The 72089-nt window shown below is 42.8% G+C and overlaps 2 protein-coding genes and 1 pseudogene across 4 annotated transcripts; 2 read left to right on the top strand and 1 right to left on the bottom strand.

Annotated features, from left to right (window-relative positions):
* The first annotated feature begins 5145 nt into the window (after positions 1–5145).
* Positions 5146–10992, top strand: tent5c (terminal nucleotidyltransferase 5C). 2 transcript variants are annotated; one of them, XM_029639266.2, is made up of 2 exons: positions 5146–5201; positions 6469–10992. In XM_029639266.2, exon 2 carries the CDS (start codon positions 6491–6493, stop codon positions 7664–7666), a length of 1176 nt encoding a protein of 391 aa, XP_029495126.1. In that variant the 5' UTR covers positions 5146–5201; positions 6469–6490; the 3' UTR covers positions 7667–10992. The 2 variants fall into 2 exon arrangements, with proteins under 2 accessions (XP_029495126.1, XP_029495119.1); XM_029639259.2 differs by lacking the exon at positions 5146–5201 and adding an exon at positions 5244–5471.
* A 10488-nt stretch (positions 10993–21480) lies between these two features.
* Positions 21481–56517, bottom strand: LOC115112277 (ganglioside-induced differentiation-associated protein 2). Of its 2 annotated transcripts, none has more exons than XM_029639229.1 (14): positions 56285–56517; positions 53008–53226; positions 51289–51428; positions 50783–50936; positions 46272–46360; positions 44194–44270; positions 43610–43769; positions 37804–37954; positions 36990–37066; positions 35850–35926; positions 35584–35723; positions 31082–31136; positions 28498–28641; positions 21481–22597 (listed from the first exon to the last, which is right to left on the bottom strand). In XM_029639229.1, the coding sequence occupies exons 2-14, from the start codon at positions 53187–53189 to the stop codon at positions 22556–22558; spliced, it is 1488 nt and encodes a 495-aa protein (XP_029495089.1). In that variant the 5' UTR covers positions 53190–53226; positions 56285–56517; the 3' UTR covers positions 21481–22555. The 2 variants fall into 2 exon arrangements, with proteins under 2 accessions (XP_029495089.1, XP_029495096.1); XM_029639236.1 differs by having other exon boundaries at positions 21481–22284.
* On the top strand, positions 56515–64020 carry LOC115116548 (WD repeat-containing protein 3-like; annotated as a pseudogene).
* Positions 64021–72089: the final 8069 nt, after the last annotated feature.

Here is a 72089-nt window from a genome sequence, read left to right as displayed (position 1 = left end):
CGGGTAGATAACATCGGCAGTCCGGTTGTGAAGGCCCGGTGGGGCTCCGCGTAGGCAGTAAAACGGGTTCGGATAGGTGACTGCAGCCCAGGAGTGATTGATGGAACTCAGGAGTGATTGACGGAGCTGGCTAGCTCCGGAGTAATTGATGTTTGCTCCGGAATCGACAAAAGCAGATAGTCACACGGATAGCAGCTAGCTAGCTGTGAGATCCGGGTATGAATGTCCAGAGAGCAGTTGAAATCCAGGGACATGGAGAGAAAAATTGGTCCGGTATGTTCAGTTCCGAGCCGCGCTGCGCCGTACAAAACTGGCGATAGATTTTCGAGCTAAAGGATAGCTGATGACCACAAACCGTGGTTAGCTGAATACTAACGATTTGCCAGTAAAGAAGCTAACTAGCTTCTGAACTAGCTTCTGATTAGCTTCTGGATTAGCTTCTGGGCTAGCTTCTGGCTAGCTCCTGGCTAGCTTCTTGGAGTTTCTGGCTAGCTTCTTGGAGTTTCTGGCTAGCTTCTTGGAGGATTGCAGATTTGAGGTAAATAATACTTATTTATAAATATAAATTGGTGAGGAGGGTTGCAGGAGAGTGTTTTGAAGATGAGTTGATGGAAAATAAAAATAAAATGTATGTGAAAAAAAGTTGTAAATATATATATATACAGGACACGACAAGACGAGGACAAAAGACGTCTGAACTGCTATGCCATCTCGGTAATTTATACTGATAACAATTTCAAACAGGTGCCATTAATACAGGTAACGAGTGTAGGACAGAGAAGCCTCTTAAAGAAGAAGTTACATGTCTGTGAGAGCCAGAAATCTTGCTTGTTTGTAGGTGACCAAATACTTATTTTCCACCATAATTTGCAAATAAATTCATAAAAAATCCTACAATGTGATTTTCTGGATATTTTTTCTCATTTTGTCTGTCATAGTTGAAGTGTCCCTATGATGAAAATTACAGGCCTCTCTCATATTTTTAAGTGGGAGAACTTGCACAATTGGTGGCTGACTAAATACTTTTTTGCCCCACTGTATATTATTCATAGCCGTCTCTTTACCACCACAGACTGATGCTGGCACTAAGACCACACTCAGCCAACTCTATAAGGCCATAAGCAAACAAGAAAATGCTCACCCGGAAGAGGTGCTCCTAGAGGCCGGGGACTTTAATGCAGGCAAACTTAAATCAGTTTTATCACATTTTTTACCAGCATGTCACATGTGCAACCAGAGGGAAAACATCTCTAGACCACCTTTACTCCACACACAGAGACACATACAAAGCCCTCCCTCGCCCTCCAGTTGACAAATCTGACAATAATTATATCCTTCTGATTCTTGCTTTACAAGCAAAAACTAAAGCAGGAAGTACCAGTGATTCGCTCAATACGGAACTGGTCAGATGAATCAGATGCTACGCTACAGGACTGTTTTGCTAGCACAGACTGGAATATGTTCTGGGATTCATCCAATGGCATTGAGGAGTATATCACCTCAGTCATCGGCTTCATCAATCAGTGCATCATCAATAAGTGCATCGATGACGTCGTCCCCACAGTGACCGTACGTACATCTCCCAACCAGAAGCCATGGATTACAGGCAACATCCGCATTGAGTTACAGGCTAGAGCTCCCACTTTCAAGGAGCAGGACAATAATCCGGATGCCTATAACAAATCCCGCTATACCCTCAGACGAACCAACAAACAAGCAAAGCATCAATACAGGATTAAGATTGAATCCTACTACACCGGCTCTGACGCTCGTCGGATATGGCAGGGCTTGAAAACTATTACGGACTACAAAGGGAAACCCAGACGCGAGCTGCCTAATGACACAAGCCTACCAGACGAGCTAAATGCCTTTTATGCTCTCGTTGAGGCAAGCAACACTGAAGCATGCACGAGAGTACAAGCTGTTCTGGATGACTGTGTGATAACGCTCTCAGTAGCCGATGTGAGCAAGACCTTTAAACAGGTCAACATTCACAAAGCGGCAGGGCCAGATGGATTACCAGGACGTGTACTCAAAGCATGCGGGACCAACTGGCAAGTGTCTTCACCTCAGTGTCTTCAACCTCTCCCGGTCAGGGTCTGTAATACCTACATGTTTCAAGCAGACCACCATAGTCCCTGTGCCCAAGGAAGCGATGGTAACCAGCCTAAATTATTACCACGCTGATCCTCAACACTAGGGCCCATCAGGGGTGTGTACTTTGTCCCCTGCTGTACTCCCTGTTCACACACAACTGTGTGGCCAAACACAACTCCAACACCATCATTAAGTTTGCTGACGACACAACAGTGGTAGGCCTGATCACCGACAACGATGAGACAGCCTATAGGGAGGAGGTCAGAGAACTGGCAGTGTGGTGCCAGGACAATAACATTTCCCTCGACGTGAGCAAGACAGAGGATCTGATCGTGGACTACAGGAAAAGGCTGGCAGAACAGGCCCCCATTAACACCAATTGGGCGTTCCAAGTTCCTTGGTGTCCACATCATCAACGATCTTTCATGGTCCAAACACATCAAGGCAGTCGTGAAGAGGGCACGACAACACTTTTTCCCCCTCAGGATACTGAAAAGATTTGGCATGGGTCCCCAGATCCTCAAAATGTTCTGTAGCTGCACCATCGAGAGCATCCTGACCGGTTGCATCATCGCCTGTTATGGCAACTGCTCGGCATCTGACTGTATGATGCTACAGAGGGTAGTGCGTATGGCCCAGTACATCACTAGGGCCAAGCTTCCTGCCATCCAGGACCTATATAATAGGTGGTGTCAGAGGAAATCACATAAAATTGTCAGAGACTCCAGTCACCCAAGTCATAGACTGTTTTCTCTGCTACCGCACAGCAACCGGCACCAGAGTGCCAAATCTAGGACCAAAAGGCTCATTAACAGCTTCTACCACCAAGCCATAAGACTGCTGAACAATTAATCAGATTGCCACCGGACTATTACATTGACCCCCCATTTGTTTTGTACACTGCTGCTACTCGCTGTTTATTATCTATGCATAGTCACTTCACCTCTACCTACATGTACAAATGACCTCTAAACTGTACCCCCACACACTGACTCGGTACCGATACCCCCTGTAGCCTCATTATTGTTATGTTATTGTGTTACTTTTTATTATTTTTTACTTTAGTTAATTTGGTTAATATTGTCTTAACTCTTCTTGATCTGCACTGTTGGTTAAGGGCTTGTAAGTAAGCATTTGACAAATAAAGTTTGATTATATTTGAGTTAGCAAACCAGGCCAAAGACCCCTCAGAGACACCAATACTCCTTAACCGGCCCACAAGAAAGGAATGGTCTACCGTTTCAAAAGCTTGGCCAAGTCAATAAAAATTACAGCACAACATTGGTTAGAACCAAGTGTAACGGATGTGAAACGGCTAGCTTAGTTAGCGGTGCGCGCTAAATAGCGTTTCAATCGGTGACGTCACTTGCTCTGAGACCTTGAAGTAGTAGTTCCCCTTGCTCTGCAAGGGCCGCGGCTTTTGTGGAGCGATGGGTAACGATGCCTGTGCGGAAACTAGATTGCATCCCAGAGAGAATACTACAGACATCAAGAAAGCCAGTCAGTTGTTTTTTGACAAGTTTTTCCAATACTTTGATAAACAAAGCAAAATAGAAATAGGCCTATGACAGTTAGGATCAGCTTGATCTCCCCCATTAAATAAAGGACGAACTGTGGCTGCCTCCCAAAGAATGGGAACCTCCCCAGAGAGGAGAGACAGGTAAAAAAAAATCAGAGATAGGCTTGGCGATGATAGGGGCAGCAACCTTAAAGAAGAAAGGGTCTAAACCATCTGACCCAGATGGTTATTCGTGGTCAAGTTTATCTAGCTGCAGCTTGAGGTCACGTTACTGCAAAACACAACAGGCTATTCTTTGTGGCTTAAAGTTGAGTCTGCCCTTTATTCACAAATCTTCCATGAAAAACTCTTCCATGAAAAAAAATGATATATGCTGTGTTCAAAATACATATATTGTCCAGATTTTTGTAGTTTGTCTCAGTTATGAAATAGTCTGTTTGACAGTATCTGCATGTGTTTCAATGCTCCCGAAGTGTCGCAGCAGTCTAAGGCACTGCATCTCAGTGCTAGAGGCATCACTACAAACCCTGGTTTGATTCCAGGCTGTATTACAACCAGCTGTGATTGGGAGTCCTATCGGTCAGCGCACAATTGGCCCAGCGTCGTCCGGGTTAGGGTTTGGCCGGAGGAGGCCGTCATTGTAATAAGAATTTGTTCTTAACAGACTTGCCTAGTTAAATAAAAGTTAAATAAAGGTTAAATAAAAAAATAAAAAATAGGTGACCTATAGCATTCAGGGGTAGATTATACAGTAGGCTACAAGCAATCTTTGAAAGCCCATTAATGTCACACCTTTACCACTACGTTCTAATAGTCACTTAATAGTCATGGGACATGTCAATTTTGCAAAGGGCATTAATCTACAGAACTCATCATGTGTAACAAGAATCGAAATTAAGTAGCTGAAGACATAAAGTGTATACACATGCATAAAGCTAGGCTAAGTATACAGATGCCAGCACATCCATTGTTTTTTGTTGTTGTAGAAAATGTTCTTAAAATTACTCTAAATGAACTTGATGTTTCATGCACGACATGTATTGTAGCTGAATATCTAAAGTGCATTTGATCATCTATACATGGATAAAGGAAGTGTCTGCATGATATGAATGGCTGGATGCTTAATTCAATGCTAAATCAATGCTTAATTTATTTCCAGGGCTTTTTTCCTTTCCATGGAGATTTCCCACTTTAAAAAAAACAGACTACTTTTCAAATAGCTAGACTACCAAAGCAACCAGGTTTGATGGTTTTCAAAAATTGCAAATCAATGCCCTACTAACCATTTCCTTAAATAACATAACAGTTCAAAAAGGAAGAACTTAGTTTTGTTCAGGAGAGTGGAGTGCAGCAAATGTAGCTATAAAATGTATGTTAAATTTGGTAAATCAAAGTGTAAAGTTGTTCAACCAAGATATCGAATGAATGTAAAAGACGCTACTGGTAACCTGGCAACACAAAAACCTCCCTGACCAATCAAGGGCTTCGCTCAGCGTATTAATATCATCAAATAGGAAGCCTAGCTAGTTAGTTGTTTTAAAAATCCAAGGCTGCCAATGCTGTGGTATTTGAAGCACGATTATTTGTAAATATTTTGTATTCTAATTTGTATTGATTAATCTGAAGCTAGCTAGGTTTCTGTGACTAGATAAGGTACATTGTAGTACGACATTGTCGAGGGCTGTTCAGCCAATTGATCGTCCGTTTATAAGAAGGCGTTTCTTTAGTTAATGCGTAGCTACAAGAGCTGAAATGTTAGTTTGACACACGAGGCGATTAATTGAAGTGTCCGCACGAATGCTCAGTTAACATCTTATTCTTGTGCAATTTGAGTGCCTTGAAGATATTTATAACCGTATGTATATTTTTCATATTAGCTAATTCAGTGTTTGTGTGCTCCCTTTTGCTAGCTAAGTCCTTGGTCATCTAACGTTATCCTTGCAAACAACTGTTTGACGTGCCTGTTTGTGAGATATACATTTTAGGCTCGCGAGCAGTTAATTTATTAGATGTTTAGTTTATACATTTTACAGGCTGTAGCTGCCTATCTTGTGTATGTAACTCTTCTTTTTTAACAGTTTGCTGTTGCTTGAAGTGATTTTACTAGATACTTTTACTGTTAGTTACATGTCTGCCAGGTATAGTATCTGGCTGGCTCGTATGTAGCACGAGCCTGTTCTGTCGGTTTTCAGATTCAACTACACTGGCGCGTGTTGTAAAATTAACTAGGCAGTCAATGTGTAATGCACAATTGTTGCTGTTATTCATGGATTCATTCTTTCCCCAAATGTAAATACTTCGCATATGTATTAGAAATAATCCCACCACCCCCGAAATTAAATGTACATTGTTACGTTTAGTCTTAACATTTAACTAAGTTTTTCATTGTTTTATTATTGAGAATTTTAGCACGATGTTCGCGACATCCAAAATATTACTCTCAGGAGCAACTTTTTCATTTTCCTCTGCTACTTAGCAAGCTAGTTCTCGAATCAAAGCATGTTGTCTGACTGTTCTAGAAGTTCAGGGAGGTATTATTTTGTAGAATAACGTGAGTTGCCCAATTATTATTTAACATGTCTCGTGGTCATTATGCATTTCAATACTGCTATTTGTAATCAAGTGTGTCATGAATGGCTATCATGCTTTGACGTAACCGTAATTATGTCTATTATAGCTAGCCTACATCAGTGATATCATGCCCAAGTCATCTCACAAAGGCAGGAATTCCAGTGCATTCTGTTTTGGCATCGCATCCCAGACAAATGCATGTTCCGTGGGTTCAGACACTACTGCAATTTTTTTTTGTATTTCAAACTAATTGTGGCTTTTCTTCACCTTTTCTGTCCTAGTTAATTTAAATACACTTAGAAGATGGCTAACAAGGCAGAGTCTACTATGAGCGCTCGTGAGAGTGTGTCCCACAGGGTGCTGAGCTGGGACCAGGTGAGCCGTCTTAACGAGGTCCTGACAGAGGTGGTGCCTGTCCATGGCCGAGGGAACTTCCCCACTCTGGAGGTGCGGCTGAAGGACATTGTGCAGATGGTGCGCACCAGGCTGCAGCTAAGGGGGATTAAAGTGAAAGACATCCGTCTGAACGGCTCTACAGCCAGCCACGTGCTGGTGCAGGACATTGGCTGGAGCTACAAGGACCTGGATGTCATTTTCAGGGTGGACCTGCCCCAGGAGTCAGGGTTCCAGCTGGTCAAAGACGTGGTGCTAGGCACCCTGCTGGACTTCCTCCCTGAGGGGGTGAACAAGGAGAAGATCACCCCCATGACTCTGAAGGAGGCCTATGTTCAGAAGCTAGTCAAGGTGTATACTGAGCAGGACCGCTGGAGCCTCATCTCCCTCTCCAACAACAACGGACGCAATGTGGAGCTCAAATTTGTGGACTCTATCCGTCGGCAGTTTGAGTTCAGTGTGGACTCATTCCAGATCGTGCTGGACTCACTGCTCACCTACTATGACTTTTCGCCGGGGAACCCCATGTCTCGCCACTTCCACCCCACCGTGGTGGGCGAGAGCGTGTACGGAGACTTTGGCGCGTCTCTGGATCACCTCATGAACAAGCTGATTGCCACCAAGCGGCCAGAGGAGATCCGTGGTGGGGGCCTGCTCAAGTACTGCAACCTGCTGGTAAGGGACTTCCGGCCCACCTCGGAGGAGGAGTTCAAGGGCCTGGAGCGCTACATGTGCTCCCGCTTCTTCATCGACTTCCCCGACATTGGCGAGCAGCAGCGCAAGCTGGAGGCCTACCTGCAGAGTCACTTTGTGGGCGAGGAGAAGAGCAAGTATGACTACCTCATGATCCTGCGGCGTGTGGTCAACGAGAGCACGGTGTGTCTCATGGGCCACGAGAGGCGGCAGACCCTCAACCTCATCTCACTGACAGCCTTCAGGGTGCTGGCTGAGCAGAACGCCATTCCCGACTCCTCTAGCGTCACTTGCTACTACCAGCCGGCGCCCTATGTCCGAGACCACAACTTTAGCAACTACTACGTGGCCTCTTGTAACCAGAACATTCCAACATGGCTGCCATGTAACTGAAAGACACACTCACACAAGAGAAGACTGCTGCTTTGAGGGGGGAAAAAAAGGAAAAAAATAGATAAATGGGCTCCCCATAAACACAAATTGGGCCATAACTGGGATTTCTCTCTGGTCATAAAGGATCTATTTAAATGGACAAGTGGTTTTGTTTTTTTTGGACTCCCTTCTCCTTTCTCAATACTTATCTGCAGAGGTGTCAAGATAAATTGATCCAAAGTGATATTTAAGTGTTTGGATTCATGTTATTTAGCCTTTTTTTCATATTGCAATGTTTTTGTTCCCCCTTTTTTTTCTCCCTAATCTGAGTTTCGAATTAACGTCCTGATTCAATGAATTGTCCGTGGTGCCTTACTGTCTGTGTTCCCCTGATAAGTATATTTGGTCCATCTTAATAGAAAGGGGGGGGTATTGTGTGTTTGGGTTGTGTATTTAAGAATTGTGAAAAGACTGGGGGTGCAGAATGTTAATTGTGTAGTGACTAAACGAGCATAAAAAAAAGTGAGATGACTCCTGAGCTGACATGGATGTTTAGCATCCTGATGCGCAGTAGTGGTTTGCTCATCAGTGTTTGGGGATTTTCTATTAGTGAGATGACTTCATCTTCATTTCCTTTAGAAGGCATCCAAGGTAAAAGGGAGGCCAAGGAACTGCTCATTTAGTTTTAAATCAAAGGTGTAAATTGGGAAAGTCATATTACTAGCACAGCAGTGTTCTCTAGCGGCCAGAGTGCCTGTGCCGTGTAGACTTTCTAATTGTATTTTCCACTGTGAATGTTGGTGACAGCCTCCTAAATCTGTTCAGCCCTTTCTTTTTCTTTTCTTTTTTTAAGAACTTTATTCAGTCAAGACTGGATTTGAGTGTGTACTATGTAGGGTGTAAAGTGGCTTCCTCTCCTTGTGTCCTCTCCTCCATGCAACAGGTCAAATGGAACTGTAGAAAGCCTATCCAAACCTTTTGCCTGTTTGTGTTAATGCTTGAAAGGAGACTAGGGGAGGACGCCATGAATGAGTATTGACAAGCACCCCCATACAGTGACTGTTGGGCCTTTATTTGCCCACTGATCTGGGCTAATGTATGTTGTGTGGAGTTACTATTTCTTTTAAACTTCTTCCAAATTGTCAGTGTTCATGGTCCACCTGGTGGGTTCTATACTGTAGGCTCATTCAGAGGGCAGGACAGGGTTGCTCTCTTCCTGGAATCTAATCTGAGAGGCAGGGAACTACTGTCCCGTTCCTTAAAAGGAGCCCCACTTGGCAGGGTCTGGAGCCCCTTGCGGGCTTCGCAATGGCTGAAATGGGATCCCAGTCTGGTGCAGGCTACCCAATGGCTTTAACAGCAGTTCATCATTATTGTGGGAGGGTAAGGAAGAGGGTTGTGTGTGTCACTGCCCCTTTACATGTGTGAGGGCTTACTCACTTTCCACTCCACTCTCCACCACCCTTTAAAGGTTTGCTGGGGGCAGGTGTGAACCGTTTTCTGGTCATGGGAGGACAGGGGAACATGGCTGCTTGCCTAGCACATTCAACAAAATGTAAATGTCTGGAATTCCGTTCTCAATTTAGACCTCACGCTTTTTGATTTATATGGCAGAAGTTGTAGTCAGATCTATGACGGGCATCCCAGTCCCCCTTCAAACTTTAAACCCCATTTAGAAATTGCCCCCTACCATCTCCCTTTCGACTGACCTCTCCATTTTAATTTCCAGTCCAGTAAGCCAACTGTTCTCTTAAGTGTTTCTGTCCAACCTAACCCAGGGAATAACTTCTGCAAACCCTAATGTGTGCATCCAGAAAAGGGGTAGGATGTGGTTCTGCCCTGTTCACAGGCATGGGGGGGGGGGGGGATTTTTGGGGGGTGGTCAGCCAGCCAGCATGGTCTTCTCTAGAGCTGATCATACCCCTGGCTCAGGGCACGTTGAGCTGGCTCAGCAGCCCAAAACGTAGACACTGCTTTTAACCTGGGTTAGCCTTAGCTTACATTTAGCCACCATGTGGGCACATTCAGTGTGGGGGCACATTCAGTGTGGGCCAAAGTCTGAACCAGCAACTGAAGTGCCTTCAAATTTTGGCAGGATTTGTTTTTGGGAGGGTGGGAGAGGGAATTGGCTCAGTTTTATTTTGTGCTTTTTGGGGTGGGGGGGGGACAAAAAGGTTTGTCATTTGCATTGGGTATAAATGGTCATTTATGGGTTTAGACACTGGCATTGAATTACGGATATAGCCTTTTTATTTTTTATGTGAAGTTTATTTTTCTTCCTAAACCCAACCCCAAAACAGCTGTAACTTAGCTGTCTAGTCATTCCAGTATTTCTTTGTCATGCTGTATGCATTTTTTCCCCCTTCATTTATCCAAAGCAATACTGACAGGTAATGCATGATAACTGAGGTCAAATGACTTGCACACCCCACTCTATGGAAGCACTTTAGAGGCCTTGACTTACTCAACCCAGCTAGTGGAGCGTGTACCTGAACTTACGCTCTGAAGGAATCTGAATGTGGGAGGTGAGCTGGTTCTCAGGGAGGTAAAATGTGTTGAAGGGCTGTTTATATACTTTTTGGGGGGTGGGGGGTGAACTTTCTGAACCTGTTTTGTATTGTGCCCCCATCTTGGCCACCAGATTCCTATATTTGGTATGACTCCCTCTGGTGTATATTAGAGAAGATCTGTGTCTTTCTCTCTGTGCTGAGACCATTTTTAAAAGCTTGTGGCATTTGGAGCAGGTGGTCTTCAACCTTGGTTCTGTTTTTTTCACGGCATTGCTTAATTGATTAACTTCATCATTCAGGTGGAAAGTCCCCTTGTCTCGCTTTATTCAGGTGAGACGCCATCTCTAATGGAGAGACGCTCCGTCATTCCCAGATATGTTTACCGCCATGCAAAGTGATGAATCAATTAAGCTTTGAGCCAGAACTAGCAGCCCATTAGCGCTACACAACCAGGGCTGAAGACTTACTGATATTGACTGGGTGTAAAGCCTATCTTTCCCTACCTGTCCCTTACCCTGCCTGACTGTTGGTTTGTTTCCTTTTCCAAAGAGCAAGTCATAACTTTTTTGGAACATGACTGAGGCCTTTGACTCACTTTACTATTTTTGCATTGAGTTTTGGAATTTGCTGCAGGTGCGTTTATACGTGGATGTGGTTTAAGTGAAAGATGAAATTCTTGCTGTGTGTGAGGTCTTGCATTCTCTGTCGGCTTTGACTGACTGCAATGCTGAGGACGTTGATTATCATATTCATTTCTCAGCACTTTTACCTCACTAGTTTTCCTTTTTGGATCAAATGTTTGAAGAGGGGAAAAATAAAAATAAAGTTTGAACCCCACATCTGTTGTCCTAGTAATGGTCTTACTATTCTGTTCATTCTTACCATTTTTAAAAGCAGGTTTTAAAACATTTGCACTGAGTTAATATCAATGGGGACAGTGTGTGCCTTTGGCTTTGTGTGCACAAAGGCAATAGCCAAGATTAGTTGTTCTCAACATGTACTAAATCAATTTGAATGCATCCTTTATATTATCATTATAGGACTAAAGCTTGAGGTTGACCAAGTAGCTTAATTATTATTGCCTCCCACTACTTTCACTGACTGTCACCTTAGCTTTGTTTACACTTGCTGCACTACTCCTGCATGCTCCCTGCCATTATGAATAAAACAAATCTGTCTTGACCACAATAAGGAAATGGTTATGAACTACATACAGGCTTAGGCCTTATTCCCAACTTTGTTTAGAAAAGTTGATGGGATCAATATTTTCAAATGGGTGGAACATTTGTTTTCCCAACATGCTGTATTGGATTACTTCAAAGCATCTGGGCCGATTTAGGGGCTAACTAGACCTCAGTATTCACTCAACAGAGAGAGCAGGTCAGCAGAAAATCTCTTGGTATTCTAGTGCTTTCATACCCTGAAGTGTGAACCTTATCAATCACACTACCTTTTTGTGAGGTTGGAGTTGAACGGGCTAAAGTGTTTGTTCAAACTATCCATCTGTGTAATGCTGTTCACACAGACCACTCATTTTCCACTCTCGCTGGAAACTTCAAGCGTAGACACTGAATCACACTGCGCTGCCATTCAAAAAAAGATGATTTATCTGCTGGGAATTACTCATGGTGTAACCCAAGTGACGCAGCTGTGTGTCCCCTGCACAACATCTGAACCACTCTTTCCATCTCATTGCTGTAAACCGAGGCACTGTCATGCTGTATAAATCAAACTCTTCCTCTCTGACTAGTGAATTAATCAAATAACCATCTCCCATAAGTAGAGTCGTTCAAGTGTAAATCAGACTCCACTTGCATATGATGAATACCTATCAACATGCTGACGGCATTGTGACATCCCTGCTGTGCTATCTAAACATGAACAAATAGTCTTGAAAGCCCTGTGGTGGACTGGCTCAATCTGTAATATCTTTAAATAGCGTCTATATTATCTCTGAATTCTAAAGCACGCTTTACTCTGTGGCGGTGTCAGTATAAAAGCATGCCTGTCGTGCTCTAAAGGCTTCCTCGACTAGGTGTTAAATCTCTCGTTTCCTGTGTGCGTCAGTGGCCACGTAGAGGTGAGAGGTTGCCAGGGGATTGGAGGGGGAGGGTGGACATTCAGGCACACAATGCGTCCCTCCCAGGTCCCTGGGCAGCCCAATGGACAATCGCCATCAGAAACACACACAAAAATAAACAGGCCAGTGTATGGCCAGGCCAAACAATGCATGATTTCTGGAATACTGCAGATAGAAATATGCAGGGAGAGACAATGAAAAGGCAGCAGCAGCAGAATGCTTAGAGAGTGAGGAAGGGGGTGATAGAGATCCCATCGGGACAGGGCCACAATGAACCTGAGTGTCCTCTGCTATAGACATTCTCTCATACACACAAGCATGTACACACACAATGTAATTTATCCTAAAAGCTACAGTATCTCTCCCTTCTCTGCTTTACTTATCATCTTTGATCAAATTGTCTGAGTATTAATTGGGTGTATACAGTATGTGAGTAACATAAAGTTTAATCAGCCACAGAGCTAATTAGTTACCTATGGCCCAGAGACCTCAGATACAAATCCAGTTAGCACCGATCACATCTGTTTTATAGGGGGCGATGACATGACGGATTGTGTGTTTGTTGTGCTTGATGCAAACATCACTCCTGGCCTGTCTACGTAGTAGGCTCAAAGTCAGGACAAGTTCAGAAAAGGGGGAATAGATTCAGGTTAACACAGCCTCTGCTACAAAAGTAGTCCTTGGGGCAATGTAATTCTACTCTGCATGGAGCAGCGTAAAACACTGATCTAGTGTGTGAAAGGGGGAAGAATAAAAGTGTTACCCCTTTTGTTATCTTAATGAGTCCTGAGTCAGAGTGACTGTGCAACACCCTAAAGCATCCTCCTGACTCCGCAGGTCTGTCGTGTCCTGTGTCACTAACTTCTGAGAACTCTAGCAGCTTGAGCAAACTGTCCCTCCCGTTCAGGAAATGGACAAGCTGCACAAACATCACCCATTTCCCCACAGCAACAACAGCCCTGAAGCAAGGAGTGCCATTTATAAGAGGAGACCTACTCAAGGTCCTGAGAAACAGGTGATGGGTGGAGGGAGGTCACAGAAGACAGATGCCACTGTGGTCGAAACAGAGAGAGCAAGTGAGAAAGAGAGAGAAAAAAGAGCGGATTGCATGACCTCTGCATGTTTCCGGTGGAGTAATTTCTCAGAAGCACTCCTATTCTTATTTCACCATATGACCTCCTCACTTAGCCCCACCCACTCTTCCATATATACACAGAGTGTACAAAACATTAGTAACACCTTAATAGTGAGTTTTACCCCCTTTTGCACTCAGAACAGCCTCAATTCATTGGGGCATGGACTCCACAAGGTGTTGAAAGCATTCCACAGGGATGCTAGCCCATGTTGACTCCAATGATTCTCACAGTTGTGTCAAGTTGGCTGGATGTCCTTTGGGTGGTGGACCATTCTTGATACACACGGTAAACCCAGCAGAGTTGCAGTTCTTGACACACTCAAACAGGTGCGCCTGACACCTACTACAGTACCGTAAACTGTTCATAGGCACTTACATTTTGGCACACATGCATGTATCAAATGTCTTAAAAATCCTTCTTTAACCTGTCTCCTCCCTTTCATCTACACTGATTGAAGTGGATTTAACAAGTGACATCAATAAGGGATCAAATCAAATCAAATTTTATTTGTCACATACACATGGTTAGCAGATGTTAATGCAAGTGTAGCGAAATGCTTGTGCTTCTAGTTCCGACAATGCAGTAATAACCAACAAGTAATCTAACTAACAATTCCAAAACTACTGTCTTATACACAATGTAAGGGGATAAAGAATATGTACATAAGGATATATGAATGAGTGATGGTACAGAGCAGCATAGGCAAGATACAGTAGATGGTATCGAGTACAGTATATACATATGAGATGAGTATGTAAACAAAGTGGCATAGTTAAAGTGGCTAGTGATACATGTATTACATAAGGATGCAGTCGATGATATAGAGTACAGTATATACGTATGCATATGATATTAATAATGTAGGGTAAGTAACATTATATAAGGTAGCATTGTTTAAAGTGGCTAGTGATATATTTACATAATTTCCCATCAATTCCCATTATTAAAGTGGCTGGAGTTGTGTCAGTGTGTTGGCAGCAGCCACTCAATGTTAGTGGTGGCTGTTTAACAGTCTGATGGCCTTGAGATAGAAGCTGTTTTTCAGTCTCTCGGTCCCAGCTTTGATGCACCTGTACTGACCTCGCCTTCTGGATGATAGCGGGGTGAACAGGCAGTGGCTCGGGTGGTTGATGTCCTTGATGATCTTTATGGCCTTCCTGTAACATCGGGTGGTGTAGGTGTCCTGGAGGGCAGGTAGTTTGCCCCCGGTGATGCGTTGTGCAGACCTCACTACCCTCTGGAGAGCCTTACGGTTGAGGGCGGAGCAGTTGCCGTACCAGGCGGTGATACAGCCCGCCAGGATGCTCTCGATTGTGCATCTGTAGAAGTTTGTGAGTGCTTTTGGTGACAAGCCGAATTTCTTCAGCCTCCTGAGGTTGAAGAGGCGCTGCTGCGCCTTCTTCACGATGCCGTCTGTGTGAGTGGACCAATTCAGTTTGTCTGTGATGTGTATGCCGAGGAACTTAAAACTTGCTACCCTCTCCACTACTGTTCCATTGATGTGGATAGGGGGGTGTTCCCTCTGCTGTTTCCTGAAGTCCACAATCATCTCCTTAGTTTTGTTGACGTTGAGTGTGAGGTTATTTTCCTGACACCACACTCCGAGGGCCCTCACCTCCTCCCTGTAGGCCGTCTCGTGGTTGTTGGTAATCAAGCCTACCACTGTTGTGTCGTCCGCAAACTTGATGATTGAGTTGGAGGCGTGCGTGGCCACGCAGTCGTGGGTGAACAGGGAGTACAGGAGAGGGCTCAGAACGCACCCCCTTGTGGGGCCCCAGTGTTGAGGATCAGCGGGGAGGAGATGTTGTTGCCTACCCTCACCACCTGGGGCGGCCCGTCAGGAAGTCCAGTACCCAGTTGCACAGGCGGGGTCGAGACCCAGGGTCTCGAGCTTGATGACGAGCTTGGAGGGTACTATGGTGTTGAATGCCGAGCTGTAGTCGATGAACAGCATTCTCACATAGGTATTCCTCTTGTCCAGATGGGTTAGGGCAGTGTGCAGTGTGGTTGAGATTGCATCGTCTGTGGACCTATTTGGGCGGTAAGCAAATTGGAGTGGGTCTAGGGTGTCAGGTAGGGTGGAGGTGATATGGTCCTTGACTAGTCTCTCAAAGCACTTCATGATGACGGAAGTGAGTGCTACGGGGCGGTAGTCGTTTAGCTCAAGTTACCTTAGCATTCTTGGGAACAGGAACAATGGTGGCCCTCTTGAAGCATGTGGGAACAGCAGACTGGTATAGGGATTGATTGAATATGTCCGTAAACACACCGGCCAGCTGGTCTGCGCATGCTCTGAGGGCGCGGCTGGGGATGCCGTCTGGGCCTGCAGCCTTGCGAGAGTTAACACGTTTAAATGTCTTACTCACCTCGGCTGCAGTGAAGGAGAGACCGCATGTTAACATGCAGGCCGTGTCAGTGGCACTGTATTGTCCTCAAAGCGGGCAAAAAAGTTATTTAGTCTGCCTGGGAGCAAGACATCCTGGTCCGTGACTGGGCTGGATTTCTTCCTGTAGTCCGTGATTGACTGTAGACCCTGCCACATGCCTCTTGTGTCTGAGCCGTTGAATTGAGATTCTACTTTGTCTCTGTACTGAGGCTTAGCTTGTTTGATAGCCTTGCGGAGGGAGTAGCTGCACTGTTTGTATTCGGTCATGTTACCAGACACCTTGCCCTGATTAAAAGCAGTGGTTCGCGCTTTCAGTTTCACGCGAATGCTGCCATCAATCCACGGTTTCTGGTTAGGGAATGTTTTAATCGTTGCTATGGGAACAACATTCAACGCACGTTCTAATGAACTCGCACACCGAATCAGCCTATTCGTCAATATTGTTATCTGACGCAATACGAAACATATCCCAGTCCACGTGATGGAAGCAGTCTTGGAGTGTGGAGTCAGCTTGGTCGGACCAGCGTTGGACAGACCTCAGCGTGGGAGCCTGTTGTTTTAGTTTCTGTCTGTAGGCAGGGATCAACAAAATGGAGTCGTGGTCAGCTTTTCCGAAAGGGGGGCGGGGCAGGGCCTTATATGCGTCGCGGAAGTTAGAGTAACAATGATCCAAGGTTTTTCCACCCCTGGTTGCGCAATCGATATGCTGATAAAATTTAGGGAGTCTTGTTTTCAGATTAGCCTTGTTAAAATCCCCAGCTACAATGAATGCAGCCTCCGGATAAATAGTTTCCAGTTTGCAAAGAGTTAAATAAAGCTCGTTCAGAGCCATCGATGTGTCTGCTTGGGGGGATATATACGGCTGTGATTATAATCGAAGAGAATTCTCTTGGTAGATAATGCGGTCTACATTTGATTGTGAGGAATTCTAAATCAGGTGAACAGAAGGATTTGAGTTCCTGTATGTTTCTTTCATCACACCATGTCTCGTTAACCATAAGGCATACGCCCCCTCATAGCTTTCTCTTGGATTCAACTGGTAAGTCTATGTCATGGAAAGAGCAAGTGTTCCTATTAGTTTGTGTACTCAGTGTATGTGAGTATAGAAAATGCATATGATCTGTGTATTCCTAACAATTACTTTTACATACAGTACCAGTCAAAAGTTTGGACACACCTACTCACTCAAGGGTTTTTCTTTATTTTTCCTATTTCCTATATTGTAGAATAAATGATGAAATAACATATAGAATCATGTAGTAACCAAAAAAGTGTTAAACAAATCCAAATATATTTGAGATTCTTCAAAGTAGCCACACTTTGCCTCGATGACAGCTTTGCACACTCTTGGCATTCTCTCAACCAGCTTCATGACGTAGTCACCTAAAAGTTAATTTGTGGAATTTCTTTCCTTCTAAATGAGTTTGAGCCAATCAGTTGTGTTGTGACAAGGTAGGGGGGATATACAGAAGATGGTATTTTTCCAAAATACGGCTAAGTCCATATAATGGCAATAACAGCTCAAATAAGCAACGAGAAACATCAGTCCATCATTACGTTAAGACATGAAGGTCAGTCAATACGGAAAATGTCCATTTTCATCAAGTGCAGTCGCAAAAACCATGAAGCACTATGATGAAACTGGCTCTCATGAGGACCGCCACAGGAAAGGAAGACCCAGAGTTACCTCTGCTGCAGAGGATATGTTCATTAAAGTTACCAGCCTTACAAATTGGCAAATTAACTGCACCTCAGATTGCAGCCCAAATAAATGCTTCACAGAGTTCCAAGTAACAGAAACATCTCAACATCAACTGTTCAGAATCAGACCTTCATGGTCGAATTTCTGCAAATAACCCACTACTAAAAGGACACCAATAAGAAGACTGGCTTGTTCCAAGAAACACGAGCAATGGACATTAGACCGGTGGAAATCTGTTCTTTGGTCTGATGAGTCCAAATTTGAGATTTTTGGTTCCAACCGCCGCGTCTTTGTGGGACGCAGAGCAGGTGAGCGGATGATCTCCTCATGTGTGGTTCCCACCGTGAAGCCTGGAGGAGGTATGGGGGTGCTTTGCTGGTGATTTATTTAGAATTTAAGGCACGCTTAACCAGCATGGCAACCACAGAATTCTGCTCTCCCATCTGGTTTGCATGGGGCTATCGTTTGTTTTTCAACAGGACAATGACCCAAGAAGGAGAGTGATAGAGTGCTGCATCAGATGACCTGGCTTCCACAATCACCCGACCTCAACCCTATTGAGATGGTTTGGGATGAATTGGACAACAGAGTGAAGGAAAAGCAGCAGTAACAAGTGCTCAGCATATGTGGTTACTGTTGGAAAAGCATTTCAGGTGAAGCTGGTTGAGAGAATGCCAAGAGTGTGCAAAGCTGTCATCAAGGCAAAGAGTGGCTACTTCGATGAATCTAAAATATATTATTTATTTATTTGTATTTAACTCGGCAAGTCAGTTAAGAACAAATTCTTATTTACAATGACGGTCTACCAAAAGGCAAAAGACCTCCTGCGGGGACTGGGATTAAAACATTTTTTTTTTTTAAAGGACAAAACACACATAACGACAAGAGAGACAACACAACACTACATAAAGACAGAGCTAAGTCAACAACACATGACAACACAGCATGGTAGCAACACATGGTAGCAGCACAAAACATGGTACAAACATTATTGGGCACAGACAACAGCACAAAGGGCAAGGTAGAGACAACAATACATCAAGCAAAGCAGCCACAACTGTCAGTAAGAGTGTCCATGACTGAGTCTTTGAATGAAGAGATTGAGATAAAACTGTCAGGTTTGAGTGTTTGTTGTAGCTCGTTCCAGTTGCTAGCTGCAGCGAACTGAAAAGACGAGTTACCCAGTGATGTGTGCGCTTTGGGGACCTTTAACAGAATGTGACTGGCAGAACGGGTGTTGTAAGTGGAGGATGAGGGCTGCAGTAGATATCTCAGATAGGGGGGAATGAGGCCTAAGAGGGTTTTTATAAATAAGCATCAACCAGTGGGTCTTGTGACGGGTATACAGAGATGACCAGTTTACAGAGGAGTATAGAGTGCAGTGATGTGTCCTATAAGGAGCATTGGTGGCCAAACGGTAAAGAACATCTAGCCGCTCGAGAGTACCATTACCTGCCGATTTATAAATGATGTCTCCATAATCTAGCATGGGTAGGATGGTCATCTGAATCAGGGTTAGTGTGGCAGCTGGGGTGAAAGAGGAGCCATTACGATAGTTTTAATGTCTTCACTGTTATTCTACAATGTAGAAAATAGTAAAAATAAAGAAAAACCCTTGAATGAGTAGGTGTCCAAACTTTTGACTGTGCGTGTGTGTCTATCGATATCCCTCTGCGAGGGCATGTGATGTTGGATATGAGCGTAGCCCACCATACTGTTCATTCTCCAACATCCTGTTCCCATTACCTCTTGGATAGGAGTTTGAAACAGGCTCCTATCAACACGTTTGATGCTCTTCCAGGCAAATAAGAAATGTGTTATTTCTCTGCCTCAGACAAACATATTTCTCCAGCATCAACCAGAGCCACGGAGTGATGCTAGAATAAAGAACAGGCCTAATGGATGGATGTGAGATAACGCAGGCTTAATTCTTGGTACTGTGACAACCCTCATATTCTTCTGTCCTTTACCCTGTACTGACTGTGTGTGTTAAATCCTTAAGAGCATATTCGCACCCGTAACATAATAATAAAATACCCATCCAAATGAATCAGTTTAAGCTAGACATATCTGCTGTTTTTCCAGTTTTCTTTGCATGTCCCCTGCATCTGCCTTTGTCAGCCTTTTGCACCTGCGGTGGAAAGTGTCAGAGCTACAGCGCTGTTTGTCAGACAAGGAGACAGTCTTCTAAAACGTCAGTAGCCAACTAGCTAGGGTGTTCTCTGTTTTACTCTACGACAAAGTTCTTCTGAAAGTAACCTGGTACTGCTTTAAAAGATAAGCTCACAGCCATACGTCATTTCTTTTAAATACTGGTTGACTTGACCAATACGGTTGCCTAATTATTTTAGGAGATTTAATTCATTATGTAGGCATTTGCTGTGTTGCTCCCAGAGACCAATTCCATGAGATTCCATTCAAAAAGGGTTGATTCTGTACTGGGTATTTCTCCTCTCTCTCTCTGGCTCTCTTTCTTTCTATAGCAGACAATATTTGATGAATGGGTCGTTAAAGTAACATTAGTCAGTGTTTGTGTGTGTCTCCAACATGAAACATTGCAAATATTTCAGAGGAGTAATTCTTGGCTGCGCTCATGGACAGAAATGTGCAATGGCGAGTCTTTGACTACATGCTTTACAATCAAGGCCAAGGTCACTTGTAGGTCCCATCCACTCTGTGTACTGCAGAATTGTGGTTTGATGGTGACCTGTTCAAAGGCTATTCTCCTGAGCGTGTATAACTAAGTAATTACTGATATGGACATTGTGTATTTGGGGTCATTGTGAAGTCATGTTTGGTCTATTCAGTGGAGTCTGTAGAAATCCAACATCAAAGATCGTAAGATGTAATGGACTCAGGCACATGGTGATCATTGACAATCCTGATTGCATCCACATAACAGAGCGTCCATTGGGTCTGAAGACCTTTACTCAGTGGTCATCAACAGCTACATAGAGAACCGAGTGGGCAGCACTCTAATGGACGTGCTTAACGTCCTTAGCCTTCTTCATCCTCCAGTATGGCAAAAATCAGTTCAACTGAAAGCCATAAACAGAACACACTTTCTGTGGTCAGAAACTAAAAGAGCGTGTCTGTCTCTTAATCCATGTTAGTGTAACACTGTAGATCCTGCTGCCTGACCTCTCGCTAACCCACTCCACTGTGGAGAGCAGAGCGAAAGATGGCCAGGTGTGTGTGTCGCTGTGTCCACCACACCATTGTAGCCAACTAATCCCTCGATCACAGAGGGAGGTCTGTGGATGATGGATTTACCCCCTCTCATCATCCCATCCCTCCCTTCCTCTCTCCATCTTCGACTCCATCCAAAGCTATAATTTGGCTTTGATTAATAAATGGATAAAAAAAGATACATGATAAAGGAGGGATGTGGTGAAGGATGGATCGAGGGTTATGGAGAGGGCAGGTAGAAGGACAGGATGAGAGGACAGGTTTTAAATCAGAGTGAGACCACGTCACAGCTTCCTGGAAGAGACAGCTCTCTTCTGTGGAAGACAGAGGTAGAAAAAGTGATTCTGTGTGAAACACCTGCTGTTTATCCCGCCACTGCTTATATATCGCCTTCTCTCTCCATTTATCCCGTTCTTACAGGATTGTGGGGCCCCAGCAAAGAAGATTTCCATAACACAGTTTGATAGAACTTATTTTTCAGCACATTTTTCAGCATGGGCTTGAATAACTGTTAGTCATATATTGAAGTATAGTATGTACATGTATAGTATGTACATACATGTTCTCAAACTGAATTACTAGACCCAACAATCCTACACTGAACACAAATCTTGACAAAGTATTTTTAATGTTCCTTGTTGTGATTAATGAGAAGTTATTGTGCTGACAGGTTAGGGTGAGACATGGGGGGCATCACTGACCCTTGGCTTTATATCAGAAGGAACTGGCTCAACAACAGTTCAATCAAAGTGCACAAAAACAATGTATGGGTGTATTTCCCAAAGCGCACCCCCCCCCCTCACAGAAAAACATGCAACAAGGACAGCAGAAATCACAATGGTACGACTGTTTATTTTCACATCTTTACCTGAAAATTAAAAACTCTACATCTTGGCAAAGAATGTATTGAGACGCAGCTCAAATCTCAGATGACTACATCCTTTCTCTATGGACCACTAAAACAAGACTAACTTCAGCTGATACTCAACCATGAACTACTGTATAGCCTATACAATGTGTGGCTCTCAATACAGTCTTTTATTCACTAACATGTCTCAGGAAAACGTGTGCGTTCAATGACAGAAGAGCAAAGCTCGTATACATTGAAATAATAGCACAATATAAACAGAGTAGATAACAAAGGAGAAATCAAGTTAACATACATATGAAGAATCTGACTGCATGGCTAACAAAGTTTATTTGGTATTCAGAAAAAAAGCAGTAGGTTTGAATGTAATATAATTATGTTTACGGTATCATTGTGTTTCATGTGAGGCACATTCTAGTTTCCATAAACTTGATAAATAATTTCAACTGTGTGCGTAAATAAGAAACAGAGTAGATGAAAAGGGATAGTGTGGACACTAGGTTCTGGGACACCTAAAAACAACTTCACAATTAAGCAGCTTGTGATTGTGAACACATAACCTTCCACCTACCATTTGGTGAAGTTGTGCAAAAATAAAACATTTGAAACATGAGTGATGTCTCTCCTCGTTCTCACACACACAGGCAGGATTTTAAGACAGGCCACCAGTGTGTCCTGGGATAGGTTGGCGAGTTCACACAGGCTCCGTCACAGAGAGACCCATTCGTCTGTCCGTCAATCTGTCTGTCATCTGATTGTATCGCACTGCTAATAGAAAACACAATCCTAGGTTCATTAGTATCCAGAGAGTGTCAACGTCCATCATACTGTCCTTGTGAGGTCCCAGGCAGAGCAAAATCAACTCAAAAGTCCACCTAGGCCCACTGAGGCCCTGGGTGGCTTATAATCTGGTAAAGGAGCTAAACCACAGAGTTCCTGCTGGTCAGAACCAGGAAGTGGAGCCAGTTATGTGACTGTAGATAAAGTGAGTCTAAAATAGTCCTTGGCCTTTGATCTCAGTCAGTTCTGATTGGTCCATTCATAGGCTGGAGGAGTGGGCGGGGCGGTAAGCCCCATTCACCTAAAATACACAGGGACAACACATACAGATCAGGGTATTGTCATTATGAGGTTAGACGTTTTTCTATCAGGTTACACACAGCACTGTGTGTGTGCAGTAGTCGGCCGAAAGCATTTTGACTGCAAAATCCAAAGATGTTACCAAAAAAGGCAATGAAAGCATAAGGAAAGATATTAAAGAGCCATAGTATAATTCTCTCAACCATTTGTAGGCCTGGTTTGCCTCTGATTTAGTTAGATAACTCCAGTGACAAATGGAGTTTTGAGTAGAACACAAACCTGAAAAAATATACAACTGGCACATTCCAACTAAATGTCTCTGGATAGGAATGACTACGGAGTAAACAACCCTTCCAGTGGCGGTTGGTGCTGTTCAACATTAGGGAGGATTCGTTTTTTTATGAGCATGGCCTTATTTCTATTACAGCATATTGGATAACTGTCATTCATATTCCATTCACCCATCTCAAAGTAACGTCGATAGGTTTAGGCTACTGCATGATACTTGAATTTGCCCTATACCCATCATGAGGTTGCTACAACCTAGTCTACAAATGAAAGTTTATAACGTAGGTGCACAGATCAAGACAAATTGGAGTAATCAAGGTGACAAACATTCAATTTATTTTTTATTTATTTTACCTTTATTTAACTAGGCAAGTCAGTTAAGAACAAATTCTTATTTTCAATGACGGCCTAGGAACAGTGGGTTTACTGCCTGTTCAGGGGCAGAACGACAGATTTGTACCTTGTCAGCTAGGGAGTTTGAACTTGCAACCTTCCGGTTACTAGTCCAACGCTCTAACCACTAGGCTACCCTACCGCCTTGCACACTCTTGCCTGCATCTATATGATCTGGTGTGTAATCATTAGTCCAAACAAAACAATAGTTTTTTGGGACAAATTCAGGTAGGTCCCCTCGTTTCATTTGCTTCCATTTAAGAAACATTTTCCAACAGACTGAATAAACCCCTGATCACCCACTGTTCACTTTCATAGCAGCCACATACAGCATTCATCACTCTGCTCATTGTAGAATTCCTTCTCGCATCTATGCACTCACCTCCTCTCAGCGCTTGTGGACTTCAGTAAACAACAGAACAGCTGTCTGTAACCAGGCACAAAAACCTCTCCAAGCAAAACCTTCATACCATAAACGTTAATCGCTACACAGCCAACATCGTTGTCACCATATTATCATTATTATATTATCAAGTCAACAAACTGGAATTAACACATTAGTAAATCCACTATCCAATCCATGTGTACAATCACACAGTACAGTGTACTGTACAGCAAGCAGTTACACAGTCGGGCCCCGGTGGCAAAAAAATAAATAAAACTGAAAGCGAACCTTGACTTGGAAGAGTTGCGGTGTTGGATAGCCTTAGCCAGCTAGCTACCATAAAAAAAACATTCCTCTCTGAGTCAGGTTGTTGAGTAGGCTAAATTAGCTGCATTAGCTAAGTATGTGAAATGTAAACTAAGAAGACAAAAATATACAACAATATATTGCTAGCTCTCCCTCTGTTGCTTCGCCTGAATTGTTAAACTGTTCAACTATTGTCTTTCTCCCTCAGTCAACTACTCACCACACTTTATGCACTGCAGTGCTAGCTAGCTGTACATTTTGATTTCAGTACTAGATTCATTCTCTGATCTTTTGATTGGATGGGCATGACGTTAGTTTATACTGCAAGAGCTCTGATATGTTGGAAGGAAAATAGCAATCCTCCGGCTACACCATGGTGCTACCTTAGAGGGTGCTGTTTAGGCTACTGTAAACCTTTTCAAAACTGTGTGTTTTAATCAGTTATTTGGTGATGTGAATATACACCGAGTATAACCCCCCCCACCCCCCCTTTTTATAAATTGGCTGGCTGGTTTGATGAGACAATGCAGTCAGATGGGAAAGAGTAAATAGCCATTTTAATATCAAAGATTTAACCGGTGGCAACTTGTGGAATAGACACTGGCTGGAATGCGGTTTTAACCAAATCAGCATTCAGGATTAGATCCACCCATTGTATAATTCCCTATAACGCACAATATATTTGCGTGGTAGAATCCAATTGCTATAGTTCATTCTTACATGTTCTACGTTGTAGCTGCTTTTGAAAGCAAAAGTCTAATTGAAAATATTTTTGGCATTGTTGAATTCCATTTTCATAATGGCAAGCTAGGACTGATGGTTTGGTTAGCTAAACTAGTTGGTCTGTTTGTTTACCACTACCGTAGCCATCTAGTAAACTTGCTAGATACTCCAGTGGATGCTGAACACGTTTCTAGTGGCAAATGTGTTCATTATAGCCATGGTATAGAAGGGATAATCAACTCTGGGCTTTATGCATTCTCTGGAAAATAATGCAACTCTAGCGTGTCTTGGAACACACCTTCCACGTCATTCATTTTTTTCCATAGAACGCATATCCCCCTGGTTGACTATCCCTTACATAGCTTTCACCTGGATTCACTTAGTCAGTCTATGTTATGGAAAGACCGGGTGTTCTTTATGTTTTGTATAAATCAGTAGAGTTTTACCTAAAAATGATCACTTTAATGTTTCACTATTTTTAGGTCCTCCCCTTCCTCTAAGGAGCCTGCACTGATATAAAGTCATTTAATGGCAGTGTTTTTCTGGTACATTTATTGTAACGGTAGACATCTCACTGTTCCTGTTTTTCTCCCTTAGAAAGTGGTAAACAGGCTGGTCCACAATAATAATACTCTGTCCACAGCCTTGTGGCTAAATCCAAATGGGACCAACACTTGGATCACTTGAAGGGATAATGCCAGCTGCTCTGCAGTTGAACGCAGATACTGATGCACTCATAGGCCAGGTTAGTGAGGGGACAAAATTTCAGGTAGTCAAGGTCAGGGTGTTGAGACGGGTAGTTACCATAGTTAGCATTAAGAGCCAGAAGAAGTGCGACATCAACTCAACTAATACAGTCAGATAGATCCATAATGGAGCCTCCACTTCAAAACACATTCCCTACTAAATACACTGCTCAAAAAATAAAGGGAACACTAAAATAACACATCCTAGATCTGAATGAATGAAATATTCTTATTAAATACTTTTTTCTTCACATAGTTGAATGTGCTGACAACAAAATCACACAAAAATTATCAATGGAAATCAAATGTATCAACCCATGGAGGTCTGGATTTGGAGTCACACAAAATTAAAGTAGAAAACCACACTACAGGCTGATCCAACTTTGATGTAATGTCCTTAAAACAAGTCAAAATGAGGCTCAGTAGTGCATTTGGCCTCCACGTGCCTGTATGACCTCCCTACAACACCTGGGCATGCTCTGGGCATGGTCTCCTGAGGGATCTCCTCCCAGACCTGGACTAAAGCATCCGCCAACTCCTGGACAGTCTGTGGTGCAACGTGGCGTTGGTGGATGGAGCGAGACATGATGTCCCAGATGTGCTCAATTGGATTCAGGTCTGGGGAACGGGCGGGCCAGTCCATAGCATCAATGCCTTCCTCTTGCAGGAACTGCTGACACACTCCAGCCACATGAGGTCTAGCATTGTCTTGCATTAGGAGGAACCCAGGGCCAACCGCACCAGCATATGGTCTCACAAGGGGTTTTAGGACCCCACACCACGACTGACCCACAAACATCAGCCAGGAAGCATAGGAACTGAGAAGTGGTCTGTGGTCACCACCTGCAGAACCACTCCTTTATTGGGGGCGTCTTGCTAATTGCCTAGAATTTCCACCTGTTGTCTATTCCATTTGCACAACAGCATGTGACATTTATTGTAAATCAGTGTTGCTTCCTAAGTGGACAGTTTGATTTCACAGAAGTGTGATTGACTTGGAGTTACATTGTGTTGTTTAACTGTTCCCTTTATTTTTTGAGCAGTGTATAAGCCAACACAGACCCAGGCAAAACAAGGACAATCTAACCCAACCGACCCAGGCAAAACAAGGACAATCGAACCCAACCGACCCAGGCAAAACAAGGACAATCGAACCCAACCGACCCAGGCAAAACAAGGACAAGAGAAAGATCAGCATAATCAAGCACTCTAGCTTACAAATTAAACAACCAAAAAAATACAAAAAAATGGAATGATTGCATCGTTTCCCCTCTCTCTGGCTTATGTCAACACAAGATCAAATAAGAGCCATTGTGTTACTCTCATTCCTTTTCAGTTCTGCTTTCCATCTGATTAAGGTTGATAACTCTGGATGACAAATTGAGTAGAACACACAGACCTGTGTAAATATACTAACAGGAATGTTAAGTGTTTACATCCATCTTATATGGATACAGGTCAAAGTGGGTGTTGTAAATAAAACATCTGGAAAACAATGGGTACAACAATATCCACGTAGCGAGAAAGACAAAATAAACAAGCTACTTAGTGTCGTTGTAAGGGCTTCATTTTAAACACAGTACAATATACTATCGAAGGGCATGCAGTTTACAGGCTATTGTAAAAACAGCCCAGATGATAGCATACATATTACCCAGGTCAAGGATATAACCATAGAACACAGTGGAATGCCCCTAAGTAACATAAACTACTACAACATCACAGTCCTGACAATGTGCTGTTTAGGGGAACCCACTTTATGCATTAAAACTTTGGCATTAGATAAGGTATGAGAGAGGTCCTCCTCATAGAGTCATGACCTTTAGGTCATAGTGCTGTACTTCATTGTCTCACTGTTGGTTGCTCTACCGCTCACTCCTGCAGTAGAATTAACCAACCCTAGTGTTCCCCATGGTCATTCCCAAAGAGCCGTGTTTCCCACCTCATGTTTTTTCAGGGACTATTTTTAGTGAGCAGGCCCAAAGTAACTTCCTATCGCTTATCAACCACCCTCACTGCTTTTTTAAGAAACAAAAACCTACATTTAGAAACCATTTAATGAAATTTTTGTGATTCTATGACCAGTAACCTTGGAATAACCCAGGATAAATGATTAAATTAACATTCAACTAAATAACAATTCCCGTTTAATTTCCAGTGATGGATCACACCCATTACAACAAATTGACCAAACTGCCATCACCATTAAGTTCTTTACAGGTCTTGGGTTTACTCAAAAATATTTGCAGAACGGTTTGCTGTTTCTTTTTGCAGACAATTGGGTCTTTTGAACCTGACAAAAATAGTCTGAAGAAGATAAGTTACATTTTAAATCGTAACACACAAGTGCAGCACTTAGGATCTGATACAACGTGGGAATATGCAGTGCATTCGGAAGGTATTCAGACCCATTCACTTTTTAAACATTTTGTTACCTTACAGTCTTGGTGGTTCCAAACTTTTTCCATTTAAGAATGATGGCAGCCACTGTGTTCTTGGGGACCTTCAAAGCTGCAGAAATGTTTTGGTACCCTTCCCCGGATCTGTGCCAATGGACAATTCCTTCGACCACATGGCTTGGTTTTTGCTCTGACATGCACTATCAACTGTGAGACCTTATATAGACAGGTGTGTGCCTTTCCAAATCATGTCCAATCAATTAAACTTACCACAGGTGGACTCCAATCAAATTGTAGAAACAAGTTGAGTCTCATAACGGAGTGTCTGAATACTTATATAAATAAGTCGAGTTTAAACATTTTTTTTTATACATTTGCAAAGATTTCTAAAAACCTATTTTCGCTTTGTCATTATGGGGTATTGTGTGTAGATTGATGAGGCCCAAAATGTTATTAATTCATTTTAGAATAAGGCTGTAACGTAACAAAATGTGGAAAAAGTGAAGGGGTCTGAATACTTTCCCGAATGCATCGTACCCACAATTCTGAATGCTTCCACGTGTATGTGTGTGTGTGTGTGTGTGTGTGTGGAGCCCTGCAGATGTAAGTCAATAAGGCTAGTAAAGTAGACAGAGACAGAGTGGTGTTTGTAGGCCCTCACCCGTGCGTCGTACTCCAGGATGAAGGGGGGGATGTCTATCTGTTCAGGCAGAATACAGGTGAAGAGCTGCTGGAGGGTCTCTACATGATGGACTTTCTCTTTCATCCCTGACACAGTGAATCTTGTGAAGAACCAGGTGGACACCTGACACACAGAGAAATTAACATGACAAGATTCAGGAAACACTGGTAATACTGGAAATAGCAACAACAATGTGTGTGTGTGTGGTCTTTGTTAGTCCTGTGTCCGGATTGGGAAACCTGCCCTAATGGCTCAATTGTAATACTGGTTTGTTTACCAAGCATGGATGCGTTTTGGCTGAAACATTCCTGTGGTAGTTTATTGAAACTAATTTACATCTCCCTAAAATCCACTTATTAGGTTTGATTGAATATCGCCAATAAACTTCCACTCCTCTCTTTGGTAGCTCTGCTTCCCAGTCCAAACCATTTAAGCCCATTTACCACAAAACCTAGCACCATCATTCATACACACAACTCCTCTAAGATCATGGATCTTTAAAATGCACCAGTTATAATATTGCTACACTGTGAGCCTTGTCTCACCTAAAGGGCTTTGGGCACCTGTGTGTGTGGAGTCCTGCAGTTCTAGGTCAGAATAGGTTGTGAAGTAGACAGAGCTTTAAAAACACAATGGTGTCAAAGCAGCCAAAGAGATTGTTGCATTGTATATGCACTGAATACATATACTGTATGTACAAGGTATTTGGTACAGTATATACTGGGGTTGGGGTCAATTTCATTTAAATTCCAGTCAATTCAGAAAGTAAACCAAATTATTTAAAGTGATTGAAGAGAATTGGAATTTCAGTGTCTTTCCTGAATTGAAATTGACCCCAACCCTAGTATATGTACATATCCCAACAATGCCTTGTAGACACTGTAGTATACAGTGCATTCAGAAAGTATTCAAACCCCTTGACTTTTTCCACATTTTGCTACATTACAGCCTTATTCCAAAATGGATTTAAAAAATAAATACATCTACACACAATAACCCATAATGACAAAAGTGAAAACTGGTTTAGAAATCTTAGCAAATATATTAAAAATGAAAAACATAGATAGCTTATTTACATAAGTATTCAGACCCTTTGCTATGAGACTCGAAACTGAGCTCAGGTGCGTCCTGTTTCCATTGATCATCTTTGAGATGTTTCCACAAGTTGACTGGAATCTACCTGTAACTTCAATTGGACATGATTTGAAAAGGCACCCACCTGTCTATATAAAAGGTTCCACAGTTGACAGTGCATGTCAGAGCAAAAACTAAGCCATGAGGTCGAAGGAATTGTCTGTAGAGCTCCTAGACAGGATCGTGTCGAGGCACAGATTTGGGGAAGAGTACCAAAACATTTCTGCAGCATTGAAGGTCCCCAAGAACACCGTGGCTTCCCTCATTCTTAAATGGAAGAAGTTTGGAACCACCAAGACTCTTCCAAGAGCTGGCCGCCCGGCCAAACTGAAAAATTGGAGGAGAAGGGCCTTGGTCAGGGAGGTGACCACGAACCCGATGGTCACTCTGACAGAGTTCCAGAGTTCCTCTGTGAAGATGGGAGAACCTTCCAGAAGGACAACCATCTCTGCAGCATTCCACCAATCAGGCCTTTATGGTAGAGTGGCCAGACGGAAGCCACTCCTCAGTAAGGCACATGACAGCCCACTTGGACTTTGCCAAAAGGCACCTAAAGGACTCTCAGACAATGAGAAGCAAGATTCTCTGGTCTGATGAAACATAGATTGAACTCTTTGGCCTCAATGCCAAGCGTCACATCTGGAAGAAACCTGGGACCATCCCTACGATGAAGCACAGAGGTGGCAGCATCATGCTGTGGGGATGTTTTCAGCAGCAGGGATTGGGAGACTAGTCAGGGTCGAGGGATAGATGAAAAAAGCAAAGTACAGAGAGATCCTTGATGAAAACCTGCTCCAGAGTGCTTAGGACCTCAGACTGGGGCAAAGGTTCACCTCCCAACAGGACAACAACCCTAAGCACACAGCCAAGACAACGCAGAAGTTACTTCGGGACAAGTCTCTGAATGTCCTTGAGTGGCCCAGCCAAAGCCCGGACTTGAACCAGATCGAACATCTCTGGAGACCTGAAAATAACTGTGCAGTGACTCACCCCATCTAACCTGGCAGAGCTTGAGAGGATCAGCAGAGAAGAATGGGAGAAACTCCCCAAATACAGGTGTGCCAAGCTTGTAGCGTCACACCCAAAAAGACTTGAGGCTGTAATCACTGCCAACGGTGCTTCAACAAATGACTGAATATAGGGTCTGAATACTTAAGCAAATGTGATATTTCAGTTAGACTTGTTATACATTAGCAAAAATGTCTAAAAACCTATTTTGCTTTGTCATTATGGGGCATTGTGTGTAGATTGATGAGGGAAAAAATTATTTAATATATTTTAGAATAACAAAATGTGGAAAAAGTCAAGGGGTCTGAATACTTTCCGAATGCACTGTAAATAATTTTACAGCAATGCCTTTTACACACAGTAGTATAAATACATACAACAGAGTTTGGGGAAGCAGAAAAAGAGAGGTACTGTACTTTACCTTGGAGCGAAACGAGGGGTGTACAAAGTAGAAAGCCCTCAAGTTCTTCTTAAACCTAGAATATAAAACAAAGCAAAAAACATCAACTACATCAAATCTAATTTTATTTTTCACATACACATGGTTAGCAGATGTTAATGCGAGTGTAGCAAAATGCTTGTGCGTCTAGTTCCGACAGTGAAATAATATCTAAGTAAAGGGATGGAGTAAGAATATGAACATATAAATATATGGATGAGCGACGACCGATGGGCATAGGCAAGATGCAATAGAATACAGTATATACATATGAGATTAATAATGTTTACATAACTTGCATTACTCAAGTGGCATTATTAAAGTGACTCGTGATCCATTCAATAATGGCCAATGATTTCAAGTCTGGACAGGGGGGTGCTCCCTCTGCTGTTTCCTGAAGTACACAATCATCTCCTTTGTTTTGTTGAGATTGAGGAGTGAGAGGTTGTTTTCCTGACACCACACTCCGAGTGCCCTCACCTCCTCCCCATAGGCCGTCTCTTCGTCGTTGTTGGTAATCAAGCCCACTACTGTTGTGTCACCTACAAACTTGATGATTGAGTTGGAGGTGTGCATAACCATGCAGTCATGGGTGAACAGGGAGTACAGGAGGGGGCTGAACATGCACCCTTGTGGGGCTCCAGTGTTGAGGATCAGCGAAGTGGAGGTGATGTTTCCGACCTTCACCACCTGGGGGCCACCAGTCAGAAAATTCAGGACCCAATTGCACAGGGTGGGGTTGAGACCCAGGGCCTCAAGCTTAATGAGCTTGGAGGGTACTATGGTGTTGAATGCTGACCTGTAGTCGATGAACATCGGGTGGCAGGTAAGGTGGAGGTGATATGATCCTTGATTAGTCTCTCAAAGCACTTCATGGTGACAGAACTGAGTGCTATGGGGCGATAGTCATTTAGTTCAGTTAGCTATGCCTTCTTGGGTACAGGAACAATGGTGGCCATCTTGAAGCATGTGGGGACAGCAGACTGGGATAGGGAGAGATTGAATTTGTCCGTAAACACACCAGCCAGCTGGTCTGCGCAGCCTTGCGAGGGTTAACACGTCTTACTTACGTCGGCCACGGAGAAGGAGAGGGGTGGCCCGCAGTCCTTGCTAGCAGGTCGCATTGGTGGCACTGTATTATCCTCAAAGCGGGCAAAGAAGGTGTTTAGTTTGACTGGAAGCAAGACGTCGGTGTCCGTAACATGGCTGGGTTTCTTTTTGTAGTCCTTCACCGCTATGCCATCGCTCCAAGATGGCATAGCAGACGTCTTTTGTCCTCGTCTTGTCGTGTCCCGTATATATATATATATATATTTACAACTTTCTTCGCATACCTTTTTATATATATTTTTTTATTTTCCATAAACTCATCTTCAAAACACTATCCTGCAACCCGCCTCACCAATTTATATTTTTTTAAAAAGAAAGTATTATTTACCGTCCATAGAAGCTAACCAGAAGCTAATCCAGAAGCTAGCCTGAAGCTAATCAAAAGCTAATTACCTTCTTTACTGGCTAATCGTTAGTATTCAGCTAACCACGGTTTGTGGTCATCAGCTATCCTTTAGCTCGAAAATCTATCGCCAGTTTTGTACGGCGCGGCTCGTAACATACCTGACCTATTTTTCTCTCCATGTCCCCGGATTTCAACCGCTAACTCTGGACATTTATACCTGGATCTCACAGCTAGCTAGCTGCTATCCGTGTGACTATCGGCTTTCGTCGATTCCGGAGCAAACATCAATTATTCCGGAGCTAGCCAGCTGAAGAGTTCCATCAGTCACTCCTGGGCTACAATCACCTATCCGGACCCGTTTTACTGCCAACGCGGAGCCCCACCGGGCCTTCACAACTGAACTACCAACATGAATCTACCCGAGGGAGTTATCCGGCTGGCTCCTCCGTCGCGGCGTTACCTGAACGCCCATCTGCGGTCCGCTAACCGTTAGCAGCCGATAAGACAGCTATCTGAATAGACCTATCGGTCAATTTTTTTTTCTTGGGCCTCTATAACTATATCGATTGTTTGTTTTTTTGCAAATTGGATTCATCCCCTCTACCACACGGAACCCCACTAATCCTACCGACGGAAACGCACGAGGTGGCTAATAACAGACCTCCATCCTATGCTAGCTTGCTACCGATGGCCCGGCTAGCTGTCTAAATCGCCGTGACCCCAACCAACCTAACTACTCACTGGACCCTTTTGATCACTCGACTAAGCATGCCTCTCCTGAATGTCAATATGCCTTGTCCATTGCTGTTCTGGTTAGTGTTTATTGACTTATTTCACTGTAGAGCCTCTAGTCCTGCTCACTATACCTTATCCAACCGATTAGTTCCACCACCCACACATGCGATGACATCTCCTGGTTTCAATGATGTTTCTAGAGACAATATCTCTCTCATCATCACTCAATACCTAGGTTTACCTCCACTGTATTCACATCCTACCATACCTTTGTCTGTACATTATACCGTGAAGCTATTTTATCGCCCCCAGAAACCTCCTTTTACTCTCTGTTCCAGACGTTCTAGACGACCCATTCTTATTGCTTTTAGCCGTACCCTTATCCTACTCCTCCTCTGTTCCTCTGGCGATGTAGAGGTGAATCCAGGCCCTGAGTGCCTAGCTCCACTCCTATTCCCCAGGCGCTCTCTTTTGATGACTTCTGTAACCGTAATAGCCTTGGTTTCATGCATGTTAACATTAGAAGCCTCCTCCCTAAGTTTGTTCTATTCACTGCTTTAGCACACTCTGCCAACCCGGATGTTCTAGCTGTGTCTGAATCCTGGCTTAGGAAGACCACCAAAAATTCTGAAATTTTCATCCCAAACTACAACATTTTCAGACAAGATAGAACTTGTGAATATAGACTTGTTTATACTGTATTATTGACTGTGTTTGTTTTACTCCATGTGTAACTCTGTGTCGTTGTATATGTCGAACTGCTTTGCTTTATCTTGGCCATTGTAAATGAGAACTTGTTCTCAACTTGCCTACCTGGTTAAATAAAGGTTAAATAAAAATAAAAAGATTGTCTGTAGACCCTGCCACCTACATCTCGTGTCTGAGCCCTTGAAATGCGACTCCACTTTGTCCTTATACCGACATTTTGCTTGTTCGATTGCCTTGTGGAGGGAATAACTACACTTTATATTCAGCCATATTCCCAGTCATCTTTCCATGGTTAAATGCAGTGGTTTGTGCTTTCAGTTTTGCGCGAATGCCGCCATCTATCCACTGTTTCTGGTTAAGGTAGGTTTTAATAGTCACAGTGGGTACAACATATCCAAAGCGCTTCCTTATAAACTCACTCACCGAATCAGCGTATAAATTGATGTTATTCTCTGAGGCTGCCCGGAACTACAGGATTAATTCACTGACACATCACTATTGGCTAGCATGTTACATAGTTGTCATTATTATTCTAACGTACTTATATTTGTGCTTATTGAGAAAAAAAAACAGCAACATAAAAAATGTAAATATGTCCGGAAAGAAAAGAGTGCAATTTTACAAAAGACACAAACGTCGATGAAACTGCTCCAAATGTAGCAGTTCTCCCAGACCAAGGCACATGGTACTGTCCAAAAACTAGCTTCAAAGACTGGAATCTCTGTTGTCACAAAATAAGTTATGTGGTATGTCCAGAGGCTGACAGTCTATATCTCCCTCTAGATTTCTCAGAATGACTGGGTGAAACTGCCCACTGCTGAGGAGATACTGTGGGTGTGAGTGGTGCTGCCTTATCTACGGCTAGAGTGTTGAGGGTGAGAAGCCATCTAGTATTCATTGGCAGTATGTGGTTTTCAGCTCCAGTCCAGTGTGATGGTGTGAGTAGACAAAGAAAAATTGTTTCATGGTTGACTCAAATAGGAGGCACACAAGGTCAGGGTTGTATAGTGTTGACATTGGTACTGCTCAGTGTATGGTGCTTTTCTTAGTCTTGACACAGAGGAAGGGACATTTCTTTTAAGTCACACAGAACCTGATGCCGTTTTCTTCAATTGCACATAAAGTTCACTCATGGCTGATTGTTGTCTGCAACAGGCTGTTTGTTCAGTGAAGGTTGTAGCGCTGGCAGGAAATGCTAATGCTTTCGTAATGTAGCGTCTCAGATTTTGGACGCCTCACTGCCAACGCTTTCTGGGAACCTTCTCCGAGCTCCTTGGCAGTGTGAACAATAAACTTGGATGCTATACAAAAAGGTGATAAACCAGCACTGGTCAGTGAAATGAAACTCCGGTCTTACTGGAGGATGAGCCAAATGTACTCTCTAAAGAACAAACTACAACTGACAGCTCATAGAGCCCATAACAATTTCATGGTAAAACCTCATTCATGGAAAGGACTTGCTGAAGACCAGTTCAGATTTGATTGGCACACCGTATCTGGTAACAAACAGTCTCTATAGCCTTCGGTTAATCTAGCTCTCTCTCGCCTCACTAAATCAATAAAACGCATGGTGTACGGGTCTTACTTGGCATCTACAATCTCATAGAGCTTCTTAAGGAATTCAGAGTCCAGATGGTTGTGTTCTCCGGTCAGAGTGTGGAAGTAAACCATTGCATACTCCTTCACTGTGATGTGGTCCATGACATGGATGAAGTACAGCAGGGCCTGCAGTGGAGACACACGTGGTGGAACGGTCAAGGCTTTCACACAGAGCAACAACATTCATCTGTATTCTATTGCACCACTAAAACTGTAACGTTCATGATCTAGCCTGCGAATGAGGCCTGGTACCTTTTCCATGTCGATGAGGGTCACAGGAATATTTCTGCCAACAAGAACCATCACCGTCCTGCCACACATGTCAACACCTGTGGGAACACACACACACGGACCAGTGGCCTGCCAGTGTTACTACACTGCCTCCTAGAGGATACATGGAACAATTACACACACTGAAACAGGAGGGTGTTATGAGCCCATCTTCGCTGAAAAATAAATACAAACGAATGAACCAAATAACTAAATGAAACCAAATGAAAGCGTGGGAACAGAGAGAATGAGGCAAGAGACAGTAAGATAAAGAGGGAGAGCAGGAGATCCTGAGTGGCGCAGTGGTCTAAGGAAATGCATATGGTTGGTCCTGGTCAGTCCCTGGATGGGAGACCAGAAGCTGCTGGAAGTGGTGTTGGAGGGCCAGTAGGAGGCACTCTTTCCTCTAGTCTAAAAAATATCCCAATGCCCCAGGGCAGTGATTGGGGACACTTCCCTGTGTAAGGTGCCGTCTTTCGGATGAGACTTTAAACGGGTGTCCTGACTCTGAGGTCATTAAAGATCCCATAGCACTTATCGTAAGAGTAGGGGTGTTAACCCCGGTGTCCTGGCTAAATTCCCAAGTTGTCCCTCATACCATCACGGTCACTTAATCATCTCCAACTTACAATTGGCTCATTCATCCCCCTCCTCTCCCCTGTAACTATTCCCCAGGTCATTGCTGTAAATGAGAACATGTTCTCAGTCAACTTACCTGGTAAAATAATGGTAAAAAAAAAGAATCTCAGTGCTAGAGGCGTCACTACAGACCCTGGTTCGATCCCAGGCTGTATCACAACCGGCCAGGATTGGGAGTGCCATACAGCGACGCACAATTGGCCCAGTGTCATCCGGGTTTGGGTTTGGCCGGGGTAGGCCGTCATTGTAAATAAGAATTTGTTCTTAACTGACTTGCCTAGTTAAATACATACATATAAAAAGGAGAGAGAGTGAAAGTAAGACATCCTGCCATGACCACGGAGGCCATTTGTAATCCTGATAAGGAAAAATTTGAAAACGGATCATCTCCCCCTTGATGAGCTGGAAAAAAGATTTCCATCCAACAAACTAGAGATCAAACACAGAGAAAACCACGCACAAACTCACACTCTCCCAACTCACCAGTTTGATATAAGGCTTTCAGTGCTGCTATGTCAGACAAGTCCTCTGCCCTGGCTCGACATAACCAACGGTTATAACTGCAACAACAGGAGAGGTTATAACACATTATGTCAACACTCAGTATTGTACTGGCTAAGGGTGTACTGTAAATGTTGGTAAAACTAGGGTATAGGATGCATACCCTAAAGACCAATGTATCAAAATAAAAGTATTGTATTTAATTAAAATACATGTGTTTTGTATTTTAAAATACATTTGCAAGTAGCCGGCTGAACAGAAACAACATTCTCAGTAACGGTTACAGAAACGTCTTACGTGCTATGACTGAAATGTTGTCGTTCGTCTACCTTCGTTGAATGCACTGTCACTCTGGAGAAGAGTGTCTGCTAAATGACCAAAATGTAAATGTGAAAATGAACAACTGCAAAGCACACTGGGTATTGCCATTGGCCTTGTTCCGGGGGTAGCTCATTAGAATTCTACTCAGCATACTTGGCAATTGTTCATTTTTACATATATATTTAGTTAATTTAGCAGACACTTGTATTACACCAGTGCCATCAGACTTTTGTTACCAATGTAGGGAGAAAGGGGGCCATACAATTGTGAACCACTATAAAATAAATGGTATATAATTGTATTTTGAAAATACAAAATTACAGCTTTCGAAAGTATCTTGTTACATAATACATTGGAGTGTAGTTCAGCTCAGTGAAATACAACATACAAAACACTCAGAAGTAATTCAAATACGTATTTCAAATACATGTAACAGAAATACTGCCCATCTGTTTACAAGTTGTGTTAGACTCACTTTCTCTGGTGCTGTTTGTGGATGGTTGCGTCAGACAGCTGGCCCTGCAGGATGAGTTTGCGCTGTTTGTCCACATCTCCCTCCATCCGGGCAAACGCATGATTCCCCACCTGACCCAGGTCTGAGTCCAGAGTCTCCTCCTCACAGTCATCTACCCAGTACACACAGACACATCATTCTATGAAACTACTTCCAACTCTAAAATACATAAATACTCTCCCTCAATGTTATATCAACAAATATAATCTTTCAAAGCACTGCTGTGAAAAGCCACACAAACACACAAAATAAGCATGAAACATCACATGTTCACTGCTTGTGAAACCGGGCCGGTCTCTTCTGAGTGTTTATTTAAATTGTCTATTGTCTAGACCTTGGGCTTTCCTCCCAGTCCTGAGCCATCCAGCCCAAGGCAAGAGAAGCAGCTCATCCATGGCCCCGCTGGATTAGGCAGAATATGTGTGTATTGATTCCAGTGTTTGTCATTGGGCCTGACCCACACACAGCCTGTTTGTCTTGGATCAACACCTCTGGGTCTGGAGCCCCATATGGACAACAGTCATCAAAAAAAGAGGTACACACACAATCTTGATACTAACAAACATTTAGTTCAGCACCAGTTCAGCACTATAGTTCAGTACACAAACACATATAAAATTTTTTAAAAAACACCCTTACTGAAAGAGAAACATAAACAACACCCCAAAAAACAAGAGGGAGGCCATCTTGGATTCCCTTATTGAAGACATACAGTGCCTTTTGTTATGTTCCAGCCTTATTCTAAAATGTATTGTTTTTCCCCCCTCATCAATCTACACACAATACCCCATAGTGACAAAGCAAAAAACAGTTTAAAAAAAACATTTTTGCTAAATTTATAAACACCTGTATTTGTGGAGTTTCTCCCATTCTTCTCTGAAGATACTCTCAAGCTCTGTCAGGTTGGATGGGGAGCGTTGCTGCACAGCTATTTTCAGGTCTCTCCAGTAGAGGTCGACCAATTAATCGGAATGGCCGATTAATTAGGGCCGATTTCAAGTTTTCATATCAATTTACACCTTTATTTAACTAGGCATGTCAGTTAAAACCTGTTACGGCTAGACGTTCCGCTCGACAACATCTGGTAAAATTGCAGAGCGTGAAATTCAAGTTAAATTATTAGAAATATTTAACTTTCATAAAATCACAAGTGCAATACACCAAAATAAAGCTTAATAACACATTCTTATTTTCAATGACGGCCTGGTGGGTTAACTGCCTTGTTCAGGGGCAGAACAACAGATTTTTTACCTTGTCAGCTCGGGGATTGATTCGTTTTTGCAACCTTCCGGTTTCTAGTTCAACGCTCTAACCACATTGCACTCCACGGGGAGCCTGCGTGGCAGGCTGACTACCTGTTACGTGAGGGCAGCAAGAAGCCAAGGTAAGTTGCTAGCTAGCATTAAACTTATCTTATTAAAAACAATCAATCTTAACATAATCACTAGTTAAACTAGTAATATCATCAACCATGTGTAGTTATCTAGCATGTCCTCCGTTGCATATAATTGATGCGGTGCCTGTTAATTAATTTCTCATCGAATCACAGCCTACTTCGCCAAACGGGTGATGATTTAACAAGCGCATTCGCGGTAAAAGCACTGTCGTTACACCAATGTGTACCTAACCATAACCATCAATACCCTTCTTTAAAATCAATACACAAGTATATATTTTTAAACCTGCATATTTAGTTCATATTGCCTGCTAACATAAATTTCTTATAACTAGGGAAATTGTGTAACTTCTCTTGTGTTCCGTGCAAGCAGTCGGGTTATATGCAGCAGTTTGGTCCGTCTGGCTCGTTGCGAACTGTGTGAAGTCTATTTATTCCTAACAAAGACCGTAATTAATTTGCCAGAATTGTACATAATTATGACATAACATTGAAGGTTGTAAAATGTAACAGCAATATTTAGACTTAGGGATGCCATCCGTTAGATAAAATACAGAACGGTTCCGTATTTCACTGAAATGATAGTTTCCGGATTCGACCAAATTAATGACCAAAGGCTCATATTTCTGGGTGTTATGTTATAATTAAGTCTATGATTTGATATAGCAGTCTGACTGAGTGGTGGTAGGCAGCAGCAGGCTCGTAAGCATTCATTCAAACAGCACTTTCGTGCATTTGCCAGCAGCTCTTCGCTGTGCTTCAAGCATTGAGCTGTGTATGACGTCAAGCATATCAACTCCCGAGATTAGGCTGGTGTAACCGATGTGAAATGGCTAGTTAGTTAGCGGGGTGCTAGCTAGTTAGTGGGGTGTGCGCTAATAGCGTTTCAAACGTCACTCGCTCTGAGACGGAGTAGTTGTTCCCCTTGCTCTGCAAGGGCCGCAGCTTTTGTGGAGCGATGGGTAACAATGCTTCAAGGGTGGATGTTGTCGATGTGTTCCTGGTTCGAGCCCAGGTAGGGGCGAGGAGAGGAACGGAAGATATACTGTTACACAGGCAATACTAAAGTGCCTATAAGAACATCCAATAGTCAAAGGTATATGAAATACAAATGGTATAGAGAAATAGTCCTATAATTCCTATAATAAAACTTTGTACCTGAGAATATTGAAGACTCATGTTAAAAGGAACAACCAGCTTTCATATGTTCTCATGTTCTGAGCAAGGAACTTAAACGTTAGCATTTTTACATGGCACATACTGCACTTTTACTTTCTTCTCCAACACTTTGTTTTTGCATTATTTAAACCAAATTGAACATGTTTCATTATTTACTTGTGGCTAAATAGATTTGATTGATGTATTATATTAAGTTAATTAACACTTTCTCAGTATTGTTGTAATTATCATTATTACAAAAAATAATAATAAATAAATAAATAAATAATAATAATAATTTTTATTAAAATCGTACGATTAATCGGTATCGGCTTTTTTGGTCCTCCAATAATTGGTATCGGCGTTGAAAAATCATAAATCGGTCGACCTCTACTCTTTCGATATGTTTGTTCGAGTTCAAGTCCAGGCTCTGGCTGGGCCGCTCAAGGACATTCAGAGACTTGTTCCGAATCCACTCCTGTGTTGTCTTGGCTGCGTGCTTATGGTCGTTGTCTTGTTGGAGGGTAAACCTTTGCTCCCAGTCTGAGGTCCTGAGCACTCTGGAGCAGGTTTTCATCAAGGATCTCTCTGTACTTTGCTGCGTTCATCTTTCCCTTGATCCTGACTAGTCTCCCAGTCCCTGCCGCTGGAAAACATCCCCACAGCATGATGCTGCCACCACCATGCTTCACCGTAGGGATGGTGCCAGGTTTCCTCCAGACGTGATGCTTGGCATTCAGGCCAAAGAGTTCAATCTTGGTTTCATCAGACCAGAGAATCTTGTTTCTCATGGTCTGAGAGTCTTTAGATGCCTTTTGGCTTCTGTATAGCCACTCTACCATAAAGGCCTGATTGGTGGAGTTCTGCAGAGATGATTGTCCTTCTGGAAGGTTATCCCATCTCCACAGCAACTCTGGAGCTCTGTCAGAGTGACCATTGGAATCTTGGTCACCTCCCTGACCAAGAACCTTCTCCCCTGATTGCTCAGTTTGGCCGGACGGCCAGCTCTAGGAAGAGTCTTGGTGATTTCAGATTTCTTCCATTTAAGAATGATGGAGGCCACTATGTTCTTAGGGACCTTCAAATGCTGCAGAAATTATTTCATACCCTTCCCCAGATCTGTGCCTTGACACGATCCTGTCTCGGAGCTCTATGAACAATTCCTTCGACCTCATGGCTTAGTTTTTGCTCTGACATGCACTGTCAACTGTGGAACCTTATATAGACAGGTGTGTGCCTTTCCAAATCATGTCAAATCAATTAAATTTACCACAGGTGGATTCCAATCAAGTTATAGAAACATCTCAAGGATGATCAATGAAAACAGGATGCACCTGAGCTCAACTTTGAGTCTCATAGCAAAGGGTCTGAATACTTTTTACACAAGTTATTTCATTTTTTAAATTTTTTAATACATTTGATAACATTTCTAACAACCTATTTTCACTTTTTCATTGTATTTAATGCATTTTAGAATAAGGCTGTAACAATATGGAAATATTCAACGGGTCTGAATACATTCCGAAGGCACCGTATGCCCTCCTTTCTGCAGTTACTGCACCTGCTCATTGGAAAATATTAATCAACAGGAAGACATGCTTAATTTAACAATTAGATGGCTCCTAATGCCTTCCAATCTGACGTAAGATCCCTCACTCGGTATGTGTTGTGTGTGCTCGCACCGTTGAGGATATGACTGAGATGTTCCACTGACTCGACTATGACAGATCCTCCTGCATTCTTATCCTATGTCCACTGAGTGTTTCTCCATGGACACAGAACCTAAACTAGGCAGCATAAGCTAGTTCTGTTCAGACTCCTGGAACTACAGCTGCTGCACAGGACTGCTGGTGGCAGCAGGTCTATTATCACCATTTTATATTTAAGATTCTTCAAAGTAACCACCCTTTGCCTTGATAGCAGCTTTGCATTCTCTCAACCAGCTTCATAGAATGCATTTAAATTAACAGGGGTGCCTTGTTTGTGGAATTTCTTTCCTTCTTAATGCATTTGAGCCAATCAGTTGTGTTGTGACAAGTTAGTGGGTAGTATACAGAAGATAGCCCTATTTGGTAAAAGACCAAGTCCATATTCTGTCAAGAACAGCTCCAACAAGCAAAGAGAAACGACAGCCCATCATTACGTTAAGACATGAAGGTCAGTCAATCCAGAAAATGTCAAGAACTTTGAATGTTTGTTCAAGTGCTGTCGCAAAAATCATCAAGCACTATGATGGAACTGGGTCTCATCAGGACCGCCATAGGAAAGGAAGACCCAGAGTTATCCTCTGCTGCAGAGGATAAGTTCCTTAGAGTTACCAGCCCCAAATAAAATGTTTCAGAGTTCAAGTAACAGACACATCTCAACATCAACTGTTCAGAGGCTACGTGAATCAGGCCTTCATGGTCAAATTCCTGCAAAGAAACCAATACTAAAGGACACCATTAAGAATGAGAGACTTGCTTGGGCCAAGAAACATTAGCAATAGACATTACACCGGTCGAAATCTGTCCTTTGGGCTGATGAGTCCAAATTTGAGATTTTATGTTCCAATTGCCATGTCTTTGTGAGACGCAGAGTAGGTGAACAGATGATCTCCACTTGTGTGGTTCCCACCGTGAAGCATGGAGGAGTTGTGATTGTGTGGGAGTGCTTTGCTGGTGACACTGTCGGTGATACATTTAGAATTCAAGGTACACTTTACCAGCATGTCGACCACAGAATTCTGCAGCGATACGCCTCCCATATGGTTTGCGCTTAGTGGGGCTATCATTTGTTTTTCAACAGGACAATGACCCAACACACATCCAGGCTGTGTGAGGGCTATGTGACCAAGAAGGAGATTGATGGAGTGCTGCATCAGATGACCTGGACTCCACAATCACCCGATCTCAACCCAATTGAGATCATTTGGGATGAGGTGGACCGCAGAGTGAAGGAAAAGCAAGTGCTCAGCAACAACACTTTTTTGGTAACTACATGATTCCATATGTGTTATTTCATAGTTTTGATGTCTTCACTATTATTCTACAATGTAGAAAATAGTAAAATAAAGAAAAACCCTTGAATAAGTAGGTGTGTCCAAACTTTTGACTGGTATTGTACATGGAATGGAAGTTGTTACTATGTACTATGATAAACATTGAAACCATGTTCAGTTTTGCAGCTAGGAGATGAGTCGCACCTAGTGGGTTGTGGGAAATGTAGTCTTACCTTCCAGACTGCCTGGTTTCTCAGCGATGCGGATCTGTCTCTCTGGGACGACAGGCTCACCCTCCGAGTTGCCAATGTCGGCAGGGATTAGGGGCAGGCTGGCGCGCTCCTCTTCATCAGAACGAGGGTAGTAGAGAGGAAGCAGCTTCCTGTATGTAGGCTAAGACACATATACAAAAACAAATGTTATACAAACATAAAAAAATAATGCCATAAAATAGACAGCACATGCAGTATAACACAAATCCCCAGACTGATATAAAAATAATAAACGTACTCCTTATCAATAAAATAGTTGGTCTGTTGTGTCTGCCTTCTTTTGACATGAATAATTACCTCATACTGGAACACTCATGTCATCTTTGAAATATTTTACGTTCTCTACGAATAACAAATTAGTGAATAATCACAATAAACCATGGAAACATGGCCTTCGAAACACAGCTCCAAACATTACCTTGAGTTCTGTTACACTACAGAAAATGTTCGTTGCCCTAAGAATAAGCCAGTACATTTATGTGCACATAAACCTTGGAATGTGTAAAACATCGAAGGTATGTGCAGAGAAGAATATAAGAACACACCTCTTCCATATCCGTCACAGCGAACACCACCATCTCTATGCTCTTTCCATGGTTCTCGAGAAATCTGCGGACCGTTCCTGCAAAAAAACAACAGTTACACACTCCAGAGACGCAGTCATATGTTTCACATAGGTCAGGGGTCATGGATGAGTTATGAAACATCATGCCAGTATGAATAGTTGCAAGGCTGGAAAGTGTTGATTGTTTGAAATATCTGGGATTAAGTATTGATTCTGAATCTTTTGGAAAGCATATTGATTATATTAGAAAAACAGTTAACTATAAGCTTTGTTTACTATACAGACTTATTAATTGTATTACTATATCCATTTAAAATACCTTAGTAACCGGAATGCTGCATCCTATCATAGACTATGGTGACATCATCTACCAAAACACAACCAAGACCTTACTTTGCGAATTAGATTTAATTTATAACATATCTTTGCCGATTCATTATTGGATGCAATTATAAGACACATCATTAAACAATGTATGAATCACTTATTCAAACAGAAGACAACTGCATTGGTACCAATTTATTTTGAAATCTATCAACTTAAAAAATGTCCCTGTTTCAAGGAACACCTAACGATACAAGAATCACAGTACTGCTTTCGACAACAGCAGCATTTACAAATGCTAAGGGTACTTCATGAGATTGGCAGAAGACCTTTCAGATACAAACTGACTAGAATCATTTACATATAGAAATCAGTACATTAATAATTACTGAATTAATATAAGAAAGCCCTTTTTTAAATGCGAAGAACAAACTGTTTTTAACTAACAAAAACATCACCATGTGGAGATTATATATATATATATATATATATATATACATACATACACACCAAAAATTCAAAACGCAACAATCTTTTCAACAAGTTCAAATAAGGAAACCAGTCCATTTAAATAAACAGAAATAGTCCTCAGTTTCATCAGCTGTCCGAGAGGCTGGTCTCAGATGATCCCACAGGTAAAGAAGCCGGATGTGGAGGTCCTGGGCTGGCGTGGTTACATGTGGTCTGCGGATGTGAGCCGGTTGGACATAATGCCAAATTCTCTTAAAAACGATGCTGTAGGCGGCTTATGGTAGAGAAATGAACATGAAATTCTCTGGCAACAGCTCTGGTGGACATTCCTGCAGTCAGCATGCCAATTGCACACACCCTCAAAACGTGAGACAGCTGTTGCATTGTGTTGTGTGACAAAACTGCACATTTTAGAGTGGCCTTTTTATTGTCCCCAGCACAAGGTGCACCTGTGTGATGATCATGCTGTTTAATCAGATTCTTGATATGCCACACCTGTCAGGTGGACAGAGTATCTTGGCAAAGGAGAAATACTCACTAACAGGTATTTAAACACATTTGTGCACAACATTTGAGATAAACTTTTTGTGCATATGGAACATTTATGGGATCTTTTACTTCAGCTCATGAAATATGGGACCAACACTTTACATGTTGCGTTTTTTTATTTATTTTTGGTCTGTATTTGTATGTATGCATGCATACATACACATGTCAGGGATGGGAAACTGGCAGCCAATTTCCAAAAGACAAAAATAAATATATGTACCCAGTATATTTTTCTCTCCACCCAATGGAAAAATGAGTAGAATTGCATGAAATGTATTATAAAAATGCTAAATGTTCTCTACACCCCTTGGGGGGGTGTATTGGTAGTTGTAGCAGTAGTTGTATTGGTAGTTGTAGCAGTTGTATTGGTAGTTGAATTGATATTTGTAGCAGTAGTTTTTATTAGTTGTATTTGTAGATCTACAACTTTTAATTTGCTGTTAATGTAAGTTTAATAAAATATTATTAGTTAATTGTTATTGTTAGTAGTTGCCATATAATTTTTTCTAAGTATTGTTTGTTTGTTTGTTTTAGTTTATTTCATTAGGATATTCTTGAAAACGAGATGTTGCATCTCAAGAGATTTCATCCTGCAAAATTTCTAACAAATAAATAATAGTTCAAAGCCACATATGAGCTACTTAAAATGATGTGACATGGTGTAGGGTACGCTACTGTATGAGATCATTATTAGTGAATGTGTGCGTGGCTTACTGAAGGCGATGTGTGTGGCGTCCTCTAGTGCATATCCTCTCTTCGTTGTGCTTACCACACAGAAGGCCACAGATGCCATGGCCTGCTCTCTGCAAAGACACAAACATCAGCTCTCACACAACCCCACATACTAACAGTACACACCACAAACCCCGTTCAATTACATTTACATTACATTTAAGTCATTTAGCAGACGCTCTTCTCCAGAGTGACTTACAAATTGGTGCTTTCACCTTATGACATCCAGTGGAACAGCCACTTTACAATAGTGCATCTAGGTCTTTTAAGGGGGGGGGGGTGAGAAGGATTACTTTATCCTATCCTAGGTATTCCTTAAAGAGGTGGGGTTTCAGGTGTCTCCGGAAGGTGGTGATTGACTCCGCTGTCCTGGCGTCGTGAGGGAGTTTGTTCCACCATTGGGGGGCCAGAGCAGCGAACAGTTTTGACTGGGCTGAGCGGGAACTGTACTTCCTCAGTGGTAGGGAGGCGAGCAGGCCAGAGGTGGATGAACGCAGTGCCCTTGTTTGGGTGTAGGGCCTGATCAGAGCCTGGAGGTACTGAGATGCCGTTCCCCTCACAGCTCCGTAGGCAAGCACCATGGTCTTGTAGCAGATGCAAGCTTCAACTGGAAGCCAGTGGAGAGAGCGGAGGAGCGGGGTGACGTGAGAGAACTTGGGAAGGTTGAACACCAGACGGGCTGCGGCGTTCTGGATGAGTTGTAGGGGTTTAATGGCACAGGCAGGGAGCCCAGCCAACAGCGAGTTGCAGTAATCCAGACGGGAGATGACAAGTGCCTGGATTAGGACCTGCGCCGCTTCCTGTGTGAGGCAGGGTCGTACTCTGCGGATGTTGTAGAGCATGAACCTACAGGAACGGGCCACCGCCTTGATGTTAGTTGAGAACGACAGGGTGTTGTCCAGGATCACGCCAAGGTTCTTAGCGCTCTGGGAGGACACGATGGAGTTGTCAACCGTGATGGCGAGATCATGGAACGGGCAGTCCTTCCCCGGGAGGAAGAGCAGCTCCGTCTTGCCGAGGTTCAGCTTGAGGTGGTGATCCGTCATCCACACTGATATGTCTGCCAGACATGCAGAGATGCGATTCGCCACCTGGTCATCAGAGGGGGAAAGGAGAAGATTAATTGTGTGTCGTCTGCATAGCAATGATAGGAGAGACCATGTGAGGTTATGACAGAGCCAAGTGACTTGGTGTATAGCGAGAATAGGAGAGGGCCTAGAACAGAGCCCTGGGGGACACCAGTGGTGAGAGCGCGTGGTGAGGAGACAGATTCTCGCCACGCCACCTGGTAGGAGCGACCTGTCAGGTAGGACGCAATCCAAGCATGGGCCGCGCCGGAGATGCCCAACTCGGAGAGGGTGGAGAGGAGGATCTGATGGTTCACAGTATCGAAGGCAGCCGATAGGTCTAGAAGGATGAGAGCAGAGGAGAGAGAGTTAGCTTTAGCAGTGCGGAGTGCCTCCGTGATACAGAGAAGAGCAGTCTCAGTTGAATGACTAGTCTTGAAACCTGACTGATTTGGATCAAGAAGGTCATTCTGAGAGAGATAGCGGGAGAGCTGGCCAAGGACGGCACGTTCAAGAGTTTTGGAGAGAAAAGAAAGAAGGGATACTGGTCTGTAGTTGTTGACATCGGAGGGATCGAGTGTAGGTTTTTTCAGAAGGGGTGCAACTCTCGCTCTCTTGAAGACGGGAGGGACGTAGCCAGCGGTCAGGGATGAGTTGATGAGCGAGGTGAGGTAAGGGAGAAGGTCACCGGAGATGGTCTGGAGAAGAGAGGAGGGGATAGGGTCAAGCGGGCAGGTTGTTGGGCGGCCGGCCGTCACAAGACGCGAGATGTCATCTGGAGAGAGAGGGAGAAAGAGGTCAGAGCACAGGGTAGGGCAGTGTGAGCAGAACCAGCGGTGTCGTTTGACTTAGCAAACGAGGATCGGATGTCGTCGACCTTCTTTTCAAAATGGTTGACGAAGTCATCTGCAGAGAGGGAGGAGGAGGGGGAGGGGAGGAGGATTCAAGAGGGAGGAGAAGGTGGCAAAGAGCTTCCTAGGGTTAGAGGCAGATGCTTGGAATTTAGAGTGGTAGAAAGTGGCTTTAACAGCAGAGACAGAGGAGGAAAATGTAGAGAGGAGGGAGTGAAAGGATGCCAGGTCCGCAGGGAGGCGAGTTTTCCTCCATTTCCGCTCGGCTGCCCGGAGCCCTGTTCTGTGAGCTCGCAATGAGTCGTCGAGCCACGGAGCGGGAGGGGAGGACCGAGCCGGCCTGGAGGATAGGGGACATAGAGAGTCAAAGGATGCAGAAAGGGAGGAGAGGAGGGTTGAGGAGGCAGAATCAGGAGATAGGTTGGAGAAGGTTTGAGCAGAGGGAAGAGATGATAGGATGGAAGAGGAGAGAGTAGCGGGGGAGAGAGAGCGAAGGTTGGGACGGCGCGATACCATCCGAGTAGGGGCAGTGTGGGAAGTGTTGGATGAGAGCGAGAGGGAAAAGGATACAAGGTAGTGGTCGGAGACTTGGAGGGAGTTGCAATGAGGTTAGTGGAAGAACAGCATCTAGTAAAGATGAGGTCGAGCGTATTGCCTGCCTTGTGAGTAGGGGGAAGGTGAGAGGGTGAGGTCAAAAGAGGAGAGGAGTGGAAAGAAGGAGGCAGAGAGGAATGAGTCAAAGGTAGACGTGGGGAGGTTAAAGTCGCCCAGAACTGTGAGAGGTGAGCCGTCCTCAGGAAAGGAGCTTATCAAGGCATCAAGCTCATTGATGAACTCTCCGAGGGAACCTGGAGGGCGATAAATGATAAGGATGTTAAGCTTGAAAGGGCTGGTAACTGTGACAGCATGGAATTCAAAGGAGGCGATAGACAGATGGGTAAGGGGAGAAAGAGAGAATGACCACTTGGGAGAGATGAGGATCCCGGTGCCACCACCCCGCTGACCAGAAGCTCTCGGGGTGTGCGAGAGCACGTGGGCGGACGAAGAGAGAGCAGTAGGAGTAGCGGTGTTGTCTGTGGTGATCCATGTTTCCGTCAGTGCCAAGAAGTCGAGGGACTGGAGGGAGCATAGGCTGAGATGAACTCTGCCTTGTTGGCCGCAGATCGGCAGTTCCAGAGGCTACCGGAGACCTGGAACTCCACGTGGGTCGTGCGCGCTGGGACCACCAGATTAGGGTGGCCGCGGCCATGCGGTGTGGAGCATTTGTATGGTCTGTGCAGAGAGGAGAGAACAGGGATAGACAGACACATAGTTGACAGGCTAGAGAAGAGGCTACGCTAATGCAGAGGAGATTGGAATGACAAGTGGACTACACGTCTCGAATGTTCAGAAAGTTAAGCTTACGTAGCAAGAATCTAATTGACTAAAATGATTAAAATGATACAGTACTGCTGAGGTAGGCTAGCTGCGTTGTTGACACTACCCTAATCAAGTCGTTCCGTTGAGTGTGAAGTTTCTACAATGCTGCTATTCGGGGCTAGCTGGCTAGCTAGCAGTGTTGGTTACGTTACGTTGCGTTAGGAGAACGACAATAGCTGGCTAGCTAACCTAGAAAATCGCTCTAGACTACACAATTATCTTTGAAACAAAGACGGCTATGTAGCTAGCTATGTAGCTAGCTACGATCAAACAAATCACACCGTTGGGACTGTAATGAAATGAAATTAAAATGTGATACTACCTGTGGAGCGAAGCGGAATGCGACCGGAATGCGAAAGTTCTATTCAGTAGACGTTGGCTGGCTGTTGGCTAGCTAGGAGTGTCTCCTACGTTAAGGACGACAAAATAGCTGGCTAGCTAACCTCGGTAAATTAAGATAATCACTCTAAGACTACACACTCTAAACTACACAATTATCTTGGATACGAAGACAGCAAAGACAACTATGTAGCTAGCTAATACTACACTAATCAAGTCGTTCAGTTGAGTGTGATAGTTACTACAGTGCTACGGTAGCCGGTGAACGTATATGCTAGCTGGCTAGCTGCTAGGCAGATAGGAGGACGACGAAATACGATAATTACGCAATTATCTTTGATACAACGACGGCTATGTAGCTAGCTAAGAAGAAATTGCTAAGATTAGACAAATCAGACCGTTGTACTATAATGAAATGTAATGAAATGTAATGAAAAAGTTATACAACCTGCAGACCGAAGGAGACCGAAGCGCGGATGCGACCGGCTCGCTCCAACAACGTTACAACGTTGTTTTTACAATTGACAGTACAGTACACACCACAAACACAGTAAATTGTTTTTACAAAAAACATGAGGTTAATGGGCAGTAAGGGAGCACCACCTCGCGCTCCACACAGACGTGTTATGTGGGGAGTAAACACGTGTGTGTGTGTGTGTGTGTGTGTGAACAAGCTGTGATGTAATCAGCAGGCCTGCTGTCCCAGTCACACCTAACGGAATGCCAAATGAACACGAGGTGGAACACATAGAACAATGTGTTGTACTTATGCAATACAGTCAACTTCATGTAGACTAATGATGAGTTAATGTCTTACTTGGCGAGCTGCATTACATTCCTATAGCAGCTGTACAGTGAGCTCTCAGCAGCCGTCCTGTACTTGGCTTTGTACTTGGGGCCCACCGTGTGGATAATAAAGCGTGCCGCCAGGTTAAAGCCTTTGGTCATTTTCGCCTCGCCTGTCCGACATCCTGTGGAAACACATACACACACATACAGGTAATACAAGAGTATATCCCACACAGAACACACAAATATAACATTCTTCACCATGAACACAGCCTTGAAATGGATTTGCATAGCAACACACACAGCAACAAGACCCAATCTAACACCCCCCGCACATGATGTTAACACATTACATTAATTTTGACAGCATAACACAAGGTCATTTTCAGTAGACACAAACCAATAGGAGAAGTTGGACAACGAAAATAAGCATTCTGATTGATCAAGTTGATATAGTACCTAATCCATGTCAAAATATTTTCTCTTGTTTTGTGCATGTTGTCCTTGACCTGATAACTCAGTGGTGCCCCCTACCGTTCAGTTTGAGCAGCTCATCTCGAAGCTCAGGCCCAGCGTGTAAGAGGATGCTCTCAGAGATGGGGTTTTTGTCCGTCAGAGTCTCGTTACTCGTGTTGACAATCGCTGTGCAGTTCAGCAGGGCCACGTCGCCATTACTTGAGAGGAGACAGCAGAAAGAAAGAGGGTTAGATATTTTAACTCTGTATTGGTCGTACAGTATGAGGTTGGAGCTTGCGTATCTCTCTTTGACATTCATGGATGATTTACACAACAGTTTAAGTTTGACTACAGGTGTGTTTACTGAGTTAAGATCCTGCCCACAGGGCTTTGCAGGGCTCTACAGTGCGACCATTGAACTCACTTATGCGCCTAAATATTTTACAGTGCGACCTGGAATTTGTATTTAGGAGCACCATTGTGCCTAGAAAAATGAAGGATTCTAGCTATAACACCTCAAATGTCACTTTGCTCCTAAATTGCTTTGTGTGAATTTACATTTTTCAACTTCGGCGCACACGTGCTCCTTGTAAAATAGCCCTGCTTTGTCAAACTCTAAAAGGGGAACTACTCAAGCAGTTAAGTTGGTACTGAGTCATGACATCCTTAATCTTCAGTCATTGAGAAATAAGCCTATGACAACCTTGACACTGGAGTGCAGATCAGTAGACAGCCGAGCTACTGAAAAAGAAAAGAAGACGCACGATCAGGTTTACAGTGATGTTTCACTTCACTTAAATGCTGGAGCTTGCAAACAGCCAATGGACAGGTCATAATGATTTATTCCTCACTACATCTGCATAATCACAGCAGTACGACTTCAAAACGGTTGGCTGTGAACAAGCCTTGTTGTACACACCTGCAGGGGTTAAAGCAAAAATAAACCCCATGAATGAAACTTAAGTCGAGCTCAGATCGATTGTCTGCGGGGCCAAGTTAAGCACCCCTTTCATGTAAAAAAAAGTAATGACCATCATACCTTTAGGGAAAAAGGATCATTTTGTACATGTATTAAATGTTTGACCAATCCCAGTCCTTTTCAATTTAAAAAAATACATAGATCCTAACAAAATAAATCTTCACAAAAAATCCATATGATGAAAATCCATCGCAGTGACGGAACACTTTAACCCCTGCACTTGAGGTGATCGTTGTTGATCCTTGTGCAAAGGGAGTGCAAGTCAATCAAGACACTGTGTCAAGTCCTGAAAATGCTGACAAATCAGGAACAGAAAAGTGGTTTTCCTAAGACTTGTGTAAAAAGGCCTTAGTTCAGTCCAGTCTGTTCCTTTAACAGGAGCAGGAATGTGAAGAGGGCTTGAGGCCACCTGGGTACAAAGGTCTTACTGAGAGACTCCTACTAGTGGAACCTCTGGACACATCATGTGCTCAGCCTCGCTCCACAAAGAGGATCTATGAGGTAGGGTCTAGAATGCCCATGTGGGAAGAGGAAGAGAAAGAGAGAGGAAGAGAGAGAGAGAGAAAGAGAGAGAGAGAGAGAGAGTGGTGCATGGAGCAATAACAGAATCACAAGGCACAAGAAGCCAGGGATTCAACTTGAGAGACCTTATTGCTGTCAACAAAGGCATTTGATAAGAGTTTGACGATTATGAACGTATGAGAAAATGAGTGACCCCCGAGATAAAGAAAAAAGAGAGAATGCGAGAGAGCAAAAGAGAGACCAAATGATAGGGAAGTGGTATTAGAGATAGAGGTCCAGTCAGTGTGCATACTCACTAGAGCACTATCTTCCTGTTGATGTCCTCTCTGTAGGGAAAAGGGGAGGGGAAGGCCTCCTGGCTGACCAGGCTGTCGGTATACTCCTTCTCTGTCTCTTCTCCCTCAGGGTCTGGCTGCCGCTCCCAGGTGGACAGAGTCTGTACCTCCACAAACTGAGAGCGTGCTCCCAGAGGATCCATTCCTGCACTTCGCTGGCCTACACCTCAATGCTCCCCACTGTAAACAAAGCCAGAGAAAGACATAAAGTGCATATATCAGTGTCCACTGTCCAGGAGCCAAATAGGAGCAGTTATGACAAGGACCAGCAGACAGTCACAAGTGGTGAATACATTTGTGTTTACAAATGGTCTGGTGGTTTCAGTGTTCATCATTCAGTAGGTTAAAAGTAGAAATAACAACCCATTTTGTAGAGCAAAAGCATTGTAACACAATCAAAGAAAGGCTTTGTTCTGACAGATTAAAATGACACTGAACAAAAATAAAATGCAACATTTTCAAAGATTTTACTGAGTTACAGCTACAGTTACAGTTCAATAAATTCATCAGGCTCTAATCTATGGATTTCACATGACTTGGAATACAGTCTGCGTCTGTTGGTCACAGAAGTAGGGGAGTGGATAGGGTTGCACATTTTGGGGAACATTCAGAGGTGGAAACGTTCCATAGGAATATATCGGAATTAATATTAATACCATTTAAATGTAAATGTTTTTTTGCATTGGATATATTTACCATATCATATGGAGACAGAAACATAAACCGTTTACCTTATAAGTAGACATAATTGCAAATGATTAAAGCCTTCCAAAATAAATAAATAAACCGATTTAGTCTCAAATTGAAATTGGTTGTCTTCCTCTCAGGCTTCCATGTCTTCTCCCTGGACCTCTTCAATGTCCACCTCTTGAACATCAGACTGAGGCCTCATCTTCACTGTCACTTTCCAACCTTGTTATGGATGGCTTGTTGTCAGGCTCTAAAAGCCTCAAATTTGCCCGGATGGCCACCAAGTTGTCAACCCTTGTATTGGTCAGACTGTTGTGTGCTTTGGTGTGTGTGTTCCCAAACAAGGACCAGTTGCGCTCTGAGGCAGCTGATATTGGTGGGATTTCGAGGATGATGTAGGCAACAGGGGAAAGATTCTCAGATCCACAAAGTCCCTTCCACCAGGTGGCTGTTGAGATATGTTGGCATGACTGTCATATTGTATCTCCATCCCAAAGTCCTTGCTTGGAAGTGTACTTCGCCAGACTGCCAAGAACCTCGCTCTCATCCAGGCCAAGGTGGCGAGACACGGTAGTTATGACACCATAGGCCTTGTTGATCTCTGCACCAGACAGGATGCTCTTGCCAGCATACTTGGGGTCCAACATGTACGCTGCGGCGTGTATGGGCTTCAGGCAGAAGTCTTCACGCTTTTTGATGCATTTCAGAACTGCTTGGAGCAACAGTGAAGTGGGCAGGGCAGTATGAATTTCTTCTCTTACATCTGCAAGCAGAGTCTGAACATCAGACAGGATGGCATTGTCTCCCTCAATCCCTGCAATGGCTACTGCTATAGGTTTCAGGGGTTTCCGGCTGCTTACCACTCTCTCCCAAAATACATAATCCAGGAAGATCCTCTTGATGGGGCTGTCCATATCGACAGACTGTGATATGGCCATTTTTTGGAGAGACTCCTTCCCCTCCAGGAGACTGTCTAACATGATGACATCACCACCCCAACAGGTGTTGCTGGGCAGCTTCAATGTGGTGCTCTTATTCTTCTCACTTTGCTTGGTGAGGTAGATTGCTGCTATAACTTGATGACCCTTCACATACCTAACAATTTCCTTGGCTCTTTTGTAGAGTGTATCCAACCAATTGTTCAGTGCCATGATGGCCTTGAGGAGCAGATTCAATGCATGAGCAGCACAGCAAATGGGTGTGATGTGAGTGTAGGACCCCTCCACTTTAGACCAAGCAGACTTCACGTTCACAGCATTGTCTGTCACCAGTGCAAATACCTTCTGTGGTCCAAGGTCATTGATGACTGCCTTCAGCTCTTCTGAAAATGTAGAGACCGGTGTGTCTGTTGTCCCTTGTGACTGTGCTCTTGTAGTGTGGGCTCAATAGCATCTCATTAGAGTGCAAGATCTTCAGAATCAGCTGTACATGTGATGAAAGAGTGCACTGCACATGTGATGGAAGAATGCACTGTGCATGCAGAGGGTTGCAATTCTATTGAATTGGGGATAGTTAACCAAAATATGCCACAAGCCCTAGAACTGCCTTACATGTATCCCACAAAAAAGGTTAACTGATATAAGCTAACTTTTTTTTGATGAATTTAAGCTAAATTCCCCAAATTCCAGGGCATAACTTAATTTACTGGAAAGCTTCTGACCCTTTGCAACCCTAGGCGTGCATCAGAAAACCAGTCAGTACCTGATGTGATCACCATTTGCCTCATGCGGTGCTTTATCAGGCTGTTGATTGTGGCCTGTGGAATGTTGTCCCACTCCTCTTTAATGGCTGTGCTAAGTTGCTGGATCTTTTATTTCAGCTCATGGAACCAACACTTTACGTGTTGCGTTTACATTTTTGTTTAGTGTAGTTCTAGACAGTAATAAATTAACCGGTTTCAGGACATCTGTAACTTCTAGCCTACAACCTGCCAAATAAAGCCTATCACCTAAATAGCAGAAGCCAAATTTGTCAGTAGACATTTTATTACGTTTGGAATATTCTGATTGCATTTTTGGGAGGTTAGGTGGCAGTTAGATCAAATTGGGTGAATATGGCAAGCAAGGTCTGACTAGGTCCGACTCATTATTGTTACATTAGTGCACCTAAACAGACAGGGAATTTGAATGGACCATAAGGACTCGATGAAATGCAGAATGAAGATAAAATATATACTAGCTAATTTTCATAACTTGAAAAAAAAAAAGTATACATTTGTGTTTACTGAAGCATGGTCAAACATTTCCAAGTGTTTTAGCTTGTGCCATTACTCATATTATGTTATTACCATTTGAACGGTTAAATAGGCCCTATTTATGGGGAAAACATCAAATGAGAACATACAATGTGTCGTCATCACCAACCATGGAGTTCGAGCTCAGCTGACCATCACATACATTACCAGTGCAGCGTTTGCTTTCGTTTTACTTTGATTCGCAAATAACCTGCTAGCACGGCAGCAAATAGTAGCATGTCGAAAAAGGGAAGGAAATCAAATATGTATTTATCTAGCTAACGTTAGGTAACCAGAAGAAACATTTACACCTACCCGTTTTCCTTCGTCCACGAATATGTTGTCTACTCCGAGCAGGACTGAATTACAAAAAGCATCGAATGCAGGGAGTCTTCATGATTTTGTTATGATCACAAACATGGTAAAACTTGATTTGATCAAGCCAATTCCCATCGCACAGTCACGTTTACTATAGTTAGGTGAGTACCTGATCAGCTGATTCACTACAAAGAACCCAAACACGCATAACAATCCCTTCCGGAATAATGCCCAGGGATGTACAATAAATCCCAACATTTGTGTAAAACGCATAGTACAGCATTCAGAGGACCTTGCAGCTACCGGTAAGTAAATCCTCGAGAGCATTTACTATATTGCAGGTAAATGTATGCATTTAAATATACGTTCAAATATATGGCATAGAGCAGAGATATTTTGTAATAAAATAAACAACAACACAAGAAGCAACCCCATAAAACAGACTAATGTAATAAATACGAAAACTAGTTACTGTGACTGATCGATAATTCAATTGCAATTGAACAAGATTATAAGTACAATAATCATAACAACATATTTAAAATATACGTATTTTCTGCCTCTCTTGTATTTATGTGTTTCTGTATAATAAAAAAAATATATATTATAGTTTGTGTTCGACTACATATGTGTTTGATTAGTAGGGTCGTCCTCGTGTGCCCAGTAGACAGAAAACGGGTTTCCACTAGTTACCATAGCCCCCCAAAAATATATATGGTTATATCGTAAAAATTAATAGAAACAAAAATAAGCTTTTTGGTCTTAATTTAAGGTTAGGGTGAAGCTTCCTGAAGGATTCAGAGCTTTCACAAAATTCTGCTAAAAAACGGTGAATTCCTTGGAGCTTCATTATCGGTTCACAGTGCACATTAGGGACATATGCTGGTCAACAATAAACAGCAGCGTATGATTATCAAATATACATGCTTTCTCTTTACTGTTTTCATCAAAACTCCGTGGCTCAGCGGTAAATCGTTGACTTAAGTAGTGCCAGTTGGAACACCAGCAGGTTTACATAATGCTTCCATGTTTTGCTTTCAGGATTACTATTTTTCTAAAAACCGAATCTATGGCATTATTTCGGATGCTTAAGACATAAGCGATATTATACTACATAAACGATTTATTTGAACAACAGTGCAGAAAGTGTGGTTTCACATACATTTATTTTAAATAGAGTGCCTTCAACAGTATTCGACCTCATTACCCTCACGTCCCTGAATGTTTCATTGTTCCCTATTCTACCTGCTAAACTACCAATTAGGTGAAATGATATTTACAAAATCTTTGTAAGTACAGTGTCCAATAGAGGCGGTGTTTGGTTTATTTTTCCCTTCTCTGATCTTTCCTACTTTTCCCCATCCCTCTCTTTCGTCAGGGCTCTGACGTGGTGCTGGAGGTGTTCAGTGTGCTGCCAGGATGAGGTGGAGAGGGTGATGGCCAAGAAGCTGAAGAGAGCCAAGAAGAAGGCCAGGTAAGTCGCAGACAGAGTAGAGATCACGCTGTCACTACAGCCATGGCAAAAACCAGTCTGCAGATGTAGTTCAAGTTGGGACATTCGTCAAACATGTGTGGAATCTAATTCCAATCAAACTAAATACTTCAAATGTTTATATATACAGTTATGATGATTACATTTGTGAAATATAAAGATGAGGTGCTGCTGCCCCCTCGTGTAGGGATGTGCAGGGTGCAGAGGAGGAGGACGCCCCAGAGCCTGTGGTGGAGAGGAAACTGGTTTATGAGATTGTGAGACTGACCAACATCAAGGCCTCTGCCAAGATTAGGTACACGCACACACACACACGCACACATGCATACTCTCACACACACACTCAATCAACCAACCAACATTTTGTGTCACTTTATATCCTAGATGGGTGGACTGCCTGCTGTTTGCGGGTGGGGAGTTGAAGGTAGCCATGCTGCTCCAGAACAACACAGTGGAGACTTACAGCCTCAAGACGTCTGATAAGAACTCCACGGGCACTAAGACCTCCAGGCTCGCCCTGGGGGACCAGGGTGCCCGCACATTGGCCTTCAGCTCAGACAACATTGCTGTCCCTTCCGCCTCTCCGGGGACACTGTCAAAGTCTGGAACAGGTGGAAACATCAGGTCACACAGCGCTAGGATTGACCTGACCATGGGGTTTCACTGTATAAGTTAAATCTAGTTCATTAAAGCTTTAGGCTTTCCAGCATCTTTAAAAGTTTACATATATTATGACAGCTAGACACATATTATAAGAAGTTTTCTTCATTCTGAATGGGTGTCGTAACAGGAAGTTCCTCTCTGTCACAGGTCTACCCTGCAGGTGATTCGCACCATGGCGTGTGAGTATGCCCTCTGCTCCCTGTTCGTCCCTGGAGAAATGCAGATCATCCTAGGAACCAAGGTAACACACATGCATGCACACACTAACATACACCAAACTTCTGCAGATGTGTATTATCCAGTAGTGGACTATTGTGTGGAACTCAGGCTTACCGAGAGAGGACTCTAGTCCCCGCGCCTGTTTTATTATGAGCAGTGCCATTGAGGACTTTTGCCATGTTGGTGCTGCCCATGCTCTCACAGACGCCATAGTGGGACAGATACAATGATGTATGTATGTAATGTCTATGGGTTAACCAAGTCTGTCTCTCTCCTCTCCTGTCAGAGTGGTAAGATTCAGATCTTTGACTTGGCATCAGGAACCCTCCTGGAGACTGTCGATGCCCATAACGGAGCTCTGTGGACCATCTGTCCGTCTCCTGATCAGGTACTGTCTGTCTGTCAGGATCTACCTGTCCATGTTCAACATCATCCACAATACATGTAGAGCGTTCATGGATCTTATCTTCTAAAGTGCCAATCAACATTACAACTCCAAAGTTTCCCTTATCTGTAGATAAAAGCCCATGGACAAGTCCACGTTTACAGAGTGATGCTGAGACTCACTTTAAAATCTACAGTATGTCAAACAAAAACCAATGTTTTAAAAGTTAAACAAACCATACAACTCTATGCACAATGATTACTTTGAACAATTTCCACATATTTTTTTTTACAAAAGCACATTTACTTGAAGAACAGTATGCAGATGCAAAGTTTGGTAACAAAATGACATTACCAAACTTTGCATCTGCACTTTGTTTGACATACATTTTAAAGTCTCAGCATCACTCCTTTATCGTGGGATTGCCCCCATACAATACAATCATTCCCATTTGCTCTGACTGTTTATTTGACTGTGATTATGTTATTTCCTCAGAGGGGGATAGTGACGTCAGAGTTTCAGCTGATTAAGGATGGAGAGGCTGCACAGAAGTAAGCCAAGATGTATTCCTTCTGTTTCACATACTGTCAATAACACAATAATGCTGTTTTATACTAGAGGCAAAGAAGTTCTGTTGTCCAGGCAGGTACTAGTGATCCCAGGCTGCATGGTGTTATTCAGGTGAGCTTCTATGGAGTGAGCCCCTGATTGGAGTTTGTGTGTGTGTGTTGCAGGAGGCTGACGATGAAACGCATGCGTACACTGCAGCTGGATGAGGACGTGTTGCATGTGTGAAATATTCTCCTGACCAGAGATTGTTGGCTGGCTCCCTGCTGCACTGTACCATCAAGGTCTTCTACACTGACACACTCAAGTTCTTCTTCTCTCTGTATGGACACAAGCTCCCTGTGTTCTGCCTAGACATCTCTCATGTGAGTACCAGTACTCAATCTGGCAAACCAATTTAAACTAAAAACTAATGTAATGTGTGACGGTAGATGAATATAGAATGTGCATGGTTAAAGTTGCTGTGTGTTATGTGTGTCTAATCTGTCTAGACTCTGAATGTTACTTCTTCTCCGCCTGTCAGGACAGTGCCATGATAGCAACCGGTTCTACAGACCGAAACGTCAAGATCTGGGGTCTTAATTTTGGGGACTGTCACCGATCTATGTTTGCCCACGATGACAGGTACAGAAAATGTATAACCTAATGTTAATATGAATATATAATATACTGCCAGAACACATCGTCCTAAGCCGTCAGACATATGGTCAGTGTAAATGGCTTAATGTGGACGCTTTACCAACGGTCTCAAATGATATAATTTAATATACGTTGACTTCACTCTCCCCATTTCCAGTACAACCATATGTTCTTCACAGCGGGGAAGGAAAAGAAGATACAACAATGGGATGCAGTCAAGTTTGAGCACATCCAGACTCTAGAGGTGACATTCACTCCCATGCTGTTACATTTCCCATATGGAGATGAGGCCTCGAGTTCCATTATTAAAAATGTGTTGAATATTGATGATTGGCAAGCAATTATGTGACCTAAATGCGCCCTTTCCCATCAGAGTGACTTAATTTATTATTATTTATTTCAAAAAGTGGAAGTATAAAGGTATGTTTTCTCTGTGTCGTTTCTCTCTTACTGACGTCTCGCGTGTCTCACAGGTTCCTGGAGAGACCAAAAGCAGCACAAGTGGTGAAGAAGAACATAGAGACAGTCAAAGCTGTGTCATGACTTTACTTTCATTAATCTGATTATTGTTATTCATTTAATCATCTAACTATGTTTAATTGTTACCCAATTTAAATTAATCATGTAACAATGAACTAATTAGGATTTGGGGCACCACGGAAGAGTTTGTTTTATGAGTTACCATCTCCGGAATTAAACTCTATAAGGTATATATCTATTACATCAATAAACAGCTGGAGCTGGAGCTCTTATTAATCATTACCTCATATCATCATTCTGAACAGTCGTAAACTCAAGCATCTGCAAAAAACCCAGCCTTGCTAATGATTCAGTGCTACACAAATTGGTTTAATTATTTATTTACTAGCTAACTAAAAAATAACACAGAAGACACATACACACTTACTACATGAGACAAAGGTCCCTAGCAGACTTTAACAATATGGCTTTTTATCCAACACCATGGAGAAAGAGAGAAAAAGACATTTATCGTCGATACATTTCAGGACTTTTCTCACATGAATCATATAGTTTGCACACGAACCGCCACCGTTTGGAATAAGAAATCATGAATGTATTTACGTGTGGATGTCTTTGTCCGGCTTGTAGTCCTGAACAGAACTACATGGTTCACTCTGTTCCATTCGATCCTGAAGCTGCTTATTTGAAGATAAGCCAGCTGTGCCGATGGTTCCAGTCAGGTGATGAGAGTAGCGTACTACAATGTTTTGTCAAGGGTAGTAGGATGGTTTGAAGAGTTCAAGATATTTTACTCAGGACAGCTAATCAGCTGTACCAGTGATTGTCTGAGAGGGTTTGTTTTCCTCTTCCTCCTCGTGTTGATAGTCAAGATTTGAGCCACGATGAACATGAGCTGCAGCTTGCTGTTTCTCTGGTCTAAAGGAAGGTGAGTTTTTTTCTTCACCTCGTGTTGAGGTTCAAAGTACCAACCATTTCAAACGTGTAGCTACCCGCCTCACGTTCCCTGGTCTAATGTTAATTTCGTTACCAAGGCTTGAAGGGGACAGCTCCGTCTGTCTGACACGCTCTCCGACCTCACTCGGGGCATGGCTACCTACGTATGCACAGTTGATAGGAGATAGATTCTCTTATACCTCCTAAAATCACATTCCTATCTTAACAACAATACTTTAAACATTTTTCATACTACATGCACAACATATTGGATGGAAACTTGACATATAAAGGGGATATACTTTCCAAGTTACAGTATTTTGTCCATACAGCTTTTAATGACATCACAAAACGAAAAGCAATATCACATTAGTTTTCCATAGCTCCCCACTGACCACTCCCCACGCCACAAAATGTAGGAGCATCAGCCTGCCAGTCAGCCGGCAAACAGTTGCCTCCAACTAAAGTCAATCTTATCCTTGTGGCCTTTGGAAACGTTTCTGTAAGTTTTTAATCCCACCTGAAATTATGATACGTGCATAGCCCAGGGTACTAGCTCCGTTCCTCACTAATCGATCATGTAACCATTGTAACTACATCCTCTTCTGCCTCCCTTGCAGCCGTCTCACTATGTCATGGCACGTGATGAAGAAGGCCCATTCCAGTGAGCCGGAGGTGTCTCTGCTGGTCCTGCCGTTCCCCTACGTCCCAGACCTGCTGTCTCTCTTCAACAGCTATGTCCAGGATGGCCTGGAGGTCGAGCTAGTGTGCCGCTTCTTTCTGCTCAGGTATGCTAGCCTCCAACACAGGCTTCTCAAGTAGTGTGATAACCTGGGGAAGTTTTCTCTTTAGGATGATTATATAATTATATAGTCTAGATTCAAACTAGTTATGTGTTGCTAATTTGCATGGGTGGAGCTCCAAACAGAGGTGGTGTTTCCGAAAAAGAATTCTGACTTCAAACAAGTTAGGTATCATAAGATAATGCTGCATAAGCTACTAAAACATTGTCCGACACACAGTAGGAAAAGAGGCATGGACAAAACAAGGAAAAACAAAATGAGAAAAACAAGGAAATGCTTCTCCTGAAGGAAAATTACATTTCTACTTACGGCCAATAAAATGCGAACGTTAACAGCCGGCGCTTCCATTGAAATGCACAATCCAATACTATAGTTTTCCAGACTTCCACTAGTCGAGTCAACGACACTATATTTGAAAGGATGGCGTCTCGAGACGATGGACATGCTAACAAACAACATTACACTAATCATAAGTGTTTGTCAGTCAGTTGTTTGTGCATTTCTCTCACATCATTTCTGATGAAAATCTTGTAACTCGATTTTTGCTAATTTTCCTATTTTTCTTTTATATTTATACATATATACATATAAAGCTATGTACTCTGAACATTTCATGACTAAGACCAAGAAAATGTATTCACAATAGCTTCTGAAGTTTCATAATTGTATGTTTGTTAATGGGGAGAATATGGTAATTTGTTCAATTTCCTGAAAAGTTTTTGTTGTGGAGATAAGAGGTTTACATCAGACACAACAATATGCAAATAACCTCACACAGGTGTGTGTGTCTGGTGTCTCTGTGGTACTTGCGAGTAGATGAGCCTCATGTCTGTCTGTGTCTGTCCTCACTGTACTGGTTGGTCCTTACCTCTCCAGGGTCCACTTTGGCCAAATCTCCAGTAACCAGATGCTGCCAACTGAAATAGATGAGCTAAGAAGCAACACCCTCTTTAAAGTCTGAGAGTTCAGGGTAAGTCCAATCAAAGAATATAGAAACATTTACTCTAAAGGCCGATGATCCACAAGTCTTTTCAAACTGTTTCTCGCCTTCTGCTCCTGGATGTTCTGGGGTTCAACAGTGCTGGTCTCCAGTTTCTCCAGGTGGCGGTCGAGAGCAAAGAGGACATCATGTTCTTTGCCGACGCCGCCTTAATGAGAAGCGAGAGAGAGAAGAGAGCTCTACTCACCATTGCCTGAATCACTCTCTCTCTAGAGGCTGGTAGGATGACCTATAGCAGGACGGGTTCATTGTAACTGCTGGAATGGAATTAATGGAACGGAGTCAAACATGTCATTTCCATATGTTTGGTTGATACTGTTCCGTTTATTCCATTCCAGCCATGACAATGAGCCCGTCCTTCTATAGCTCCTCACACCAGCTTCTTCTGATATCTACCCCACATCATGACTAGTAGGCTACTGCAGGCAAGGCCTTTAGCAGAGATTTACACTGTTAGTTTTATATTTCAACTGTTATAGGATCCTGATAGGACACAACACTGTTGTTCAATGACATGCTTCATTTCCTAAATAAACTGTGTCTGAGTCACTCATGTCAAGCCTCGCTTCCTCAGGTTTTACAGAACGCCTGTGAATTAATAAATCCACTGTGCCCTAACTCAAGTCAAAAGGAAGTAGTGTATGTATACACAGCAGATCCCTATGCAACCACAGTCCCGTATAAAACACATAAAACTCCATCTTAAATAGATACAATTCATGTTGGACTTTTCCCTCCCTGGCCGGTCTTAGTTTCCCGTCACATGGGGGTTTGACAGGTATGATTTAGGCCTGTTTCTCTGGGTTTTCCTGTATCACAGCTTAGGGGAGTGATTCAGGGCTGGATCAGGGCCAAACCGAAGTGGGCTTCGGGGGGATAAAGAGCGGTGTCCGATTTGTCACAGACCACCAGTCTCTCAGACCACCAAGACTGCCACTCCCAAAGAGCTCACAATACAGAACCAGATTCAGTCAGCTACAGGGGAGCTCCTCCTACCTCTCCAGCCTGGTCTCATAGACTAGATGTAACATAGTATAAATCCAGCACACTCAAATTACAATGATACGTTTGGTACAGTTAGATAAGACCGATGATTACTTAATGCAAAAACAAAAGTAGAGTAGTTGGTTGGAGTGGATGGGTGGGCGTCTAATGCAAACATCTTGTAACCCAAAGGTTGTGAGTTTGAATCTCATCACAGACAACTTCAGAATTTTTGCTAATTACCAGCTTTTCAACTACTTACTACTTTTTAGCTACTATGAAACTACTTAGCATGTTAGCTATAAGCCTTCCCCAAACCTTAACCCTTTTAGCTAACCCTTCAACTAGCTATCTAACGTTAGACACCAAGCTAGAATTCGTAACATATCTTATGTTTTGCAAATTCGTAACATGTCATATGAATGGGTGATGGACATTCACAAATGAATACATACCATACGAAACATAACATATACTAAATGGAGCGACTCAGATTTACGTACAGAATAATATGAAATGCTCTGAGACCAGGTTGCCCTCTCCTCTCACCACAGTTATTCCATACTGCCATCAGTGGGAGGCAGATTCAGCTTGACTTTACTGCTCTTGTAACCCAGGCTGAATTTATGGTGACTATACCTTGTGTATGTTGACAACATAATTCACCCAAGAGTAGAGTATAGGACCCACATCTCTCCCATCGCAGTTTTCAGTACCATATTTTGCTGAATATGGGCTGCTTTCATTTTTTCCACAACCCTGAACTTTAATCACTTAACATTGGCAATGTTTCACCCACATCAAACACGTAATGTTCCACAAGTTTATATCCTGACCGCAGGGCGCTGTGAATTAATGAAACGGACACCTTAAAACACCTTTTCCCCCTGTTCGCTTTTTAATTTTGTAGCAGACAAAAATCTAATTAACTCTGTATTTATAAGGCTGTGAAAAGGGCCAGAAACTCTTTATGAGGCTGAATTTGGCTCTTTAAGCTATAAATGTCACATCTACCTAAATTAAAAATTCTTCAGAAAAAAACTGAAACACACACACAATGTTACAACACACCAGCAATGGATTACAGACTAATCTCAACTCAAAATGGTATTAGAATGCATAATTTATTTTCAAAACAGTATGAAACATTTTCAGATAGCCTATGTAGCAAACAAAGTTTGACCTGAATATTACCCCCAACATTTAAGTTACCTTTCAGTAAAACTATGAACTCAATTTAAAAAGCAGCTGCCCCTAAAAACGAACTTCTCATTTAGAAAACTGTTTACGTGGCATCGTTTTGTGAGGCTTGGGTTCGTGACTGTATCACAACATAAATGAATGTTGAGTTTGTTTCAATCCTGCCCACAGCTGGCAACACACAAGTAATCATCAGTTTGGAACACAACTTCATGGGACCCAATCGTAATGCCTGTGGTACATTTTTGTTAACTTTGGTTATCCCTATGGGGTTAGTTAGGGACCATTGGTAAATTACACAATGTAAATGGGACAATATGTTCAAATTCCTATAACTCAAAATTTCAATGACTTAAAAATGGCAAGCCAACTATAAATTGTAGAAATAAATTTTGGGGAATTTAATGAGAAATTTAAAAGGTGTGCCATATGTAAATATTATCTCATTTAAAAGGTGTAATTTATTGACGGCCCCTAACTAGCCCCTGAGCTAGGCTATCCAAAGTTAAATACATTTTGCCACATTTGCAGACCAGCCAGTGAAGCTAATTGGTGAAACAATTTGGCTAACTCTTCCCACCTGCGAACACAAGACACCCACATCAAACCATAGCACTGAAATCAACTTGCGTTTGAATTCAGCCATGGCCGCTAGCATTTCTTAAAGAACCAAATCTAAAACAAGTCCAAATCAGGAAGTGCGGTTGCCCTTTAACCTTGTCTTATTCAATATAGCACACTTTTCCAGTTTTACATGTGTAATCTCGTTCTCTGCCTCAAGCAATATCTAAAAGTGAGAGATTTTTTTCCTGATGTTTTTGTCAACCTGTTATATTCTGCACTGTTACAGAACACTCATAACAGCCATGGCACACAGAGTGTGAGTAAAATGTTTGAGGTTTCCTCCCTCCATCTCACTCATATGTATTGTGGCTACAGCTACACAAGGACCCCAAGTTTATTATTAATTTCAGCTTTATGGCTTTTCACATACAACAGGCCAGTGTACCTGGGAGGAAAAATGGGGCTCAATGGTTGGTTCCATAGCTGTGACTGATCCAGAAAAATTACCCACTACTTTCTCATACTGACTCTTGGCTCTTCAGATGAATAAACGAAAGAACTGTAGAATAAGCGCTTATCCGTAGCAGTTATATGTGGGTGTAACTGCATAGTTTTCAATGGATTGACATGAATCTCATGTGCCCTGTTTCAAGACTATACAGACAGTGTTATAATCAAATCAATCAAATGTATTTATAAATCCATTTTTACATTAGCAGATGTCACAAAGTGCTTATACAGAAACCCAGACTAAAACCCCAAACAGCAAGCAATGCAGATGCAGAAGCATGGTGGCTAGGAAAAACTCTCTAGAAAAGGCAGAAACCTAGGAAGAAACCTAGAAAGGAACCAGGCTCTGAGGGGTGGCCGGGTGGAGATTATAAGAGTACATGACCATTAAGGCCAGATTGTTCTTCAAGATGTTCAAATGTTCATAGATGACCAGCAGGGTCAAATAATAATCACAGTGGTTGTAGAGGGTGCAACTTGTCAGCACCTCAGGAGTAAATGTCAGTTGGCTTTTCAAAGCCGAGCATTCAGAGGTCAAGACAGCAGGTGTGGTGGAGAGGGAGAGAGAGCGTTGAAAACGGCAGGTCTGGGACAAGGTAGCACGTTCGGTGAACAGGTCAGGGTTCCATAGCCGCAGGCAGAACAGTTGAAACTGGAGCAGAACCACGACAAGGAAGTACATGTCTGGTGAAAAGGTCAGGGTTCCGTAGGCACAGGCAGAACAGCAGAAACTGAATCAGCAGCACGAGAGTATGGAATGACTATCAATAAGTAGGTCAACCACACAGGTCAGGTAGAAAGCAGATATGTATCCATTGTATTTGTTGCATTCATGCAGAGGACCTCTCCTATATCTACACAAGTCTTAAGAATCTGTATAGAGAATATGAGTCTTTTCCAAAACAGTCAGCTGTGACCCACTGAAGGATTGAAGAGAGAGAGAGAAAAAGAAGGGGCTTAGACAGTACACTACTGAACATGGCCACTGGGTTGCAGTCTTACCTTTCCCAAAACTCTTGGCAGTAGCCACCTGCGGAGTCCATGTGAATCCAAAGCCCCCTATCCAAGCCTGTGTCAGTAGATTACAGCCCTAGCACCTGTTCTGTTGTTTAGCTCATAATGGTTAAGGTTAGGACTGGGTCCAACATGGTTGTCACTAGCTTCCATACCCTCAAAGTCATAAACCCAACCATTTCTACAATTTATCTTCTTACATTCTTTTTTAACCCTAACCTTAACCACACTGCTATCCTTATGCCTAACCCTAACATTAAATTAAGACGAAAAAGGGATTTTTTTTGTGCCATTTTTGACTTTGTGGCTGTGGAATCTGACTTTGTGGCTGTGGAAGCAAATGGAAACCGTCTGACACTGACAGACCACTGATCCCAACTGCCCATCAATACAGAATCGCCATCACATTAGTGGCATACCACAGCATGGAGGTGACACTGCAAATAATCCATTGTCTATCATTTCCAAGTTCAAACAGTTCATGACCTATATCTTTCACATATATTAATATTACTTCTTGTATTACAGTGTCATTGTGGTATTTCTTTGGCTCTTTTGGGAGGCTTTTGCCTAGTAACCACAAACAATTGCAAAGAAGTCTGAGAAGTTGTTCAGATGAGGGATGAGCAACACCTGCTAAAAGTAGACAGTAAACAGTAAATTAACAATTAGTCAGTGAGTCAGTTAGTTAGTCAGTGAGTGAACCGGTCCACAAGTCATCCTTGCTGAACTAGAGGACTTTCCAAACAAATTATGTTCAACTTTCCGAACGGATTTAAACTTGAGAACGTGAACAAATAAACAGGAAGTTAACAATTAGTCAGTGAGTCAGTCCACCAGTCATTCTTTCAGTGGGCCATGTGTTAGGTTAAATCTGCCTTTCAGCACTCTATTTTTTTTAAACGTTTAAATGTAACCTTTATTTGACTAGGCAAATCAGTTAAGAACAAATTCTTATTTACAATGATGGCCTACCCCGGCCAAACCTAGACAACGCTGGGCCAATTATGCACCTTCCTATGGGACTCCCAATCACAGCCAGATGGGATGCAGCCTGGATTCAAACCAGGTACTGCAATGACGCCTCTTGCACTGAGATGCAGTGTCTTAGACCACTGCACCACTCGGAGTAAATAAGCCTGTAACTACCTGAGTAAGATATGGCGGATCGGTCTGAGAAGACCCTGAGTCGTAACCTGGCTGCTATGAGAATGGGGCAAGAGACGGCTAGAGATTGGTGGTCTTCCAGTGATGGTCTGAGTGATGAGGTGACAGAAGACTCAGTCATTCCCAGTGCTGACCATCTCTCTCTGGAGTAGTTACCATGTGAACACTCCCTTTATCTGCATCTGCCTTTCAACTCTGTCTGTCTAACCTTCTTCTTCTTTTCTTTCCTTCTTGCGTTTTTATTTTCTTCATATTTGAATTTTAAATTCACTGTGGCATTATTTATGTGAATATGGTTAGTATTCCCTGCATATTTCTGCTATACCTCCCACCACATTCATAAAGCTACAGCAGTCGTGAGGATAAACCATGATTTTTATTTTCATGTCATTATTTATAGGCTTTCCCTCCATTCTCATCTCAACTTTCAACATTAGAAAAAGTAGATAGAAACACTTTATAAAAACATTCTAATTTCCTCGTTATCCATTCCAGCAGTGTGTTCCATCAAGAGTCATGGTGGCTGTTGTATTGCAGCCCCAGGAGCTGAAAGTGGAGGTGCTCCCTCAGTCAGTCACACATGTTGAGTGGGTCAGCAGCACGCCTCCACTCATCTGGGCGGAAGAGAGGAACATGTTTTAATAACGCGAGTTTGGAGAGATCAGGAGAGAGGAAACCATTTCTCCCCCCTACCCCACAGTGGGGTCAACCCTTCCTGGGCCCTTATGAAGCAACACAGACAAACACACACCAACACACAAACTGCTTACTTTCCTCTTTTAAGAGCTTTCCCCAGAAATCCACGCAGCTGATGTAATTAGTCATTTTTGAGCCCTGCACTTCATATTACTACCCATAAACAGACATTCAATACTTTCCTTTGAGAGCCATGTTTATCCTAAGGGTTTATAGTCCATGCAGGACCTCTCAGTGTTTATTCTCTAGAACAATAATGACACTATTGGTCCCTGCTCGAATGCTGTTCACTTGTCCAATTAAACACTGAAAATAAATACAAATCTATTAGACTCGCTCTGGTCAGATTTGTTCCAAAAACACTTGAACAACGGCACTCTGCCTGAGGATTTATGGAGTATGTTTGAAAGCAGCAGGACTGACGGACGAAATGACATGGAGGGAGATTTGTTGTCGAAGGTTTAATCTATGTTATTATCTAAATATACTGTGACATAAATCTGGATTACACACAAGCAATGACGACAGCCTGTGGAAACTAATACAAACACTTTCACAAAGTAGCTACTGAGCACAATATCTTAGTCAACTGGATACAAGTATATAGTAGAGCGTGTTATGCTACAGACCATGAAGTGGCCTAAATACACAGAGCATGTATTGCAAAGAACATCATTAGAGCAAACATTTGGAGGGCACATATTTCTCAGAAATTATACTAATTTAAAAGTAAATGGTCACAACTAACTATGTATTTTCTACTTAGAACTATGTAGAAAATAAAGGAAACAACTTCCTGTGCTAGAAATGACAGAATTTTTACACAAATAACCAATCTAAGCTCTAAAAACGCTGCAACAAATTTGGGGGATGTTTTGCTGGGGAGTGGAGAGTAAAGTCTGCCATTGTGATGAAGTACCTACAGTCTCCATGGGAGTGATCACATACAAGACTGGACGTGGGCCCACAATCCCCCAGACAGACAGCCAATTTCATGTCTTATAAAAGCCTTACTAGATCTATAAACGCTGCACGCCAGGAACACAGAAACCAATACATACAGGAGCATAACCCAAATCCATAGCATCGATGACATATAGGTTTATGTAGAGTTACTTTATGTGGGCTCCTGAGTAGCGTAGTGGTCTAAGGCACTGCATATCAGCGCTACAGACGTCACTACAGACACCCTGGTTTGAATCCAGACTGTATCACGGCTGTGAATGCGAGTCCCATAGGGCGGCGCACAATTGGCCCAGCGTTGTCTGGGTTTGGCCGGTGTAGGCCGTCATTGTAAATTAGAAATTGTTCTTAACTGACTTGCCTAGTTAAATAAAGGTTATGAACTTTTAAAAAACATTAAAGAATCCCAAATACCTGTACCCACAACATAAATATTGTACTGTACAGACTCACAAACACAGTACACTTTGCTGACCTTACCTGGTGGGTCTAAAGTTTCATTTTGAGCTGCATGAATGAGTCAGACTGAATAGTGGATTGTTTCTATATACAGTACATGTACGTAGTTCTTCCCTTGCCTTCATTTGGACAATTGATGTTTTAAGTTATAAGGCATCTTATTTATCTGTAGATGTGTGGACCATGGACTAAGGAGAAGATAACTACCCATATCAGTTTATTTTAGCAGCATAGGAGGACTGGAGAGATAATTGGTGTTCCAGTCTTTGATATGTCCAAGGATCCAAAGCCATTTCAGTTGGTCTACTCTGAGTCGACACAGTAGACCAGCCAATTAAAACCAGCACACAGCCACTTATCTGAGTCTACCCCTAGCCACACAGTCAATTAACACACAAAGAGGAAGTCCATCCCAAACATCCTGTAGGGAAGAGTGAGACCACATGGATGCTCTTTTGCAGTGGGCATGTCTCTGTTTGACCTACCATTGACTCAAGGTATCAAAACTAGCTCCAAAGTCTAGGAAACATTGAATAATCAGGCAGAATCAGAAGCTATTCCAAAAATGCCTGTTAAGTCTTGTGGGTGGAAAAAACAACAACATCCAGAACCCCAAGTCAGTCCCTGGGTCTGTAATGAGTGCAGCATGAACCATATCAAAATGTGTCAAAATACCCCAAGAGGGAGAAAAGGTTGAATCTTTAAAGGGGAAGAGTGTCTCTTTTAAAGGGGAACGTGGAATCTGTGTCTAACATGACAGGACAGAATTTGGAGATAAGAAATTTAAGCTTGATGTGGGCACGGCTATTCCCTTTAAAGATGTTTTATTTGTCTGAAAGAAGGGTCAGGACCGCCTGTCAAAGAATCCCCCAGACCACCCAGAAAGAGGGTCAAACTGTCAATCAACCATGAATTAACACGCTCTATATTCTTTTATTACCATCTCGACACTGATAAATACAATATAGTAATTATCTGTGAATATCAATGTCTTAGTTTAATATGAGGTAAAGTTAACAGATATTTTCATGAGCTAGTGAGACTCACATGAGCCACTTTGA

This window comes from Oncorhynchus nerka, linkage group LG3, assembly GCF_034236695.1.
Source record: "Oncorhynchus nerka isolate Pitt River linkage group LG3, Oner_Uvic_2.0, whole genome shotgun sequence".
NCBI lineage: Eukaryota > Metazoa > Chordata > Actinopteri > Salmoniformes > Salmonidae > Oncorhynchus > Oncorhynchus nerka.
The sequence above is the reverse complement of the archived record's forward strand: the minus strand, read 5'-3'. Positions and strand labels throughout refer to the sequence as shown.

Excerpts from the sequence above, each read along its gene's own strand:
- tent5c (XM_029639266.2), top strand. The coding sequence starts at position 6,491 with ATGGCTAACAAGGCAGAGTCTACTATGAGCGCTCGTGAGAGTGTGTCC.
- LOC115112277 (XM_029639229.1), bottom strand. The coding sequence starts at position 53,189 with ATGGATCCTCTGGGAGCACGCTCTCAGTTTGTGGAGGTACAGACTCTG. Across the intron at positions 43,770-44,193 it reads CTGTGACGGATATGGAAGAG|CCTACATACAGGAAGCTGCT; the intron begins GTGTGTTCTTAT and ends TATGTGTCTTAG. Across the intron at positions 31,137-35,583 it reads TATGAGATTGTAGATGCCAA|GTTTAAGAAGAACTTGAGGG; the intron begins GTAAGACCCGTA and ends TTTATATTCTAG.